The following is a 72,089-nucleotide window of genomic DNA, read 5'->3' on the forward strand; positions in this document are numbered from 1 at the left end:
TTTTGTTTTACTAGTGAAGGTATTACATTCGTGCACTGACGCTGAACTCATTTCTGTCCCAGTGCTCTGCTGTCAGCATGGCAAAGGGCAGACAGAGGCACCAGACAATGTAAACAGTGCTAGCCCCTGCTTAATGAGAAGAGCCCAGGAAAGCAAGTTTGACTTGCATAACTTCAGCTGATAAGCACAGAGACCCACAAGCTTACAGAAAGGCTCTTGTGGGCTTTAGTCGTGCTTAAGCAAGGGTGGACAACCCATGGCCCTCCAGATGTTGTTGGACTCCGTCAGCCCCGAGCAAAATGGCCAATGGTCATGGATTATGAGAGTTGTAGTCCAGCAGAATCTAAAGGGCTATTGACGACCCATCTCTGATTATTAGAAGCTGCTCTAGATTCGGCTGGGATTCTCAGATTTCAAAATCTTGCCTTAGGCTCTGATCTTGCAGAAACTGGCCTGAAACATAGTCCTTGGCTAGCAGTATTCATGTGGATACTTCCATGCATATTGAACATTTCTCTGAACATGATCCTGCGAAGACTGGTGGTCGTAAGGAGCAGGGGTCAACTTTGGACTTTCAAATTTCAGTGGTGCCCTGTGCTAGGCCAAAATCTGTCCAACCCCCAAATAAAACCCTCTTGCCTTCTGTTCTGCTCAGTTCACTACATCATAAAGCGGGTGGCGCTGTGGGTTAAACCACAGAGCCTAGGGCTTGCCAATCAGAAGGTCGGCAGTTTGAATCCCCGTGACAGGGTGAGCTCCCAGCTCCTGCTAACCTAGCAGTTCGAAAGCAAGTCAAAGTGCACATAGATAAATAGGTACCACTACAGCGGGAAGGTAAACAGCGTTTCTGTGTACTGCTCTGGTTCGCCAGAAGCGGCTTTGTCATGCTGGCCACATGACCTGGAAGCTGTACGCTGGCTCCCTTGGCCAATAGAGCAAGATGAGCGCCGCAACCCCAGAATTGGTCACGACTGGACCTGATAGTCAGGGGTCCCTTTACTTTTATCTTTATGGCGCTCACAGTCACCCATTGCGGCAGAACAAGCAATGTTGCCCAAAATCTGCCTCTGTATGGAGATTCTCCAGGCAGCTAAGGCCATCCATATAGTTGTGTTTTGGCAGTGTTTTGTGGCTGTGGATCCTCATAAGGATCATAACCTAAAAAATAAATGCAGGAGATTCCTCACAATGACTGCCACCATGGGTTGTCGATTGTCTATTGCTTCGTATTACAGGCATGCACCTTGATTTACAGATGATTGTGAAGGGCTGTCCGAGGACAACCTGCCATTTGATGGAATGGCCTCCTCTATTTGAAGGGCTTAGGATTCATGAGAAGGGTGAGCAGGAGGGGCCTTGATACTGCAGACTGAGTAGGCACATAGCTCCCCCAGTCACAGCCTTCCCCACTATGATGAGATGTTTTCTACTGCAGCTTAAATTATAGTAATTTTATGAATGTGCATCTGCAAATGTAAATGATCGCATATAAAAGTTACACAAATTTGTGTCATCCTGTCTTACGAGGGTGACTCACCACGCTACTTCATTAGCTGTTTTCTTCTTTTTTAAGTTTTTATTTATACTATTAAAGTTTATACATTTCATTAGTTTTACATTCAATTTAACATTTCAAAATTTGACTTCCTTCCCCCTCTTTCTGTGGTTCCTTATTTTTTAAAAAATATCTTCTGCATATCCAAATTCATTTAATTTGCTCATTCATTTAAATACTTTAAATCTATACTCTTATAAAACTGCAGGTTATTACAACAATCCTGCTAAAGTTTTTATCTGCTTGCATTTTATCTGTAAATATTCAACAAACCATTAACCATTCTTTTATAAAAAGTTTCGTTATCTTGATTTCTGATTCTTCGGGTAAGTTTCACCATTTCTGCATATTCTGTAGGTTTTTTTATCCATTCCTCCTTTACTGGGACTTCTGCTTCTTTCCACTTTTGTGCAAGCAGAATTCTTGCTGCTGTAGTAGCATACATGAATAAATTTCTAAACAATTTAGATAGTTCTGTCCCTGTAATTCCCAAAAGAAAAGCTTCTGGTTTTTTAAAAAAAAATTATAAAAGTTATTTCAAACATCCTTTTCAATTCATTGTATTTCATTTCCTAGTACGCTTCAACCTTAGTACAAGACCACCACATATGATAGAACATTAGCTGTTTTCTTCAATACTTCTCAAAAAACTAGAAAGTTTAATTGCTACAAGAAACCGCAATGCTCATCTTTTCTGTACTGTTGCACAGCAATAATCAGAGAGGTCAGCTTCTCCAGATGATTCAGAGGCCTCGACATGGCCACCTGACATCACGCCTGCAACATTGCAAGGAGCCAGAGGGTTGAGCCGAACGCCAACTGAACCTTGAGAGGGCAGGGCCCCCTCAAAACCAAAAAAACATTGGAGGACCAAAGTGCCTCAGCCTCCTGAAGCTGGCACCTGGAAAGAGAGGCTGCATGTGGCAGTAAATTCCACCTTTGGAAAACTTATGATTGTGATTATTCAAGAATCTGCCCATAGTGGAACTGTCACATGGCTACCACCAATCACCATATTGGGGGGAGGGTATGTTGCCCGCCATGAACAAAGCAGTCATGTAAATCAGTCCTGGGAGTTTTAAAATTTTATTTTAAAGTAAAACCTGTTTTAATGTGGACCCACATTGCATCATGGAATGAAAGTATCTTCCTTTGGAATCCCCACCCCCACCCCCTGTTGAGGGGGTGTATAAACATGAGTATTTGTTCAATATATTTATGCCGTATTTCTTTAGGCTCCCCTGATTCTAATGGCATTTGTACTACCTGGGCTATTAATCAAAAGTGACAATGGAAACAGCTTAGAGTTAATGGGAGCATGAGAAGTTTTCCAAACATAGTGTATTTGACAAGGACCAGGTCGAGTCCAAAGGAGCTGCTCTTGGTTAAATAAATAGTGAAACTGCAGAGTTAAAAGCAAGGACTTTGCAGCCATTTATCAACTTTATATGACTCATTTTGTGATTATGAGGAAGACTAAAGTGAAGCTAGAATTTATGAATTAAAAGCTTGAATTACAAAGCTATGAACACAAACTTGCTCAGAAAGAAAGGCCATTCGTACAAAACGCAACCAGCATCATGTCAGAACGTTTTGAATTCCACCTTCCCAACTTCATCTACTGCAACAAAGTTCACTAATATGTTTTTGAATTCATTAATATTTGTAGGATTCGCACTGGCTGACAATCTGCTAGCAGGCCATGTTCAAGGAGTTAGCACTAACATCTAAGGCCCCATAGGACCAGGTTGAAATACTTCTTTCTCCTTCATATACCCAGTAAGTCATGGTGTTGTGCAGGAGTATTTCTCCTTCATGTCCCCCCAAATATCAGAAGCCTGCTTCAATAGAGCAGGGCTAACAGTGTGGCTGCCCCCATACTGTGGAGCATCTGCAAGAAGATCAAACCTATCCATTCTGAAGGAAATCAGCCCTGACTGAGTGCTCACTGGAAGGACAGATCCTGAAGCTAAGGCTCCAATACTTTGGCCACCTCATGAGAAGAGAAGACTCCCTGGAAAAGCCCCTGTTGTTGAGAAAGATTGAGGGCACAAGAAGGAGAAGGGGACGACAGAGGACGAGATGGTTGGACAGTGTTCTCGAAGCTACCAACATGAGTTTGACCAAACTGCGGGAGGCAGTGGAAGACAGGAGTGCCTGGCGTGCTCTGGTCCATGGGGTCACAAAGAGTCGGACACGACTAAACAACAACAACAGTGTGGCTGCCCCCCATACTGTGGAGCATCATACCAGTTGAGATTAGACAGGCATTCGCTATCCGCACTTTTAGGACACAGCTGAAGTCATTTTTGTTTCGACAAGCTTCTACAGTAGCCTTAGGCAGGCATGGCCAAACTTGGCCCTCCATGTGTTTTTGGGACTACAATTCCCATCATCCCTGACCACTGGTCCTGCTAGCTAGGGATGATGGGAGTTGTAGTCCCAAAACACCTGGAGGGCCAAGTTTGGCCCTGCCTGCCTTAGCGGGATCATTATGTATTATTTTAAAACCTATTTTTGGTTGTTTTTCATATACAGTTTTTCAAACTATTTTAGCTGTTTTTATGACATGGCTGCAAATTGCCTTGAGCAAAGTGGTGGGTGTGAACACACACACACACACACACACAGAGAGAGAGAGAGAGAGAGAGAGAGAGAGAGAGAGAGAGAGAGAGAGAGAGAGAGAGAGAGAGAGAGAGAGAGAGACTTGAATGGCTGAGGAATCACACCCTTTGTATCTTCTAATAGCAAACTCATTCTCCTTATGTAGCCAAAAAGGAATAATTCACACAAAAAAGTGTCATTCACTTCCATGGGGGAAAGTGGTGCAATGAGAGCAAAACCAGCCCTTGAGCCAATCTGGACACAATATCAAACCCATGAAAGGCCAGCCTTCCCACTATGTTGCCTTGCAATATTACTGTGTCCACTTCTGGGCACCACAATTTAAGAAGGCTATCGACAAGCTGGAATGTGTGCAGGGGAGGGCAACCAAGGTGATCAAGGGTCTGGAAACCAAGCCTTATGGGGAAAGGTTGAAAGTGCTGGGTATGTTTAGCATGGAAAAGAGGAGATTGAGAGAAAGTGTGATAGCCATCACCAGATATCTCAAGGGCTGTCACATGGAGAAAGCTAGGAACCGAAGCAATGGCTTCAAGTTATATGAAAGGTGTTTCTGACTAAATATCAGGAAGAACTTTCTGACAGTAAGAGCTGTTTAACAGAGGAACAGTCTCCCTCAGGAGGTGGTGGACTCTCCCTCCTTGGAGGTTCTTAAGCAGAGTTTGGGTGGCCATCTTTCATGGATTCTTAACTGAGATTTCTGCATTGCAGGGCTAGATGACCCTTGGGGTCCCTTCCAACTCTACAATTTTATGATTTTATGAGTCTATATTCCATACTCCACCCACCATGACTCACTATTATGATAGTATTATATTATAATCAATCACGGCTTCAAAATGGCTCCACCTTAGTTAGTGGAGTGTATGTCTTAGAGCTGCTTGGAGGAATGCTGACTTGAGTTCAAAGATCTCATCTGTGTTAATGCACAGGTTCCTGTTTAATGAGACAATTCAGAAAAAGCATGGGTTTCACAAGCCATGTTGACTCTGGAAAATCATGAAAAGACTTTTTTTTTTCCTGGAAGTGACTGATTACAGAATTGGACAGATGCAATAAGTTTCCTTTCCTTTCCCCCACCCCCTTTCCCCGTTGGGATTGGGCAAAAACATCTTTATGGGGTGGTTCATAGGAAATGTATTCCATTTGTCCTGGCAGAGAACTTAATAGCTCTCTTGAAACTATCCTCTTTTTCTCAAAACTGCTCTCTCTCAAGGATACCACATGATAACTCTGGTTTAACACTGAAAATTTGGAACGGGCAAGCAATAAGCTACTGAACTCTTTCCCATCTGGAGACGCTTTTGCTTTCGTCTGGCCTGCCGATGTTTTTTAACTCTATAACCTAAGTAAACCTGTAGAATTTGTGGTGCTCACTTGGAAATAGTATCATATTATATATATATATATATATATATATATATATATATATATATATATATATATATAAAATCTCCCTCTGTTAACTGAACTGCTCCGTAGAAGGCAAGATGGCCACAGAAATTGGGCTGATGTGATATATGGAAGGTCTTGAAAGGACAACAGTACCCATCACCCTTGGGCCACGCTAGCTGAGATAGATGAAGGCTGGGAGTCTACCAGTCTCCCCAGTCCTACCAGGAGATGCCAATGACTGACCATGGGATCTTCTGTATGAAAAGCAGGTGAGCCACAGCCCTTCCCCATTGCTGAACTATCACTTTCTCTAATAATGGTGGCTGAATGACAACAGGAGTAGAACCAGCAACGATACACTTACAAAAGAAGAAAACGGATTATATAGATGACTATTGTAGCCTATACTTCACAGAAGGAATAATATCTATACTATTTACACCTACGGTCTATCAAAATGTGATTTACCATTTATTTCCTTGCTATTGTTTTTTGGGAAGGTGCTCTTGTGATCCTCAAAGGGATGCACAGGGCAAAGATGCTTTGCCCTGCCGCATCCCTGGCGATCCTAAAAAGAACAGGGGCATGGGCAAGCGTCTTCTCCCTGGCATGTCCTTTTGAGGATCACTACAGAATTTTGGGGTGGCCCAACCCCCTTCTTGAAAATGCAGAGACGTGAACATTTCAAAAGATGGCTGTGTTGTGGTTTGCATGACGTTTTTGGGGGACGTGCCAATGTGGCAGGTTCCCCTTTAAGTGCAAACTGAAATGCATTCCTTCCACATCCCTCAGTTCAAGTCCCATCATTGTCCAGATATTGCTAACGTTTAAAGACACCATGTGGAGATGTAAGTGCTCTTTAATGATTTTGCTCTGACTCGTACCAGAACGTGACTTCCAATTGTGGACTTTGTAAACCTTATAAAGATGGTTCTGAAGAAGGCTGGAAGCAACAAAAGGGATCCCACAAGTTGGGAAGAGATGTGGATGTAGGATATATACCGTAAGACAGCTCCCCAATTTCTGTACCTGTTTTGTAAAATGAAACATTCAGTAGCTTGCGGGAGCACGGCTCTCGAGTGACTTTTTCCAGACTCATCCCAACAAAGGTGATGGAATCACTCCAAAAGTAAGTGGTCTGAGGGCTTTTAGCCAGGGGCTGTTAAGAGTGACCCCATCCAAATGGTCAGCAATTTGAGATACATTTCTGAGAAAGACCAGAGCAAAGTCACGCTGTAGCATGAGGCATTCCATGCGGCCTCCGGACATTTATGCAGGTCTTGTGTTGCAGTCATGTAACCTTTCTTAATATGCTGCAGATGTTTGCCAAGCTTTGAATCTCATGTGTATCAAGTTCTGCATTTATTCTTTTGGGCAGCCACTGCATTAGGCTCTCACTATTGGGGATTTGTTGCTGCACGGTACCATTTCTGGGTGGAAATGAAGTCTGTTTTCATCCAGCTGTAACCGAAACGGCTAGCAAAGTCAGGAGATATCAATGGCAGACGACTGTGGCTTTAGAACAAACAACTAAATCCGGCGCGTGAGACATGTCAGATCCATTTTTTTTTTTGTAAGTCGAAATGGTTAGAACTGCCTTAACCTTAAAGGGAGTTTTGCTGGCGGGCAGCAGCTAAGAGGACTGGGGTCTCTACAAATGCTCTGGGAACATCTGTTTTCAGAAGCTGAGGGGAAATGGTAGTGCCAAATAAAGATTTTAAGGCTCATAAATTTCCATTTCCCCCAAGCCTTCTCAGGTTGAGGAACCTATCTCCTTATGCTTCCTTATTAGAGAGGAGAAAGTTAACACATCATTTTCCTGTTGCATTCCTAGAAAGCAGTGCAGATACATTCAGATGAAAGAGGCTGTGGAGAAAGATTCCTTCGGCCATTTAGGTGTTTTACCACCACTGAAATGTGCAATGTCATACCATTTTCAGTACGTGCATTTCAGCTGTCCTTGATGTGTCTTACCTCAAGAGTCTGCAAGGGTGTACAGAGAGCATTTGCAACCCCCTGATTCCTGGCTTTCTCGAAAATAAAATAAAAAGAATTTGTAGAACCTGATATATGAGGCAAAATAATAATAATAATAATAATAATAATAATAATAATAATAATAATAATAATAATTTATTATTTATACCCTGCCCATCTGGCCGGGTTCCCCCAGCCACTCTGGGCGGCTTCCAATAAAACAGAAATTCTAAAATACAGAAATCCATCAAACATTAAAATAGAGAAATCCATCAAACATTAAAAGCTTCCCTAAACAGGGAAAATATACAGGGTCCATTGTCCTTTTTTGCTTGTGACAAACTAATTTGCTCTGCCCCCTTTCAGTGTTTCGACTACCAGCAGAAAAATATTTGCAGATGTCCATGACTTTCCCGCCATCTTCCAAACTTTCCTTTCCACCCAACTTCCTCTTCCTAGGCCCTGAATGAATTTCCACCTAGATTTCTTTCTCCCTCGTTTCCTCAGCTTCCTTCCATCTCCTCACCTTTCTGTCAGTCCTTTGTTTCCTCAGGTCTTGGCTTCCTGGCTCACATCTGTTCTGTCACCTTTCCCTTTGCTGACTATGGAAAAATCCTTCGGTCTCTCTGGAGACGGCTTGAGACATTATACAGTGTGCGCTAGGGACTTGCCCTCTTTGACTGGTGATTGTCATGCTGCTTTTAAAAATATATCCTTATTTATTTATTATAGCATTACTTATCCACTCCTTCACCGCGAGGTTCCAGGGCAGGCTGCAACAATATAGTCATACTGTTTAAAATCAGATACAGTTTTTTAAAAAACAAAAACAAAAAGCCTAATGTAATTTAAATAAGAAACCCAAAGGGTTTAAATAATAAAATAACGACAGGTATTAAAAACACACCTCAGTTGTCAGGGGTCAGGGCAAAGATATGCACCTTTAGCATCTGTTGAAAGCTGTACCATGAAGATGCTAGAAGCATAGCTGCCAAGTCTCCCGTATTCCCCGGGAAACCCCCATTTTTCCAGCTGTCCCCAGCCCAAAAAACGGATTTTTTTTCCCCGGTTTATTCTGGCGCGGCGGACATTTTGGAACTGGGCGGAGCATGCTCAGAAGCAACTTTTGATGCTGCTTTGCCCAGTTCCAAGATGGCTGCAGCGTGACTTCTGGTGCAGCGGCCATTTTGGAACAGGGCAGAGCAGCATCAAAAGTAGCTTCTGAGCATGCTCCACCCAGTTCCAAAATGGCGGCAGCGCTACTTCCGGTCTGCTACCTCCGGTCCAGTCCCTTATTTCTCAGGCCGGAACTTGGCAGCTATGGCTAGAAGCACCTCAGTGGAGAGGGAAGTCAGTGGTTGACAGGCTGTCACAAAGGATGCCCTCTCTTGCCTACTTATATCCTTTTGTATTAGCCTTAAAAGCAGAACTGCCAAGAACCCCCTGCCCACCTTGCCTATCTTATTAAAAAAATATTACTCAATTTTGCAATTAACATTAACGGTCAAATCAAGATAGTAATGAAAAGCATATAGGATTCCCTGAATCCTTGGTCTTCTCTCCACACCTCCCTGGGTTCCATTATTAATCCCTTTCAACTGCATCATATAATGTTCTCCATTTTTCCTTAAAATCTCATTCTTACCATAGTTCTTGTTACATTACAAGTGTTGTTAAAACCTGCCATTGTTTTTAATCGTTTACAGTGTTCTCCCAAGTAACTTATAAATTTTCCCCATTCTTTGTTAAATTTACTGCCCTCTTGGTTTCTGATGCTGGGTTCAATCAGGTCAACGGGATGTGACCCAGAGCTTCCTCTTTTGGTGCATGCATCGGAACACCCACCCACTGCTCCCTACTTTTAGGGCTTGTGCGCTTGACCTTGCTATGCTGTCATGTGTCGTCTGTTGTTGGGACAGGGGCACGGTAGGATTTTTCCCCACTTGGCTAATTGGCTGGTGCCATTTGGCCTGCCATGTAGCAAATCGTCACAACTTGTAAGGTTGATAGGGATGGGGGAACCCTCTCGCAATCCCTATGTGAAGGGTATTCCGTTAAAGGAATCCAGGGACTCAATGGTTTGGGTCAACCCTGTGAGGGGTTGTGCCCGTGCCTGAGTCCAGGGGGACATCTGGGTGGTGGACATAGCATGTCCCCGGCTTTCCGCCTATCCGGGTATTCACCCTTGGCTGACCTATGCTGGAACCCTGGGTCAGCTCCACCTGCAAGGGTGCAGGGAGCTAGTCGAACCAGAGCCTATGCAACCACTCACTTGCTGTAATCAATAAAGTTGTGGCCTAAATTCTGCCAAAAACCAATCCAAAATTATGAGTCTTGTGTGAATTCATTTGAGGGGGAGGTTTAAAGGTATGAACACTCAAAACCAGCATTTGTAAAACAAATATACTAAGTATGGAGATTTTCAAGAAGAGATTGGATGGTCTTCCGTTAAGGATGCTTTAGGTCCAATTTCTGCATTGCAGAGGGTTGGACTAGATTAACTTTAGATCTCTTCCAACACTACAATTCTATTATTCATTCATTCATTCATTCATTTAATATACCACCCTTAATCCGAAAATCTCAGGATGGTTCACAAGATAATTCTATGATGCTATGAGAATAAAATTACATGCCTGAGTCAGCTTCTCTAAGCAAAATAGTTTTAACAGGCACCAAAAACAATAGTGTAAAGGCACCTGCTATTTAATAATAATAATAATAATAATTTTTATTTAAACCCCGCCTTCCCCAGCCAGAACTAGGCTCAGGGCAGCTAACATCAAAGTATGATACATTAAAAACATAAATCAAACAATCAATTAAAATACAGCTTAAAATCAAATTTGGAGCAGAATAAAATCAGAGGCAACCCACGGATTATAACTAGTTATAGGGGATGGGAACATTGAGTGCTCACCAGGCCCAACTGTTTGTGCTGGTCTTATATGAGCCGGTGGAAAGGGTTAGGGAGGTCACTTACATACTGGGCCTTATAACAAAAAAAATCTTATTAATGCTGCAGGGAGTCCAAGAGAGTATTTCATCCTTTTCGTTTCACTTTTAGAGTAGCTGCTGCCACTCTTTGCAAAAGTGGAATGACCATTGCATGGCGATTCTAAAACTTCCAGTTCCACAGATCCAAAGAGGATGAGTTGGCACATAAAGAGATATATGAGGAATCTTTTCAGGTCATTCTCCTTTCTTTCCTAATCTGTGCAACTGTGGCAGTCTCAAACCTATGGTAAAATAGACTTGAATCTATTGTGGGGGTGGGGGGTGGGGGAGTGGTGAAAATAACCTTTAAGATGTTGTTGAAACCTTTCCCTGAGCCCCACAAGCACAGATCTTTGTTACGAGCCAAAGCAAATAACTACGCAAGCCTGTCTTGCCTCCAACCGCAGCCCGCTAATACAAAAGGGTGCCATTTATCAGTTCCATAGGAAAACAGCACCTGACAGCACCCAGAGTACAGACTATTCATTACATATCTAAAGGCTATTGATCAACAGCCTGTTTTAAAATTCAATAGGTTCAAGCTTAACTGATTTTCATGGCTGTTTGAATGTGTTTATGACTCCAAAGGCATGTTCCCAAACAGTGCTTTGTCGCCAGGTCTGCCAAGAGAAAATAATGTGAGGCATTAATAAAGCACCAGCAAACAAGCTGACGCCTCAGAGGTAAGGTGGAAAATCCAGAGCGCTGCAAACAGAAAAGGGAGTGAATATTCAGTACGGGGAGTTGGCCGACAGCTGCAGGATCATAGAATCATAGAATCATAGAGTTGGAAGAGACCACAAGGGCCATCCAGTCCAACCCCCTGCCAAGCAGGAAACACCATCAAAGCATTCCTGACAGATGGCTGTCAAGCCTCTGCTTAAAGACCTCCAAAGAAGGAGACTCCACCACACTCCTTGGCAGCAAATTCCACTGCCGAACAGCTCTTACTGTCAGGAAGTTCTTCCTAATGTTTAGGTGGAATTTTCTTTCTTGTAGTTTGAATCCGTTGCTCCGTGTCCGCTTCTCTGAAGCAGCAGAAAACAACCTTTCTCCCTCCTCTATATGACATCCTTTTATATATTTGAACATGGTTATCATATCACCCCTTAACCTTCTCTTCTCCAGGCTAAACATACCCAGCTCCCTAAGCCGTTCCTCATAAGGCATCGTTTCCAGGCCTTTGACCATTTTGGTTGCCCTCTTCTGGACACGTTCCAGCTTATCAGTATCCTTCTTGACCTGTGGTGCCCAGAACTGGACACAGTACTCCAGGTGAGGTCTGACCAGAGCAGAATACAGTGGTACTATTACTTCCCTTGATCTAGATGCTATACTCCTATTGATGCAGCCCAGAATTGCATTGGCTTTTTTAGCTGCTGCATCACACTGCTGACTCATGTCAAGTTTGTGGTCTACCAAGACTCCTAGATCCTTTTCACATGTACTGCTCTCAAGCCAGGTGTCTCCCATCCTGTATTTGTGCCTTTCATTTTTTTTGCCCAAGTGTAGTACTTTACATTTCTCCTTGTTAAAATTCATCTTGTTTGCTTTGGCCCAGTTGTCTAATCTGTTAAGGTCATTCTGAAGTGTGATCCTGTCCTCTGGGGTGTTAGCCACCCCTCCCAATTTGGTGTCATCTGCAAACTTGCTCAGGATGCCCTCAAGCCCATCATCCAAGTCATTGATAAAGATGTTGAACAAGACTGGGCCCAAGACAGAACCCTGTGGCACCCCACTAGTCACTACTCTCCAGGATGAGGAGGAGCCATTGATTAGCACCCTTTGGGTTCGGTCAGTAAGCCAGTTACAAATCCACTGAATGGTAGCATTGTCTAGCCCACATTTTACCAGCTTCTTTACAAGAATATCATGGGGCACCTTGTCAAAGGCCTTGCTGAAATCAAGATAGGCTACATCCACAGCGTTCCCTTCATCTACCAGGCTTGTAATTCTGTCAAAAAATGAGATCAGATTAGTCTGACATGACTTATTTTTCAGGAACCCATGCTGACTTTTAGTGATCACAGAGTTTCTTTCTAGGTGCTCACAGACTGTTTGCTTAATGATCTGCTCTAGAATCTTTCCTGGTATTGATGTCAGGCTGACTGGGCGGTAATTGTTTGGGTCCTCTCTTTTCCCCTTTTTGAAAATAGGGACAACTTTTGCCCTCCTCCAGTCTGCTGGAACTTCGCCTGTTCTCCAGGAATTTTCAAAGATTATTGCCAGTGGTTCTGAAATCACCTCTGCCAGTTCTTTTAATACTCTTGGATGTAGTTCATCTGGCCCTGGAGACTTGAATACATCTAAACTAGCCAAGTATTCTTGTACTACCTCCTTACTTATTCTGGGCTGTGTTTCCCCTGCTGAATCATCTGCTCCATATTCTTCAGGTCGGGCGTTGTTTTCTTTCTTGGAGAAGACTGAGGCAAAGAAGGCATTGAGGAGTTCTGCCCTTTCTCTGTCCCCTGTTTGCATTTCACCATCTTCTCCTCTGAGTGACCCCACTGTTTCCTTGTTTTTCCTTTTGCTACGGACATACCCATAAAAGCCCTTTTTGTTGCTTTTAACCTCTCTAGCGAGCCTGAATACCCAGTTGGTATTCACATCGGATGCTGCAAAGAGGTTCTGTCACAATACCAGTTCAAGGGTCATTCTCTCACAAGGGTGGGTTGTTATGAGGGGGGGAAAGGGGAAGTGGGGACGGATGGACAAGGGGGACGTCCATCAGGTGCAAGGCTGGAACAATGGATCCACTAGTTGCGCGAGCCCAATATCCGGATCTTAAAATTGCCAGGAGATACATGCATAGACAGCTTACACAGTGTGCCTGTGAAAAGCCACAAACTAGGACATTATGTTAGTGAAACTTGTCACACCGCTTCAAGATGATCAGCTAAACCATGAGGTTGCCCCGCTGCAGACATGCCCCCCCCAATGCAGAGAGAGCATTGGGGGAGGGGTGCCAGTGTGGTGGGTATAGGCAAATGCAAGGTGGTAGTGCGTTTACTCTGCAAAGGCTGTTTGTTTGTTTGTTTGTTTGTTTGCTTGTTTGTTTGTATTATGTAATGTTTAACAAACAAGTCATTAAGTATTCCAAGAATTCAATGAAAGACAGCGAGGGCAAAAAACTATTGAGCATGGTCAGGTATAAGGTATGGGGACTAATAATAATAATAATAATAATAATAATAATAATAATAATAATAAATTTTATTTATACCCCACCCTCCCCAGTCAAAACCGGACTCAGGGCGGCTGACACCAATAAAATTACAATAAGACATAAAAGAAAAGAAAACAATTTAAAAAATACAGATTAAAATACAATATTAATATTTAAAATTTAAAATGCAGCCTCATTTTAAGTAGTCCATTAATCAAAATCACGAGGGAGGAAAACACAGGGGTCAGACTGAATCCAACCCAAAGGCCAGGCGGAACAGCTCTGTCTTGCAGGCCCTGCGGAAAGATGACAAATCCCGCAGGGTCCTGGTCTCCTGTGAGAGAGCGTTCTACCAAGTTGGGGCCAGTACTGAAAAGGCCCTGGCCCTAGTTGAGACCAATCTAGCCACCTTATGGCTCGGAATCTCCAGAATGTTGTTATTTGTGGATCTTAAGGTCCTCCGCGGGGCATACCAGGAGAGGTGGCCCCGTAGGTACGAGGGTCCTAAGATGAAAGATATAAAGAAAAATATTAAAAGAAACTTATACAAAAGAGGCAACATGGCAGCATTTCAAGTTAAGACATAAACAGTGGATCAAAAACTCAAAAACAGTGCCACATGTAATCATATTTGGATGCAATTGGCCATCTGTGTGACTGCGTCATTAAATAAGCTGCAAAACACACACAAGATAGCTGAAAATGTCCAATGGGTCCTCTTCCCCTCTGAGAACCCCTCTGGTGGGTCGATTTTCTGATGTGGTTAAAAATAATGTGGTTTTTTAAAATAAAAAACAACCCTCATACTCTAGAGCTGATATGTAAGAGGAGGGTGACAGAGGGCTGACTTTGCTGGGCCCTCTGACCATGCATGTAGTCCAGGATTGCAACCCAAAACAGATGAATCCAGAAGATTTGATTTTGTTTTAATATTTCTATTCTTCTTTTCCAACAACAAATTGTGAGCTCAAAGCTGCTCACAATAATCACAAAAGCATTAAAACAACAACATTGCAACCACTATAGCAGGGGGTCAGCAAACCTTTTCAGCAGGGGGCCGGTCCACTGTCCTTCAGACCTTGTGGGGGGCCGGACTATATTTTTTGGGGGGGAAATATGAACGCATTCCTATGCCCCACAAATAACCCAGAGATGCATTTTAAAGAAAAGGACACATTCTACTCATGTAAAAACATGCTGATTCCCGGGCCTTAGCTTCAGCGTTTATTTTTGCAATTAAATTTGTATACCGCCCTTTGTCCATAGCTCTCAGGGGGGTTCACAATCACATAAAATTGCAATATAAAAAGCTACATGTATTCATGCGCAACTTCCTGCCTTCTCTGAAACTTTGCTGCGCGGTATGCATAATAAGCAATCCTCTCCATGTGTGTCTGTGTGAGGGGGGTGGAAATGCCAAAGAGGGGGGGGGAGGGGAGGGACATGCGTTGCAAACTGCAACCTTCTTTGCTTTTGATCTTCTCTTCCCTGCTTTGCTCTGCAACATGAATCCTAATTTCCTTGAAGGAAAAAACCTCACCCCATGCTGAGAGCCCACACAATGCCCTCCATGGCCCTGAAGCTCTCAGGTGGCTTTTTTACCTGCAGGAATGAGACCGAATCAAGATTCCTGCCATGAAGTTATGATTGCTCGTCCCTGCTGGCTCCAATTTGGAGGCTGCTGAAGTGTGTGCTGAATGCAGATTGAAGGAGAGGCTGCTCAGTCTATTACACTTAAGCAGATCTATGGGATGAGAATCTCCAGCATAAGGGATGCAGATGAGTTCCACTCCCTCGTCTAATAAACTCAAGCTGCTGTTACTGAAAGGGGTCTGGTCCATGATGGTTCATGTACTGTGAGCAGCAGAGGTGCTGAGTTACGGCCAACACTGGGGGGGGGAGGCGTTGTGCGTGCATGACATCACATACGTGTGACTTCACACAAACAAGTCACCAGTGCTCTGAGCTCCTCAAAGGGTTGCGCTGGACTACTGGCACTCTGGCGCAACCCTGCTGGCGAGCCCAGATCATCTTCCTGTCCAGCGCTGGCGCTCCAAGCTCATGGAGAAGGTTGACAGGAAGGCTGACCGTCGGTAGCCTCCTCCACCCCGTCAACATTAAGGGGGCCTGGCCCCTTGCCCAGAGATTTTGAGGCAGCCAAGGATACCTCAGCCCTCTGGAGTTGGCACACCTGGCAAGCAGCGGTACACCTAGGCGAAGTTGGCCGCCCAGAAAAGGGAAGGAGCAGCCCGGGGAGTGCATGGATGGGCAGACGGGCTCCTAGCTATTCAGAGCCAGAGGGGAAAGGCATGATTTTTGCACATCCCTTGGGCCTGCGCCCTTGGCAGGGGTCAACCTGGCCAACCTCTAGCTATGCCCCTGACTGTGAGGGAGGTTGCATGTTTTATTTATAGAGATGCAGGCTGAAAAGTTTAACCTGCTCAGTCGTTAGGTGGATACATGTTATCAACTAAAAAGAGGCCCTGCAAGATCACATCAGAAGTGCTGATTGCAAGCACCATCTTTTTTTTTCTTTAAAAAGATTACAGTGGTACCTCGGGTTATGAACTTAATTCATTCCGGAAGTCTGTTCTTAACCCGTAGCATTCTTAACCCGAGGTGTGCATTCCCTATATAGGCCTCCCGCGGACCTGGAAGCGGAATGTGTTCGCATCCCGGGGCAAAGTTCACAACCCGGGACACCTACTTCCGGGTTTGTGGAGTCCGAAACCCGAAGGGTTGGTAAGCAGGACTGTTCGTAACCCGAGGTACTACTATATGTCTTCTGAGATGCTGCCTACTATGGCACATATCATGCATCTACATTGTGAAAGACCTACATTGTCTCCAAGTACGTTTCCAAGCACTATTCAAAGTGTTGGTGCTGACCTTTAAAGTCCTAAAGGGCCTCGGCCAAGTATACCTGGAGGAGTGTCTCCACCCCCATCGTTCAGCCCAGACACTGAGGTCCAGCACTGAGGGTCTTCTGGTGGTTCCCACACTGCGAGAAGCGAAGTTACAGAGACCCAGGCAGAGGGCTTTCTCGGTAGTGGTGCCCACCCTGTGGAATGCCCTCCCATCAGATGTCAAGGAAATACAGTGGTACCTCGACTTACGAAGACGATCCGTTCCATGGCCGTCTTCGTAAGTCGAGGTCTTCAGTTGTCAAAGCGCCACTTCTGTGCATGCGCCGGCCGTGCGCGCCGCTTTGTGCAGGCGCAGAATGCACGCATGGGGGGGGGCGGGAAAAAAAACTTCCGGGGTTGTCAACCTCGGAAGTCGAAACCTTCGGAAGTCAAATCGTTCGGTTGCCGAGGTACCACTGTAAACAACTATCTGACTTTTAGAAGACATCTAAAGGCAGCCCTGTTTAGGGAAGCTTCTATTGTTTGATGTTTTATCATGTTTTAAATATTCTGTTGGAAGTCACCAAGAGTGGCTGGGGAGGCCCGACCAGATGGGCAGGTTATATTATTATTATTATTATTAATATTAATATTAATATTATTATATCTTCTAAAAAGAAAAGTAGAGTAAACATTGGGCAGGATTCACCAAATAAGAATGAGTCCCCTCAGAGAAAGAAGCCCTGGGCAAGGACTTCTGCAATGGGGCTCCCCCCATCATGCAACATCTGGAACCACAGGTTTCCCATCCCTGCTGTAAGAGATCCCTTGCACCCCTCCCAAGACTACAGTTTCCAGAGTTCCTTGGAAAGTGGGAATGCACCATTTTTCAGTCTGTGGCGCATTGAATGCCCTCAAAGGACAGGAAAGGGATAGGTGTTTACACTGATATTAATTAGATTGAGAAGTTTCATTGTGGCCAAAACTGTAGCCTCCTAATAACATGCAATTTGGCTGGGTAGTGTAGCTTAAATCACAACCACCATTCACATTCAGGTTGTTCCACAACCTGAATGTGGAAGTTACAGGAACGGAGTACATTGTACACCCAAATGAGAATAGTACACCTGCAGATAGTTGCTTCTGTATTTAAGGTTGCCTGACAGCTGTAATGAATGGCAAATGGTGTGTGTGTGTGTGTGTGTGTTTTCTTGGGCTTGGCAATTATTATTATTTCCATAAATTAAAAATAAAAGTGAAGCCTATGCACCTGGCATTAATTACAGGTTTTAAATGGCCGTGATCTCCTCACCAATGTGCTGGGGGGTGGGGAGGTGGGGAGCAGAACATATTCTCAAGGTAGTAGGCAGGAAAGTAATTGTTCGCCAACCACAACTTTTACTGTGGAACGGGGGGTGGGGGGTGGGACCTGTCAGGAAAAACCTATATTATGTTACGGTTTAATTTGTAACTACATCCAGTCAGTCTTCTATGCCGTACATCTCAAGACCTGCCATCCCTCACTGTACGGATGGGAGTTTCAAGGCTTCTCACCTTGCTTTCTGAACTGTTTTATAACCTTTATAATAATGTGTTACCGTAAATTTCAAAGTCTAATGAAGATGCTCCCAGCTCCCAGGTTCATGTTTTGCTTTCTGGTGTGTTACATCTGGCCCCTTTCCTCTCTCAAGCTATTTATTTACTTACATGTTGTTGTTGTTGTTGTTGTTGTTTAGTCGTTTAGTCGTGCCCGACTATTCGTGACCCCATGGACCAGAGCACACCAGGCACTCCTGTCTTCCACTGCCTCCCGCAGTTTGGTCAAACTCATGTTCGTAGCTTCGAGAACACTGTCCAACCATCTCATCCTCTGTCGTCCCCTTCTCCTTCTGCCCTCCATCTTTCCCAACATCAGGGTCTTTTCCAGGAAGTCTTCTCTTCTCATGAGGTGGCCAAAGTATTGGAGCCTCAACTTCAGGATCTGTCCTTCCAGTGAGCACTCAGGGCTGATTTCCTAAAGAATGGATAGGTTTGATCTTCTTGCAGTCCATGGGACTCTCAAGAGTCTCCTCCAGCACCATAATTCAAAAGCATCAATTCTTCGGCGATCAGCCTTCTTTATGGTCCAGCTCTCACTTCCATACATCACTACTGGGAAAACCATAGCTTTAACTATACGGACCTTTGTCGGCAAGGTGATGTCTCTGCATTTATACCACTGTATAAATGAAGCTAAACTATGTATGTGACAGCAGACTTGAAAGGTGCCTGCTGCACTGTCAATACTTTTGCCCTTGTTCACTGTCCCTACCGAAAAGAGAGAGACAGGGGTTGCTGGAAGGGACAAAAAAAACACTGCCAACCAGTTTCAGCTCAGCCCTAATTTGAGTCTTCCCTCAGCTTTGAAGGCTATATAGCAGGGGTGGGAAGAAGATAGAGCAAGAGTTCTGGGTACTTTGAAGTCAATTCTGTAGGGGTTTCTGATTCCCAATCACTTAGCAGCAGCAGCAAGAACCTGACCTCCATTACATTACACTTCCAAAATGGAGTTTTAAAAGGATGGGGTTTTGGTGTGAAAGAAATGTGGGTTCCATGCAGTTCTGGTACTCAAAAGATATTCCTGTGCACAGAGTTCTTTCATTCTTAAATGTATGTCTTTTGCACTAGGCTCCAGCTGGTGGATCTCAGGGGACTAATAATAATTTTCCAAAAAAAAAAAAGCAAAGCAGATCCCACAAGCTTGGAGTCTGCCCACCCCTAGCCTACAGGGTGGCTGACCTTTGACAAGAGGAAATGAGAGGGGGGGGTGCCCAGGAAACAATGTTGTTTATTATGGCCCAAGGTGTAAGAATAATCAGATATTTAGATCTCCCTTTGCAGTTTTACAAGTTAATTTAGCATGCTGAAAATAGGCAGCTCTTTCTAAGAAATGTTTTCTGTTGGCCCTGAGGAGGAATCTTTGGCTCCAAATGCATAGGTCATTCTTTCCTGTGTGCTTTCAAAGCAGGCACTCTCCTTTGCCTCCTAGATTGGGGCTTCTTTGGGTTTTGTGCAGAGAAGAATGATCTGGCCCGAGGTCCTTTCTCGGAAGGGTGAAGTAAAATTGCAGCAAGTCCATCTTGTTTGATAATCTTAACGCCCTCTGACCATATAAGCTGGTCTAGGTGTCACTTTAGTTCCAGGGATTCTCACAGCAAATTTCCCACTTCCAGACTGTACGTGATGAAATCGAGCTCCTGAGCTGAGGCTAGGCATGGAAGGATCAGTCAACTTCTGTTTTCTCAGATTCCCATTTTCCCCAATCTTAAATCCAGTTCTTTGCATTGCTGCAGCAAATTGTGATTTTAAAAAATAACATCCTTATAAAAAAAAAAAAACTTCCAGCATTTATTGGGAATTTCTCCTTCTATGACCAATGCACATATTTCTGCAAGTAATTTATCTTAATATAATGCACTGCTGCATGTTATTTTCACTAATATATTCATCCACGTTCCCTGGAGAACCACATCACAAAATGTGGATGAGCGTGAATTTCGAAGACTGGCTGTGTTCGAGTTCTAATGTTGTTTTAAAAAGTGCAAATTTGATAGATTTGGCTTTAGATGCAAACTGAATCAAATTTCTCCCCGCTTCTCTAGTTGGGACCATGATATGGTGTGTTTCCCTGACTGTATTCCACATCAGCGATGGAGAGGAGAATTCTAGGTGTTCAATTCCATTGGTTCTAGGAGTGGGGAACCATTATCAGCCTGAAGGCTGCATTACCTCATGGGCAATCTTCTGGAAGTTGTATGTCCATGGCCAGAGGGAAACATGGCCAGAGCAATATATGTGGGTCTTACATTTTGCCAGTAAGTGATGTTCCAGTCATGCTAAAGTCAGAGGTGCCTACACATACCTCTCTTCATGCAAGCAAGCAGCATTGTCATGATTCAAGGATCCTTCCAACCAGGCAAAAGCAGCCAAGGAGAATATGGAGCAGGACTGATGAGGAGTGGGGCCTGGGAACAAGGGGCTAGATCAGGGGTAACCTAAGGCCCGTGGGCCGGATGCGCCCCAATTGCCTTCTCAATCCAGTCCGCGGAAGGTTCGGGAATCAGCATGTTTTTACATGAGTAGAATGTGTCCTTTTATTCAAAATGCATCTCTGGGTTATTTGTGAGGCCTGCCCTTTTTACATGAGTAGAATGTGTGCTGTTATTTAAAATGCATCTCTGGGTTATTTGTGGGGCATAGGAATTTGTTCATTATTTTATTTTTTTTTCAAAATATAGTCCGACCCACCACATGGTCTGAGAGATGGTGGACTGGCCCACAGCTGGAAAAGGTTGCTGATCCCTGGGCTATATAGAAAGGCCTGGAGGGCCAACTCATTCCCCACCCTAAGATTCAAATGCTTCAAAGATCATTTCTCGGACCTTGCAATTTAACTGAAAGGCTTTATACCTCTGACACCTTTCAGTGGATTTCAGTGACAAATCCAAACACAATGATCATTTAATTACTGTTTTCCTGTGCACCAGCACTTAGAAGTTATTATCGTTCTTGCAACACATGGGCCCAGTATCTGTTTATATATATTAACTTCCTGCTCTAAATCACTATGTACAATTCCGCTTTGGTGCATCTGTAATTTCGCACCTCCTGGAGTTTGTGACTATCTGGCTATAATTGAGTCCAATCGCCGTTTAATTAATGGGAACAGTGGCTTCCACATGTCATGGGATGCTGCTTTCTTCTCTGTTTTTAAATACATTCTTGTGGCTTTGCCCAAATCTGTGCCAAATAACCTGCAATAATTTGTGGTTTCGAAGCTCTCTGCTCTGTGATGTGGAAAGTGCATTGTTCTTTTGGATTCGGCTGGTGTTTTTCCACAGGATGAGACATATCTGATCTTTAACAATAGTGCGTTGTGAACGTGGTCTCTGGGGTGAGTCAGCTGGGCACTGGATTTCTCCCAGGTGGGCAATAAAAAAGATCTTTTTGTTTTGTTTTCCTGGAACACACACTGTGTATTTTATTTTATTTTTACAGACACACGCATACTGCGTAAGAACATCTCAAAATGGGAAGTCTGCCCTTTTCCTTATATTTGTGAAACCACCAGCATTCCTATTAACCTATCCCTGACAGTCGGCAGAACAACTTCCAGAGTAGAAGGTCTAAGTTCCAGGTAGGGTTGTGTGTTGGCGTCTCTCGTTTTAAAAGACTGGTGCACATACGCGTCAAGATTTCTCCGCTGAAAATAGGCACGTCTCATTCCATCATGATAATTTTACTATTTACAGTATACCCCACACATCTTACCGGGTTTCCCCAACCACTCTGCACAGCTTCCAACATATATAAAAATGTTTTAAAACATTTTCAAAACATCCCTATACAGGATTGCCTTCAGACGGCTCGGGGGTCAGGTAACTCCATACCCTCCAACATTTCTCCAGTGAAAATAGGGAAATCCTAAGGAAAAGTAGGACATTCCAGGATCAAATCAGAAACCGGAACAGCTTCCGTAAATCCAGGACCTGTCCCTGGAAAATAGGGGTACTTGGAGGGTCTGGATGCAGCGAGTCTTCTTCTTTGGCGATCACTCATAGCCAAGTAAGATTGTCTTCCAGGAACACAGTCTTGATGGTGAGTCCGTAAGTGGCTGTGGAGGCTGCAACGGAACTCCAATGCTGTCAATAAATTATGAGATGAAGCGGTCCAGGGGGTGGAGCAATTCCCCACTCAACTCCTTTCGCCTTAAAATAAACCCCTCACTACTTCTGGGCTTCTTAGTAATGAGAGTCTAATTCCAGCTTTCGTGGCCTGATCTCATAAAAACTCAGGGCTACTTAAATGAACAACCTCTTGCCTACAGTAAAGGGTCCCCCCCCCCGCCCCAGCTAGGATCCCCACTGTATCAGTTTGCCTTTTCACCTTGGCAAATTTGTGGCACTCTAGGTTTTCACCCTATTGCCCCTTTTGTGTGGCTCTAGGACACAAACTATCCCCCTTTTCCCTGAGGTAAGTTTTGCCCTCTTCTGAGTCTCCACCTCTGTGAGTTTTGATACGCTGCTGGAACAACTGAGATGATTCTCCTTGGCACAACAAAGATGAATTTTATTTTCTTGAGGACATAGTTGTTGTTTTTCTTAACGATTCATAAGGTTACAAACTTAGTTACAGTTGTACACTAACTCTGTCAAACTTTAACTCCAAGTTAACTTAAGCCTAACCTAAAACACCAGTAACCTCACTTCACACCCTTCTCCTTCCCTCCTTTGTCCCCACACTCCCCTCTCCCTCTCCAAACGGCTATCCCCTCCTCTTTTGAACCGGGAACCACCCCGCCTCCAAAAGATGTGCTGTCCGTTAAATTGGAGATGGATTAACTCTTTCTAATCCAGGGTATAATAAATCTTCCATACTAGGGCTAATCCGTTACAGAGGCCAATTCTGGATCCACACATCCTTCCACAGTGGGGAAATAGGTCATAGCTGCCAAGTTATCCCTTATTTTAAGGGATTTTCCCTTATGCTAAATAGGCTTCCTCGTGAGAAAAGGGAAAACTTGGCAGCTATGAAATAGGTTTCCAGTTGGGAGTTGATCGCGGGTTTGCCTAGCGTGCCTTCCTCTTAGCACTTTTCTCCCTTTCGTCCTGAGTTTGAGTGTCTTCAAAGTCTACGATACCTTTGGTAAAGGCTATTCTCCTGTTGGAGCACTCACTCCAACTATGTGTAGATCATGACCAATGCACAGTCTTCACAAGTAAGGCTCAATTCTGATGGCATGTGTATCACGACGATCGGTAGATTCTTATCTGCTGCAGCCTTCACCCATCTTCACAGCCATTGTAATATATCGCTTGTTATCTTCCGCCTGTTCTGCCGCTGAGGATGTCTTGGATCATTTTTTGTCTAGCTCCTCCCTTTGGACCTTACCACCTTGGGTGACCCTGCTGGGGAGAATGAGACTCCCAACGGCTTCGCTCACAAGGGTCAAAGGAACATGAAATCCCACTCACCACAACAATGTGATGATCCAGCGCATGAGATGCAAAAAGTAGTTTTTGGATAACAACTGTGGGCCTTTGGTACAACAGGTACAGGGTTGATTATGATGCAGCTTGTCAGTATAACCTGAACAGCACTTTTTACCTGGACACAGGTAGAAAGGTATGCTATAAGTTCAAAGGAACCTGCCATTTGAGTACCTCGGCCTGAAGTGAGATGAGTGTCACACCCCATAGTTGTCTTTGACTGGACTTAACCATCCAGGGGTCCTTTACCTTCACATTTTTTTTACCATGTGGCATGTGCAAGTCCTCTATGTCAGTACATAGCAGACTTTTTTCAGATGGAAACTGGGCAAAGCCTGTTGGATTTGGTAGTTTTTGCAGGGCTCACAATCATGTGGGGAAATCCTATTGCGTGCAGGAGTAGAGGCACTTTCCACTTTCAGACAAACCAACACAAGTGAGTTCCAAAGCCAGCTACCACACTGATGCACATTCATTCCGATCCATAAAATTCTGCTCCTTTCTTTGAGGAAGGTCTCAGTGGGACAGCATCTGCTTTGCATGCAGAAGGTCTCAAGACAAATCCCTGGCATCTCCAGGTAGGACTATGGGAGACCATGATATGAAGCCCCAGAAAACTACTGCCAATCAGTATGGACAATACTGAGCTTGATGGACCAATGGTCTGTTGCAATATAAGACAGCTTCTTATATTCCACTTTTAAAATATTTCTCTTGATGTTGTGTCTCAAGGGACCAAGGTTGACTATTTAGTTCAAAGTGCTGGTCAACATACCTAGGACAAACTCAAGACTGTGTGATACTATTCATACTATGAAAATAGGCACAGGCTGCCTATACCTCGGTTTACAAACACAATTGGTTCCGGAAGCCTGTACTTAACCTGAAGCGTACTTAACCTGAAGCGAACTTTCCCACTGAAAGTAATGGAAAGTGGATTAATCCGTTCCAGATGGGTCCGCGGAGTACTCAACCTGAAGCGTACTTAACCCGAGGTATGAGTGTAATTGGTTCCGGATGTCCGTACTTAACCTGAAGCGAACTCTCCCATTGAAAGTAATAGAAAGTGGATTAATCCGTTCCAGACAGGTCCGCGGAGTACTTAAACTGAAAATATTCAAACTGAGGCGTACTTAAATCGAGGTATGACTGTATACCTTACATTTAAAGCACATAACTTTCTCCAAAGAGTCCTAGGAAGTGTAGTTTGTTAAGCGTGCTGGGAATTATAGTTCTGGGAGGGGTAAACTAAAATTCCCAGGATTCCTGGGTGGGGGAGCTATGTGACTAAAAGGTATGGTGTGCATGCTGCCATAATATGGGGAAACGGTTGTTGATATATCATTAGCACTTTCCCAGGCCTCCATGTTCCATTCAGTCCATGTCTTGAACAAGCCTAAACTAAGTCAGTATATGCATAAAGAAAAGGATAGCTGACCTATACAAAAAAAAAAAAAGGAAGAGTAAGTTGTCTTCTCTGATCATGAGGACCAGGATTTTTATTTTTATTTTTAAAGGAAATTTTGGTATCTCCAGGTTTCTGTCCAAGAATCTTAGAACTGAGAGGTCAACTTGCCTGTGCCCTTTTGAATCACAGATGGTGTGAAAGTTAGCAAGTTCCAAGTTCAATTTAATTTGAGAATTGCTTCAAATTGCAAAAAAAAAAAAAAATTGCTACAAGAGATCCTGTCGCTGATCTTCACACCCTGGCATCAATCGCAGCTGCCATTCACCGCTTTTCGAAATTAACTGGCAAAACACTGCTATTATGTCAAACCATTTACCAAAAAATAAATACCCAAAGGAAGTATCCATTTTACCAGAGTGAATACCATTCCTATATACTTGTCAATCCTTTGACCAAACAGCCTTTACGCAGTCAGCAAGTTAAGATGTAAACGAAGAAGCCAATCAGGGCCTCTCCAGGTATTCCCTTTTCACAAACAATATACAAAGCTTAATTTCCTCGCAGGAAATTATAGCCTCTGCTGAGATTTCAAAATCTGATTAGTTTCAGAGGCCTGGGGTTTTTAAAAACCTGTAATTCAAAATAAAGATATAAACATTACAACCACCCGCCCCCCTGCCCCCAAGTCTAAAGAAACCTGCTTAGTGGATTCCCTCGAGGGGAAAAAGAACGGGACCCTCAAGATTCTTACTGATAAGGTATGAATAACATTCTCATAAAGCTCAAAGATTGCCCAGATAGACACATTTAAAATAATTACAGTGATTAAATAGAGTTGCAAGCGGCTATAGCTCCAGGCAACACCACCGAGGCCTAAAGAGAAAAACAACTTGGGCATATGTTTGTGATTTATGATCTTACACATGCTTGTACAAGCAACACACCATTCATTGGCAAATAGCCACCTCTCACTTTGCGGTAGCGATGCTTTACGGTTATCAACTTGCTGCATTGGCTTGACAAGCTGGCTTTGCCCTAAAATGAAGGTTTACTCTTCAAAACACAGTTTTTGAAATTAGTATTCCCACCCACCCACCCACCCCCCACCCCAGGGAATTCTTCCCAGGGAATATGAATGCAATGGCCTCGATTTGTCTTTTTCTTTGTATTATTCATTTGATGTCATTCATTCCTTCTCGCTCCTTATTTCTTACACATTATTGAATTACATAAGGTAAAGGGACCCCTGACCATTAGGTCCAGTCGTGACCGACTCTGGGGTTGCACGCTCATCTCGCATTATTGGCCGAGGGAGCCGGCGTACAGCTTCCAGGTCATGTGGCCAGCATGACAAAGCCGCTTCCGGCAAACCAGAGCAGCACATGGAAACGCCGTTTACCTTCCCGCTATAGCGGTTCCTATTTATCTACTTGCATTTTGATGTGCTTTCAAACTGCTAGGTTGGCAGGAGCTGGGACCAAGCAACGGGAGCTCACCCCGTCACAGGGATTTGAACCGCCGACCTTCTGATCAGCAAGCCCTAGGCTCAGTGGTTTAGCCCACAGCGCCACCTGGGTCCCTATTGAATTACATAATTCTAATCAAATAACTAATTTTTAAAAGGATTTGTGGAGATCCAAGTTATTCCCAGCTACATTTTTGGAAGAAAGCAGTGAAATGAGAGCTAAAATGAAGACGTTGTCTCCTGCGCGTTTTTTAGGGTTGGGGACAGGGCAAAATGTCAAGCAGGAAAGAGGGAAGAAATATTCAAAATTTTATGGGGATTGGAGCAATAGTGGCAACAGTTCTTCCTAAAGAGCCACAGATGTCATTACCTTTCCTCACATGGGAACCCCTTGATTATTTTGGTTGCCCTTTTCTGAACCTTTCCCAGCTTGACTTGTACCTAGGAAAAGAAATCGCTTTGCAAAAGTGTGAAATTGCATTCAAAGATGTGTCTAATAGGAAAACCTTACACCAACATGTTGATGAATTTTCACGAGGACTTAAAAATATTACATATGTGAAAATGCAGAGAACTGAACTGAAGGCTGCAGACGTTGGGGACTGAGAGAAACCAAAATTGACAGATTTGCACATTCCTAGTAGTATCCAAGACTGGTCAACTTATTTTGGCACCTGAGACAGAAAATCCTACAAGGTCTCCTCCTTCTTCCTGACAGAAAAAATACAGTCAGAGTGTGAAAGTCCTTCCAGGATGAAGTTGTTGTTATTATTGTTGTTGTTGTTGTTGTTGTTGTTGTTGTTGTTGTTGTTGTTATTGTTATTATTATTATTATTATTATTATCATTTCTATACCGCTTTGTATTTTTAAGAAAAAATCTCAAAGCGGTTTACAACCTACATTGAAACTTCAGATAAAACAATCTGAATTAAAACATTACAGAAGAAAATCAAATGTAAAGTATATATTCAAAGCTACATAGTTAACAGGAAACCAAAATATTATCTTAATCATTTCAAACTAAGACATGACAAAGGAGGTCAAGAATTCACATTTAATGCAACAAAGTTAACAAAAAAAAACCTTCAACATTTCAAAATTAAACATTGGTAAAGGAAGTCAGCTTTAAAATACGCTTTTAGAACAGCATAATCAGCAAGTTAAAAAAATATTATCTTAAACATAGAATATACCTGCTCTGTTTCTGCCACTGCTGCCAATGTATGTGTGTATATTATCTTTCAGCTGACGGAGTACAATTCTGAATAGAAAAATTGACAGAAGGGAAGGATTAAGCACTCCTCTGCTACCTATTCCTCACTCTAATTTTTCAACCTCCCTCAGCTGCATTTCATTTTTTTAAAAAAAAAAATCAGGATATTACCACATGCATGTGCCATATAATGTTGTCTTTTGGATTCTGTCCAATCCTATGAAATTTTCTTCCAAATAAGTCCCTCTTGGGCTGCAATCCCATACATGCTAATCTTGGGAGTTACCGGTAGTCCCATTGAACTCAGTGTGGATTACTTCCACCTAGGAATGCATTGTGCAATAGGACCCAACTAAGCATTCCTAGAATTGTACCCACAGTATGATGTGTTTTTATAGTGGTACATCATATATTTGATTAGGGTTGCCATACTTCAAAAAATAAAAACCAGGACACCCTGGGGTTTTTTTTTTAGGAGGACCCCAAGATTGGCAAGGAGAACCCCAGAGTTGTTGAACTTCTTTTTTAATTGACAAAAAACCACCTTTTGGAAATCCCCTGGACGTCAATTCTGCCTTTGATACACAAATTTAATTGCCTTAAAAATTATCCACCTGAAATCTTTTAAACTGTTTTTATCCCTCCTGAGTCATTGGGAGATAATGAGCAACAAATATAAGCACAGCAATGAATTGGGAGGAGGTGTGTTTTATGAAACGATTTGGTGAGTGGTTCGTCCACTGAAAAGATCAACGATTTGGGAGTTTTCTGTTGCAAGCTGAAGCAAACCCAAAGGAAAGGTATTCCCCTCCCCTCCTGTCTCCATGAGAGCAGGTGTTTGGCTCTGAGGGACTTGCGTCTTGATTGTTCTGTGTTGTGGCGGTGGGAGTGTGGGGTGTTAGTGTGCCCCCTAAAGCAAAACACACAAACACAAATAGCACTTAGAATGCAGAACCTGGGAGACCCCCTGAAGTCAACTAAACTAGGTGTCCACCCTCTTGATCTGATTTATGACAACAGAGACAGAGTGGAGCGAGCCGAATTCAAGAATGGCTCGAAGGTGAAAAAGGCTTAGCGGAGCTTTTACCAGGCCTAGCCTTAGGGGTGTTGTCTTTTTGATAGAACTGATTGGGTGGAAGAAGGAAAATCTTGACGGAGTGAACTGTCACGTAGGCAGGTGGAAGGCCCAGTGACCCTTGGCTCCAATTTTAAAGACGGGAGCAATACATGAAGCTTTCCCTCTTCTACGCTCCTCCACTGGTGGAAATGCAGATTAATCTCACAATAGGCAGAATTAATGCCTGCGTTTTTACCTGCTTTTTCAAACTCAAAAGTCTACACGATGGGTGGGCTATTAATATCTGTGAAATGTTTTAATCCACTCTTCAGGCAGGTCCTATTTCTGTTATGGAATGTATGTAGGGGGCTGGTAATGCATGCTGCTGAGAAATCCACTTTGAGCCTGTGCGAGGGGGCACCAATTTTGAGAAGGGGGGGGGGAGAAATAGACTGAATCAGGGGCATTTAATTTACATTTAACAACCCTTGTGCCTTATGGCATCTCCATGAAGCTGCAGGGAGATGTTTTCTAAACACTGCCGACAATACACAACACCACTTCTCCTTTTCACCAACAAACTTTGGGGATGCTGTGGAAATTCTGAATAAGTGTTTGAGGTTGTTTTCAGATACATGAGTGCAAGCAAGCTTAAACTTAACCCTGATTGAATTGAGGTGCTGTGTTATGTTGGATGTGTAAGACATCTAATGCATTATGCATCTATTCTGGTCCTGTATTAAAACAGCAAAAATTGGGGTTACTGTTATTGAGGAAATTGAAACCGCTATTGGAAATCTCTTACCAAATGACCCTCTAGTTCTTCTTTAGGGGTATATAAAAAAATAGTTCCAACAAGTGATAGAGATATGATTTTTTATTTATTTGTTAAGTGCTGCTTGGATTACTATTGCCTATAAATGGGGGGGGGGGGACTCACATCACTGAGCTTGAAAGGCAGGCTGATTAAAGATGGTATTTCCTGCTTGGCAGGGGGTTGGACTGGATGGCCCTTGTGGTCTCTTCCAACTCTATGATTCTATGAAAGTTTGGGACACAGCAACTGTGGTGTTTCCTTGAGTTCTGGCACTCACTATTGTGCCTCGTTGCACCAGAAGCAGTTTAGTCATGCTGGCCACATAACCTGGGAAAGCTGTCTGTGGAGAAACGGCAGCTTCCTTGGCCTGAAAGCGGAGATAAGGGACACAGCCCATAGTCAAATTCAACTGGACTTGACTGTCCAGGGGTCCTTTACCTTTTTACTTGTTGTTGTTGTTAATTGCTTTTTAAAGTTAATGACTCCTTAACTTGTTTCTCTCAAGTTTCCTATTTATCTGACCATAATTTGGCTTGAAGCAACCACTTGGCATCCACAAAAAGGGAAATGTACCCTATGACCTCAGGAATCCAAGGCTCAGATTCTCTGGTTTCATAAGATGTGTGAACCTTCGCACAACTTTGATTGTCAGTGCCCTGGAGAAGGAAGCTCTGCTTTCAGGGAACTTGGCAGGTGCACCCATCTTGCAAAGTTGTTCCCAGTCACCTTTTCTCTCCCTTAAACCCAACTATTCAACCATCAAGCAAGCCTTTGGGGAGTAATTTCCAGACACACAAAGGGCTGTGAGGAACTTGCCTTCTCCAAAAGGTCAACAGGCATCAAGTGCTTAACTCCAATTGGTGCTTTCTGAAACCCTTACTCAAAAGCTACGAAAATATCTGAAGACAATGAAACATAGCAATGGTTGGGGAAAACATTTCAATTGCACCGTACATTGTCAAGGGAGGGCAGGGAGTAGCTAATTTTCTTTTCTATTCAGGCCTAATCCTGCACAGATTACAATGGCATGTGAGCAACTTCATTTCCAACTAATCAAATACACTGAAGAGTTTCATTTCCAACATCTGATATTGCCAGAAAAGGCAACAGGTTTCGGACCAATGTCCTCTCCGACGGTATCCCATTTATTTCAGTCACCTTCCTTCTTCTGACAAGTCAAAAAGAAAGCTAAGCTTTAGTCAATCAGTTCATTGGGTTGCATTTAATTTACTACAATTATATCCTGCTTTTAACCCAAGGAGGTCACTTTGTAGGAGCACCACAGGTGGTCTCCCATCCAAGCACAGACAGGGCTGAGACCTGCTTAGCAATGTGAGAGCTTTTTTGCTGTTGGACCACATTCTATGTCCAGAGAAAAGGATTGTAGTGATAGAAGGAAGCAAAAGACCATGCAGTCCAAAGTTGGCAAAGGATTGCCAACTCTTTTTGCTAGGAAGATCTCTGTCATTCCAGCAACTGCATATGGATCCAGAGTTGCGAACAGGGCAAAAAAATGTCCCAGTCTGGCCAGTTTCTTGGTTTGTTCTTTTGGTAGGCAGTTGCCAGAACAGCAAATATTCTTTAAAATCTATATGATTTAGATCAGGAGTGAGGAACGACCTGGCTGGATTCTTGCCTCCCCCAGCCCCTATGAGTCAATTTTGACAGGTGGGCTAGCCTGCTTACCTTTCAGTCACCTGGTGATAACTTTCAATCATCAGGTGATGACTTCAAAGGTGCTCTCTCCTGAGCATCTTTGAAGATGTGCCTGTTAAGGAAGCTTTGTCTAAGGTGGAGATGCACTTCAGATGCTGAAGACACACCTTTTGACACCTGTGTTTTTAGGACTCACCTTATTTCTGTGATTGCAAGTTGTTTCATATTGGAGTCTTGCACTTCTTCCCTCGCGGACCTGGCGAAAATAATAATAACCAAGAAATGACATGGGCTGGGCAATAACTGGTTTTCAATATCACAATACATCACCAGCTAAACATCGCAATCAGGGGTGTAGGAAGATAGGGGCGGTGGGGGTGGGCCGCCCTGAGCGGCGCGATCCCAGGGGCGCCGTCATGGCTGCCCACCCCGCCCCCAAACACGTGCCCCACCCCAAAACGCACGCGAGGTGGCGTCATGCTTGTGGGTGGCGTGACGCCCCTTGCTGGCCCGCCCCTCGCCTCCGTCCAGGGAGAGCGTGCGCCGCAGCAGGGAGAGCTCACATTGGCTGAGCAAGCCCCTGCAGCGCCTAGCGAGGTTTTAGCCAGGTGGCTGCTGGGACCGGCTTGCTCCCTTGGCCAACGCCGCTCTCCCTTCCTGCTGCGGCGCACTCTCTCTCTGGACGGAGGCGAGGGGCGGGCCAGCAAGGGGCATCACACCCCCAGGGGGTGCCTCCGCTTTGACGCCCCGGGTGCCAAAGCGGGTCGCAATGCCCCTGATCGCAATATATTGATATATCAAAATATCTGACTTAAGGAAGGAATTACGCAGAGGCAAACAGGACAATGTCCTGGCAACTGCTACCACTTAAGGGTCTAAAACTGATAATTAATCACCTCATGGTCACTTTCAGCAGCAGGCAAGCCAAAATGCATTCAAATGATACTTTTGGTTTGAGACTTGGCTACCAAATGGTGGCATTCAGGACAATCCAAAGTATGGTGATGAGTCATTGTGAATATAAATAATCCGGGACTGTCAGACTGCCAGCTGGCCTGCTAGGAGGCAGGCAGAAGCAGCAGCAGCCTGGAGGCAGCGGAATCGTCAACAGTCAGGGCAAAAGCCGCGGCAGCGGCCTGGCAGCAGTGGCGCAATAGTCAGCAGCCTGCGAAGTCTTGCCATGACAGTGAGCAGCGCAGCAGAAGCTGCGGTAGCCTGCGAGGCCTTGTCGTGGGGGCAGCAGGAGTGGTGGCCTGCAAGGCCTTGTGGCAGTGGCAAAAGTGGCGATGGCCTACAAGGTCTTGACATGGTGGTTGCAGTAGTGGCAGCCTGCGAGCCCTTGCAGTGGCAGCAGGAGATTGTGACAGAAGCAGAGGTGGCCCGCAAGGCCTTGTTGAGGCAGGTTGCCACAGCTTTTGCCACTGCCTCCCACTACCGTCAATTCTTGCCATCAGGGCAAGGCCTTGTAAGCCCCACTGCCTGGGTCACATGAGGCCTTGCAGGCTGCCACTACTATTGCCACCATCTCGTCGCCGCCACCAGGCCTCACAGGATGTAGCTACTGCCGTCACCTCCTGTCACTGCCGCAAATCCCCACAGGCCTCTGCTGCAAGGACTCACAGACCACCACCGCTTCTGCTGCCAAATCTTGTTGCCATGGCCAATGCCGTTACTGCTGCCATTTGGGTAGAGGTGAGGGCCTGGCACCCAGCTCTATTCTCTCCCCAAAAATGTTTTCCCTTATTGACTTTCGCAGGCTTGCGGATGTCAGTTCTGTTCCTACCTCTAGGTGGGAACAGATAGTTGTGAACCAATGCCTAAGCAACTACTCACATTCTGTAATCAATAAAGTTGTGGCCAAAAAATATGCCAAAAACCTTAAACAAAAATTCAGTGTGAATTGTGTTTTATTTGAGGGTGGCTTGGGGACCTCAACACGCAACATTGCAGTGTTTAGCTGGGAGTTATCGCAATGTTGAAAACCAGATATTGCCTAGCCCTTACACGCATTGTGATCCACAATATATTGCCAGCTGCTTTGAAACAATTATCACGATGTGAACTTCAAACCCGTTTTTTTTACAATATATCAATATACCGCCAACCCCTGGCGTGCTATGGTCCATGGGGTCTTGAAGAGTCGGACACGACTAAACGACTAAACAACAACAACAACCGCCAACCCCTAGCAATGACTAATAACAGAATGCAGAATGGGAGCAGTTTGGCTATATTCATGAAGGCAGCTGTTATTTGCTTACAATACACAGTTAACTCTCTCGCACACCCTGCTCTCTTGCAGGAAACTAGTTTTCTATAAAAACAAAACCAGGGAGTGGGAGAGAAGGACATTGCTTGCAACCCCGGAAAGCTTATGGCACAAGTAATGTGCTAAATGTAGTATTATTGGTCAGGTCATGCAGGCCAACACTGTACTCGTTTTCCCACAATCTCAGCTCATTAACATCTAGTTCCCCCATTGTGAGGGGTTTTTTTGGCTGAGTTCCACCAGCGAGAAAAAAGACGAATGTTTATAATATGCAAACTTGACAGTATTTTTTTTAAGAGCTTTCCCAATAATAGGTCTTTTCAGATGAAAATATGACGAGGGTTTCATAAGTTAGAAGTTGATCATCACGCAGGGGGAGGGGCAGTTCTACAGCACCTGCTTTTAGAGGCTGTTTAAGTAAATGAACATATTTGGGTTAGCTCAGCTCAAAGAAGACCATCAAAACACATCTATGTTTGACCTTAATGGGGAAAAAAGATACATATGACTATATGTGAGAAACTCCTTTGTTAGACAACTCTCTAGTCCTCAGGATTATGGAACCAAACTTCTAAACGCAGCAGGCGTTTGTTGCAAAGAGGCAAAATCAATAAGGCACAGCCTGTGGAAATATACTTATTTACTCTAATTCCCTTCCCACTTCACAGTTGTTATTCATCTGTACCATTCATACATGTAGGTTACTAATTTTATTTCATAGATGGGAGAAAGAAACAGCAATTAGTTATAGAAAAAAAGAAGGGACCAGGATCAAGGCCCTACTTGGAAACTTTGCCCTCTGATCTCAACTATACCGGTATTTTGGTGTGCTGTGGTTTGAGGAAGTATCCTAGGTCAGTGGTTGAGCATCCGCTTAGCTAGGTTTAATCCCTAGCATCTCCAGATGGGGCTGAGAGAGGACTCTGTCTGAAATCTTGTAGAGTTACTGCCAGTTAGTGTAGACAGTATGGAGCTTGATGGACCAATGCTCTGTCTCAGAACAAGGTTGCTTCCCATGTTTCTGTAGAGATGGATGAGGGTATTTAAATGGAAAGACTCAAAATGACTTACTCTGGATTACTGGTACAACAAAATATGAGACATAGCCTTGCCAGAAAAGCTAACTGAGTGACTCAGCCTAGCAAGAGGACAGATTTATTTTTATTTTGCTGCAGTCTGGTGAATACGGTTGCCAGGTCAGGAACATCCCATACCCTGAGATTTCAGAACCCAACCCTGAGACCTAGATGCAGTCACTGATGATGTCACAGGGGATGGCCCCCAGTGATGTCGTTAAGCATGACACATTGAGCAATAGCCACAGTTGCTGAGAGCACAGTGTGATTTTAAAACCCCAATTAAATTTTAATTACCCAATTAAAACCAGATGTTAAAAACCCAATTAAATTAAAATAGAAACCTTACCTACTGGGGGTGTTCTTTAGATGAAATGAGAGGACCGTTCCTTCTCATCTGCTTAGGAAGCCTGGTAAAGAAGGCGTTCTCACTCACCTGGAGATTCGAGCCTCTCCCCTGCCACCTGGGTTGGGGGAAAGGAAACCTGGAGACTTCAGGTCATCCGAGTCATAAGACATTCCCAAAGTCTCCAGCTATGGCTTTCTTCCAATAAAGATGACTAGAGACTCTGGTTTCTTGGTAATATGTGGTTTTATGGACCCACATATGTGCAGGCTGAACATTAGATGGGAGAACTTACAGCATTAATGCTCCAACAGATATGGCTCCCTCAGGGTTTTTATTATTATTATTATTATTTGGGAGGGGGGTAACAAAGCCACGGCACTGGATTCAGCATGGACAGCAAAACCAGGCCTCTCTCTTTCTAGCCTCAGTCCAAGGCAAGACTAGCTAGTCTTCTTCTTTCACACTTATCCCTAGCCAGAAAAGAAGTGGGAAACTGATCAACTCTCTGCCAGAGCTGCCAAAGTTACTGCTGCAGTTTATTTCATTGGGCTGCTCTTGACCAAACCTCAGCCTTACAACCAAGAATCACAGGGCTATTTTTTTTCACAGCAGTGCTGGAGACTTGGCCATGCATATTTCTAGGGTGGGCACATCTGCATATTTCCTGCCAAGTGGTAAGGAGCATTCTGTCACTCCTGCTTCTCCATATTTCTGATCAGGTGGCAAGACTCCCCTTAGCATTTGCTAGGACAATATGGACAATCAGCTTACCAGATGCTTTTATGAACTGTTGTAAGATAGCCCTTCTTAAATTATTGTATCTGGCCCACCAAGAGAAGAGCCAAGTCCTGCAAGTTTAGCAGCACAGTCAGTCTTGATCCACAGTAAACCCATTTGAAGGAGTCTTTGATCAATCCAGGAAAGAAGTTTGTTGAAGCAGGAAATCTTCAGGATGACTCAAAGTGGGCTCAAGCAAAAATCCCGTAGAGATGAGGCTGTGTGCTCCAGACCCAAACAGACACATGACATTTCACATCAACCTGTTCCCATGGACCCAAAACAGCAGAACAACCGCTGCTCTGGATGTGAGTCATTGTATACAAAGGAAGGTAAAATTCAATCCCCCAGAGAAGGCCACTAACCTTTGGCAGACACTCTGAAATTCAAGTTGGTCCCTTTCTATAACAACTCACACTTAAGCAAATTTAGGATGAAATGGATAAAAGGCGCAGAGGCTGTGTAATTACTTTTAGCATTTCAATGTCTGCGGTTCCTGATTAGGACTAGGGGAGAGCGGGGTGGGGACGAAGATCCATGCAAATGTATCTGCAATCATTGTCCTTAATTTAATATTAAACAACGAGCTTGTTAAGTAAAAGTCATTTTCATTATTCCTTGGTTGCTGGAGTCTAATTCGTTTAGGAGGAAAGACTAGGAAAGAGCACTTAAGTTGTAAAGCTGAAGAAAGCCGCTGTTTATGGTGAGTTTTCAATCTCCTTCCTTCAAAGCCCCATGCAATCAAACAACAATAGGGCCATTATGTCTAAAGCTGTCAGGATGTTCTTCTCAACCTCCACCCCACCCCCACCCTGCAAATATAATTTGTCAACTGTTAGTTACTTCATTGGAAAATTGGGAAAAGGAGTACGACAAGGCTGTATATTGTCTCCCTGCTTATTTAACTTATATGCAGAATTCATCATGCGAAAGGCTGGACTGGATGAATCCCAAACCGGAATTAAGATTGCCGGAAGAAATATCAACAACCTCAGATATGCTGATGACACAACCTTGATGGCAGAAAGTGAGGAGGAATTAAAGAACCTTTTAATGAGGGTGAAAGAGGAGAGCCCAAAATAGGGTCTGAAGCTCAACATCCAAAAAACTAAGATCATGGCCACTGGTCCCATCACCTCCTGGCAAATAGAAGGGGAAGAAATGGAGGCAGTGAGAGATTTCACTTTCTTGGGCTCCTTGATCACTGCAGATGGTGACAGCAGTCACGAAATTAAAAGATGCCTGCTTCTTGGGAGAAAAGCAATGACAAACCTAGACAGCATCTTAAAAAGCAGAGTTAAAGCGATGTTTTTCCCAGTAGTGATGTATGGAAGTGAGAGCTGGACCATAAAGAAGGTTTGGAGTCTCTTCCAACTCCACCATTCTATCTGCAAGAAGATGGAGTACAAGATCCATCGCCCCTCCTGTGGTTTCCAGCAACTAGCAGTCCTAGATAATGAACTCATTAATTCTAAGTGAATGGCAGCCATTGTAGTCCCTCACCGACCTATTAACACAACAATGGGCGTTTTGCTGACAATGCTTACAAGAAACAACTGTACTCAACAAACACGTCCCTCCCTAGCAGGAGGAGACGTGCAAAAGGGTCCCTTTCACAGACTCTGATGAGTTTGTAGCTGTATAAGGCAGTTCTAACCACCCAGTAAGTATTCTTCAAGTTAGCATTTAATCTGCTTTAAGACTATGAAAGGTAATTAATGAGATAGACAGGGAGGCATGGCTTAAATCTTTGCCTGACTAAACCCACCAAGCTGAAGAGGACACAAGTCTTGCCTGAGTATCCCTGCATTCAGAAACGTGGTTTCTCCGTAGATTCTGTAGCAGCAAAGCCCCATTTTTCTCCACAGATTAATCTGGTGCACTCAAACCAAACTGTTTAATGTTGTAGGAGACAGATTATTTGTACAGACCTGAGTGAGAGAGGAAAATAAGAATATCAATGATCATAATAACGAATGTGATATTTAACGGATAAGCTGTTTCAGGACACCAAATCCCTTGCTGATCTAATCGTACAGGTTGTTCTCTCTCTTTTTGTTTTAAAAGGGGGGGGGTGAGCTTTTTAAAGTTTTCCTCACAGGAGTGAAGTGACTGGAAACATCAGATGGATCATCTTTAACTTTCCACGCACTGGACCCAGGTAAAGTAGCATTTGTATGGACAGGCGGAGTCCTCCAAACCCCCAGGCGACCCCCTGAGCGGAATAATGATGGAAGACAACATGCTATGGGATTCAAATTGGCCACAACTTTATTAAGTTTCAGATGTAGGGAGACCTTGGCTCAGGCATTGGGCGTTATCCTCCCCAGTCCCCAGCCAGGGTTCTGGGAGGCTTCGGGGTTATCCAGAATGTATGGGGGGATGGGCTGGCTCTGGAAAACATATGTTCAAGAAGAGAGAGCCCGTCCCCCGTTCGCCACTGCTGGAAGGGGGAAGTGATGACACCTCTTGGCATGGTCAATGCTTCACCCCAATACCCCGATCTTGTCGCCGCAAAGGGGGTGAGGTCTCCACCTCACGCCCCTTCCTCTAGGAAGATCGCCAAAAGAATTCCGCCCAAGGCCTGAAGCCGCCAAAGTTGTGACGTATTGCTACAGGAAGGGCAAAACCTGCCAATGCAGGGAAATTCCTTTCCGGCCCTTCAACAGCGACCTTGACATAGCAGCGCCTGTGTACCTGTGAAAAAAAGGTTAACCTGCAAAGAAACTTGAATGAGGGTGTGGAGGGTGGCAGAAGCTGTGGAGCCCACTGGTGCTTGGAGGTAAGATTCAAATTCTCTTGTGTGAGCTGGAAAGTCCCTCCCCTTACCTCGCCAGTCCCCTGGCAACACCTGCCCAGGCAGGATTGGATGCTAGTAGGCAGAGACCCCAGGCATCCTGCCTGGGAAGATGTTGCCAGCCCCGAACGATCAGGGAATCGCCTTATGGGATTAGGGGGCTGCGCACGAGCGGTCATTCAAACAGGAGGCAAGTCCTGCTAGATCAGACTAAGAATCTACCTAATGCAGCACCCTGTTTTCTCAGAAGGGCCAGCTAGATGCCTCCAGGAAGCCAACAAGCAGGGCTTGAAATAAACATGATTTCCATGCCATTGTCTATCCAACAACTACAACCCACCACCATAACCTAAAAACAAGGATAAGCTCTGTTATCGAATGCCTTCCGAGAGGTAACAATAGTTAATGGGATTCACTCTCACAAGATGAAGTAATGGCCACCAACTTCAGGTGGCTTTGAAACCAGATTAGACAAATTCATGGCGGTTAAGGCTATCAATGGCAATCTCCTTCCGTATACCTGTTGCTGTGAGTCACAAGAGTGCTATTGTACTATGTAGGTCCTCCCGGAGGGGTTGGTCCATGTGAGAATCCTGGATCCTGTTCAGGGCTCTCCTTATGTTTTTAATATATTAGTAGTTGTGGCTGGCACAGTGAAGAACATTTGATCCTCCACCTACAATCTTTCCAGGGGTTTACTCCAGCAACAGATGGTTTGTGTGGTACTAAGGGACCCAGGTGGCGCTGTGGTTAAACCACTGAGCCTAGGGCTTGCTGATCAGAAGGTCGGCGGTTCGAATCCTTGTGACGGTGTGAGGTCCCGTTGCTTGGTCCCAGCTCCTGCCAACCTAGCAGTTCGAAAGCACGTCAAAATGCAAGTAGATAAATAGGAACCGCTACAGCGGGAAGGTAAACAGCGTTTCCATGTGCTGCTCTGGTTTGCCAGAAGCGGCTTTGTCATGCTGGCCACATGACCTGGATGCTATACGCCGGCTCCCTCGGTCAATAATGCGAGATGAGCGCGCAACCCCAGAGTCGGTCACGACTGGACCTAATGGTCAGGGGTCCCTTTTAAGCACATATAGCCTTCAACGTCTAAACTAACTGAAGCATTGAGCCTGAGGTCATATGAACATTTTATCTGCAGTGTTTGATCTGAGATGGTTCATTCACACTGCACATCCCCTCTTGATGTTGATGATGATGATCAATATCATCATCATCATCAACATGTTGTTGTTGTTGTTGTTGTTGTTGTTGTTGTTCCTTCACCATAAGGTCCAAGGGCAGGTCACAACCATTTACAGTACAACATTTTAAAAGTGTAAAAAAAATTACAATCACACAAATAGGGTGGGTCCTAAAGGATCTCAAATACAGCCGTCAAGTGAAGAACATGGAGGTGTGATCACTTTTTTGGAGAACGGTGTGGTTTTATTACATATGTTAATAAACAAAAGAGCAACATACCTCTCCCATTCCATTATATAAGACTGTGAAAATTGCCTAAGTGGGGAGCACCCTCTAAACACCTTTTAAATGCCCTCCCTGCTACTCTTTCTCTCCAATCCAGGTCAAAAATTCTGTATTCAAAAACATCCACAACTAGAATTGATGCTCTGGGGCTGGCAGGAGGCTGGAGGATGCATGGGAAAGAGGTGGCCACTGCTGCGATACTACGCACATCAGCTGTTAAGCAGGGAGGCTGAGGAGCCTAAACGAAGCCCGACTGTGTCACCAGTCTTTTCTCCGCATTCACTGAAGTCCTTTCTGGGCTCCACGGAGGGTCTCCTCACAAGCCACAGGGACTCTCCAGCTCTTTCTCTGCATTTCCGGGTATGAATTAAATTATTTTCATGTACACAGTCATGTGCAAGTTGATCATACATGATTGGGGTGTGTGTGCCTGTATTCAGAAGTATTATTTTCTCCAGCTGTGGAAGCACAGCAGAGCCATCATGGCTAGTGAGAACAGCAGCTACCCTTTGTTTTTAAGATGAGTGGCACATAAGTTAACTACTTTTCCTTGTCCTTAGACATTGAAAAGGGTGGGATGAACTAACAGGAAGATGTTCAAGCACCCCACAAGCAAATCAGGTTGAGTGTCACATAACCACCCTGGAAACATATCACAACGAAAGCTCAATATTAACTACCACATAAGCTTTGTGCAAGGCGACTCAGGGAGAATGCCAAATAAAAATAAAAGCTTTTTTAAAAGAAAAAGAAAAATACTTGTTCTCTCATTATTCCATTTATTAGCTTTGTTGCCTTCCCATCATTAGCTCAACCCCAGCTAATCACCCTCTTTGTAAGGCCTTCATCTGGGGGAACAGTCCGTTAATGATCAATGCAAAAGAAGGTGTTGGGAGTCAACTATTTTTTTTATTTTATTCCCCCCCCCTTTCATCATTTTATTACTTCCTCTTTTATGTTGCTTTAAGTGCAAAACTCCTCCATAAAGCCAGGAAGAATGCCCCTAATAACTGTACCGGCAAACATTTAACATTAAGTTGACAGGAACAATCCATTTTTAATAACAGCCTGCCTTGGTAACCTTGTATTCTGACCCAAGGTGAAAGGTGAAGATTATATCTCCTTCACCTTCTTATGAATGCATCTGCTCCGCACACAGGGATTTAATTGATGGGAGAGACCCAGGCTTTGTAACCCAAGCCCAGCCCCTGCCTGCAGCTCTGAAAACGTGCAATTCAAGGCTCAGTTTCAACTGATAGCTGGTCCCACTCAGCGGATGGCCTGGACAGGAGAATAAAGTCTTTGTCGTTATCTGTCCTCCATCAGGGTATACCTCCCCCCTTCCCTAATGCCTCTCGCATTCAGGGCAGCCTATAATAATGGCCTCACCACAAGAAACATGATGAAGTGAAACGTAACTGAATTGGGAGGGGGGGGGCACACAGAGGAGATTAATCCACTGATAAACAAGGCTGGAGGAGCTGAGCAAAGATCCATCTTGTTTTAGCTGAATGGAATATTTGTTGTCATAGCATGTGTATGTGCAAAGGTAGGTAGGTAGGTAAAGGGTAAAGGGGCCCCTGACCATCAGGTCCAGTCGTGTCCGACTCTGGGGTTGCGGCGCTCATCTCGCTCTAGAGGCCGAGGGAGCCGGCGTTTGTCCGCAGACAGCTTCCGGGTCATGTGGCCAGCATGACTAAGCTGCTTCTGGCGAACCAGAGCAGCGCACGGAAACGCTGTTTACCGTCCCACCGGAGCGGTCCCTATTTATCTACTTGCACTTTGGTGTGCTTTCGAACAGCTAGGTGGGCAGGAGCTGGGACCAAGCAACGGGAGCTCACCCAGTTGCAGGGATTCGAACCACTGACCTTCTGATCAGCAAGCCCTAGACTCTGTGGTTTAACCCAAAGCGCCACCTGGGTAGGTAGGTAGGTAGGTAGGTAGGCAGGTAGGTAGGCACAATTCCTAAACCAGGGGTCAGCAACCTTTTTTAGCCGTGGGCCGGTCCACCATCCCTCAGACCATGTGGTAGGCCGTACTATATTTTGGGTGGGGAAAATGAACAAATTCCTATGCCCCACAAATAACCCAGAGATGCATTTTAAATAAAAGGACATATTCTACTCATGTAAAAACATGCTGATTCCCGGACTGTCTGTGGGCCGGATTGAGAAGGCGATTGGGCCGCATTCAGCCCACGGGCCTTAGGTTGCCTATCCCTGTCCTAAACAAAGTAAGTTTTCCTCAGCTTTTTTTTTCCTTTCCCAACATGGACACCCAGTTTCATAGAATCATAGAGTTGGGAGAGACCACAAGGGCCATCCAGTCCAACCCCCTGCCAAGCAGGAAACACCATCAAAGCATTCTTGACATATGACTGTCAAGCCTCTGCTTAAAGACCTCCAAAGAAGGAGACTCCACTACACTCCTTGGTAGCAAATTCCACTGTCGAACAGCTCTTACTGTCAGGAAGTTCTTCCTAATGTTTAGGTGGAATCTTCTTTCTTGTAGTTTGAATCCATTGCTCCGTGTCCACTTCTCTGGGGCAGCAGAAAACAACCTTTCTCCCTCCTCTATATGACATCCTTTTATATATTTGGACATGGCTGTCATATCACCCCTTAACCTTCTCTTCTCCAGGCTAAACATACCCAGCTCCCTAAGCCGTTCCTAGTAAGGCATCGTTTCCAGACTCATCGTTTTTCAGGACTCACGCAATTCACCATTTTCTCTTCTTCAGTTTTTACTCAGCTGGGATGTGGGATATTGGAGTTGTTGCAGTACCAGGGCCATATTCCAGGTATCCTGCTTTGCTCCAAGTGTGGCCTTGCAAGTAAAGGTGGGGGGTGCTGATGGTCAAAAGTTGGGTTTTGTTTGCCTTTTTTTTTTTTAGTCCGGAGCAGAGGCTAATGTTCTTTCCAACTGGTCTGGCCCCTTTAGACTTGCAGAATGATTCCCAGTTGGCCTGGAAACAATATTGGACTGCAAAGCTGCAGTGTTATGGATTTTCCATGGGTTACTTTATCCCTGTGGGATATGAATCCGCCAGAGCAAAACTCGGGCAATGTTTTGCAAAATGATCTTGGCTTAACCTCAGATAGCATGCTAATTGACAGAAAACATCACAGATGGCGTGTTTAAATGTTCCTCCATCAGCAGTTTTGGAGGGGAGGTTCTTAAAAAAAACCCCTACTGTCAATGTAAGTGTCATTGAGAATCTGAAGGCGCGGAATTGATAATCAATGTTCTTATGTATTGTTCCTTTCATCATAATATATGGAAGATTTTTATTGAACCCAGCTTACAGAAATTTCCAGGACAAGTCAGATGCATTTTATTAATTTTTTTCCCCTTTCAGACCAGAAAGCGTCCACCTTTTTTTATCAAATTGTGCTTTCTGTGCCTGGTGGTCTATAGTATGATGCATATAGTATGATGATATAGTTATGGTTCTCTCATTTGGTTTTGTTTGCTATTATTTTATATATCTGACAGTTTTTTTCCTGAAAAACTGGCCATCGACCATGATAAAGAAATTGATTGACTGACATATTACAATAGTTAAAGTATTTACAACTATTTAATGAATAATGATTAACAAACAGAGACAGGCTCAACAGATCAAAGCAGAATTCACCACCTGAAAATGTTATTTGCCCAACAGGGCAAAAGGCTACTGGAATAAAACAGTCTTCACCAAACAGCAAATGATAGCAAGGGAAGGGGCTGGCCAAACTTCCTGAGGCAATCCATTCCGTTACCTGGGTGATAACGTGAACACATTTTGTTCACACCCACCCACCCACCCTTAAAATAAAGGTTTTTTTAAATATATATATATGAATTTCCCCCCTGAAATATGCATTGTTGTATCCTTTTCTTAAAACGAAGAAACCTTATCACAGAATTTTGAGAAGAGCGTAATTTGATTGTAAAGTGTTTTCTGATTTGTATAGGGAAGTATGTGGGTTACAAATAAAGTTGGTTTGCTTTAAAACAAAGGCCAAACAAAATTCTCCACCATCCCTAAGTGTCATCCCCACATGCACACATCCGAGGGCTGGGCAGCTATTTGTGGCATCTACAAATAGCTCAAGAAGAGTTATGGGGCTAAGACATTGCTGCAGGCAAAGCTGACTCCACAGAGAAAAGAGTTGAAGACAAAGAATAAAGGTGACCCAAAAAATATTCCCTCCTTTGCCCTTGCCATTTTTCTCACCATCCCCATTTTGTTTTGATTCCACACTTGTAATGGGAACTTCGCTCACACAATGTGGGGTGTTTTTTTTATTTAAAAAAAATGAAAGGTAAAGTTACCATTTGATCCAGAAGTTTGATATGTGCTCAGTGGATATCAAACTGTTCATTTATCTTTTTTTTTAAAAAAGGCCCCAGAAAATAGAACACAATGAAGATTGACTGCTTTATGAAGAAACCATGAAACGTTGGCATGAAACCACATCTCTATAAGAGGATTAACAGAATTCCTTTCTTTTAATCACTGACTAGATGCACTTACTACTTGGTCTCCTTGGCAGGCACTATTATTTTATCAGTATAAAAACCTCCTTAGGAAATCTGATGAAACCAACCCAGAAATGTATAAGCAATTCTCAAGATGCCAGAGCTTTCCTTCTACATGCCTGCCACAAAATGATAGAGCTGTCAAACTCTGTCTGCAGGGAGATGTTGAATTACACAGCATAATTTCATGGAACTGGAACAAAAACACTCTGTGGCCAAGTTTAGACACTTACCTAGGCCATGGACCCTGTTTCAATGGTCTTGAGAATGTGTCCAACACATTCTTTCCTGCACCCACCACAATGTAACACCTGACCCAACATGCAAGACTCTTTTTTTTCCTTGAGAAAGGATCAAGTCAATCAAAGCTGAGGTGGAGAACCTTTTTACAACCTAAGGGCCACATTTCCTTCTGGGCAACCGCCTGAGGGCCATATGCAGCGGGGTTAGAGGCAATCAAGGACAGAACTAAGAATGTAAGTTTTATCATTGTACAGTAGTACCTCGGGTTACGAACACGATCCGTTCCGGGTCGCAGTTCGTAACCCGAAAAGGTCGCAAACCGAGCGCCATTCCTGCACATGCGCAAAGCGCGTTTTTCGCATGCGCAAAGCACGTGTGCCGCTTCTGCGCATGCGCGGAACGCACACACGACGAAAACACTTCCGGGGGTGCGGAGTTTGTAACCCGAACTGTTCGCAGCCCGAGCGGTTCGTAACCCGAGGTACGACTGTACTGTAGGCTAGTTTCTACAAACACATAGCCATAGATGCTGGCTCCTAGGGGCCAAGACCTTTGAGCCCCCAAGGTTTTTTTTTTAGTTGGCTGGGGATCCTGCATTTCTCAGAGGGCAAATGTGGAGCTGGGTGCAGCGCAGCTCAGTGGTTGGCAGCTCCTGCAGCTGCCGCCACCACTGGGGGGGGCTTCCCCCATCTTTTGCTTGTGTGGCAGACAGAGTGGGAGGACAGGGGTCACTGGCCGCTGGGGCTCTGCTGCCGCCGCAATCAACTCCACCCCCTGGCTCCATGCGACATTGCATGTGTGACGTCAGGACAGCACATTGGGCCCCCGCAATGTTTTTGAGAGGTTGGCATACACTCCTCCCTCTCCTCCATCCAGGGAAGCAAAAGGCATGATCAGAGTCCAAAGAGTCCAGTTAGATGAAAACACTCCAGGTATGACAAAGGGACCAGTGAGGGGTGTGGCCTGGGGAGAGAGGGGTGTGGCCTGGGGGAGAGGGGTGTGGCCTGGGGAGAGTCCAGAGGGGCAGATAGAAAGGCATGGAAGGTTGCATTTAGTCCAGGACCTGAGGCTCTCCACCTCTGCTGCACTTCCCCATTCATGAAGTTTTCACTTTCATTTAGCTTCCCCATCCATACATAAAATGAACAGGTACAGGTGGGACTGCTGATGGGCTTCACAGCAACCTACATTCATTCACTGAAAGAGAGACCCCCAGCCCACCACCATGTAGAACTCTGCATTTGGAGAGAGCTCTCATCCTCTGTAGTGTACTCTTCAGGCTTTCAAACTGATTATTCAAAATGAGCATGCCATGCTCCTTTGCCCTCTCCATGCCTTCCTTTGAAGTACTGTGTGGTACGGAAGCTGTACTTCTCAGGATAGAGCAGGGCTGTGTAGAATTATTAAAACAGCAGAAAGCATTATTGGCTGCTCACTCTCCACCTTAGAACAAATCTACACCACCAGGTGCCATAGAAAAGCACTAGACATATCAAGAGATCCAACGCACCCTGGTCACCATTTCTTTGAGATCCTGCCATCGGGACGGAGATATAGAACAATGCAGGCAAGAACGAGCCGTCTCAGGAACAGTTTCTTCTCTAGAGCGATTCTGGCCTTAAATGGAAAGCCTGGACTTTGAAGTCATCTTATTTCATTTGTTATTTGTATTATATTTACTGTTTTTAATTAGGTTTTGTAATTTTGGATTATGCGGAATGCTTTATCTGAGTGGATGTAGCAACCGAGTAATTTCGTTGTTCCCGCAAGGGGACAATGACAATAAAGATATCTTATCTTATCTTATCTTTGAATGTCTGAAAAGGTTTCCGATACGTGGTGTAATCGAGGCATCTACCACACCTCTGCCATGCAAGGTGAATCCCCAAACCAGGTGAGTTTATGAACCAGGGCTACTGCTCAGTTGTTCAGAGGTTCCTTCGCGGTTCTGACATCCTCCGGATTCAGTCGTTCAGCCAAATCTCTATATGATCTTCTCTCTCTGTGTGTTTTAGCATGTACTAAAAAAAGGACAATGACAAACCTAGACAGCATCATAAAAATTAGAGACATCACCTTGCCGACAAAGGTCCGTATTGTTAAAGCTATAGTTTTCCCAGTAGTGATGTATGGAAGTGAGAGCTGGACAATAAGAAGGCAGATTGACCAAGAATTGATGCTTTTGAATTATGGTGCTGGAGGAAACTCTTGAGAGTCCCATGGACTGCAAGAAGAGCAAACCTATCCATTCTGAAGGAAATCAGCCCTGAGTGCTCACTGGAAGGACAGATCCTGAAGCTGAGGCTCCAATACTTTGGCTACCTCATGAGAAGAGAAGACTCCCTGGAAAAGGCCCTGATGTTGGGAAAGTCTGGGGACGACAGAGGACGAGATGGTTGGACAGTGTTCTTGATGCTACCAACATGAGTCTGACCAACCTGCGGCAGACAGTGAAAGACAGGAGTGCCTGGCGTGCTCTGGTCCATGGGGTCACGAAGAGTCGGACACGACTAAACAACTAAACAACAACAACAACAACAAAAAGACCTCTGTAACCTATCAAAGTAACCCAGTCAAACTCAAAGAGCTGCTTCTACATCATCACCACTACAGTCAGTGCTTTTTTTTTTCTGGAGAGACGCAAGGGTACGCATACCCCTAAACATTTTGTGGATCTAAGTTTGGCCTCAATGAGGGGCAGTATTTCAATATGGGAAGAAAATGAGAGTAGCCCTAAACATAAAAAAATTAAGAAAAAAAGCACTGACTATAGTTGTATCCAGGTGGCGCTGTGGTTAAACCACTGAGCCTAGGGCTTGCTGATCAGAAGGTCGGCGGTTCGAATCCCTGTGACGGGGTGAGCTCCCGTTGCTTGGTCCCAGCTCCTGCCAACCTAGCAGTTCGAAAGCACATCAAAATGCAAGTAGATAAATAGGAACCGCTACAGCGGGAAGGTAAACGGCGTTTCCATGTGCTGCTCTGGTTTGCCAGAAGCGGCTTTCTCATGCTGGCCACATGACCTGGAAGCTATACGCCGGCTCCCTCGGCCAATAATGCGAGATGAGCGCACAACGCCAGAGTCGGTCACGACTGGACCTAATGGTCAGGGGTCCCTTTACCTATAGTTGTATCCTACCTTTCCTCTGATGAATATATATATATATATATATATATATATATATATATATATATATATATTGTCCAGTAGCACCTTGTTGTTGTTGTTTAGTCGTTTAGTCGTGTCCGACTCTTCGTGACCCCATGGACCATAGCACGCCAGGCACTCCTGTCTTGCACTGTCTCCCGCAGTTTGGTCAAACTCATGTTCGTAGCTTCGAGAACACTGTCCAACCATCTCGTCCTCTGTCTTCCCCTTCTCCTAGTGCCCTCAATCTTTCCCAACATCAGGGTCTTTTCCAAGGATTCTTCTCTTCTCATGAGGTGGCCAAAGTATTGGAGCCTCAGCTTCACGATCTGTCCTTCCAGTGAGCACTCAGGGCTGATTTCCTTAAGAATGGATAGGTTTGATCGTCTTGCAGTCCATGGGACTCTCAAGAGTCTCCTCCAGCACCATAATTCAAAAGCATCAATTCTTCGGCAATCAGCCTTCTTTATGGTCCAGCTCTCACTTCCATACATCACTACTGGGAAAACCATAGCTTTAACTATACGGACCTTTGTAGGCAAGGTGACGTCTCTGCATTACCTTGAAAAAATCATGTAACAACAGTAGCACCTTAGAGACCAACTAAGTTTGTTCTGGGTATAAGCTTTTGTGTGCATGCACACTTCTTCAGATACACTGAAACAGAAGCCAGCAGACCCTTATATATAGTGGGAGGGGAAGGTGGGGTTTTTTCCCTTCTAATGAGATCAAGGAGGCATAAATGGTTCATGTCATATCATCTTATCCTCACCCCAATCCTACAATATAGTTTCAGAGGAGAAATGGGCAGTGAGCTTCATGGTTGAGTGGGGATTTGAACCCAGGTCTCCCAGGTCCTAGTCCCACACTCCTAACAATTGCACCAAGCTGACTCTGGGTAGTCATGATGAAAATTGAAACGGGATTGTCAGACTTTTTTCTCTGGCTCCACCCAACATTGCTTTTGGCTCCGCCCACCACTAGCATGCAGCCTCAAGGGAATACACAATTTGCACCCCTGAGCTACAGTTATATTGGTAGGGTTAACAGAATAAGGTGAGAAAAATCCTTATAGCAGGAATGTCCGGTTTCTGCCAGAATGTTTTCGTTCGGGGGAAATGAGAGTGGGGAGGGCTGGGGGCTACAGCTAAAAGGAAGGCATTACCTTGAAAAAATCATGTAACAAAAACACATTTAAATCTCTTAGTATAGCACTTTGCCTCGCTGCAGCTATTGTTTTCACCTGACTGTAGATGGAGGAGATACGTTTATCCACAGGTCTATTCAGGAATCAACAGAAAGCACTCAGGGTCTTCCTGACACAGGTGTTTAACACCGACAGGTGCATTTACCTGTTAAACTGTGAACCTCTCGAATTACAATGAGTTACATGGTGTCAGGTCACATCTTTACAAAGGTGAAGAAGGCGAGTAAACAGAAGAGATGTACTGAGCATTCACAAAAGATTTGGGCCTTTAACATGAGAAGCTTCAAGAGGTTTTGCTATTGTTTATCAGAGGGGGATGAAGTACTGCAGAATTTTCAGGTGTCCCCATTTGGAATAACAATCCTCTATTAAGGATATGGATGGTACTCCTTATCAATGTAGAAACTGGAGAGCACTGCTTATGGGCATCCCATAGGCATTTGTTTGGCCACTGTGAGCGAAGGATGCTGGACTAGGTGGGCCTAAAGCTTGCTCTGGTAGGCCTACATAGGCATGATATTGGGCTGCCACTTTGTTGTTGTTGTTTAGTCGTTTAGTCATGTCCGACTCTTCGTGACCCCATGGACCAGAGCACGCCAGGGTCTTCCACTGCCTTCCACAGTTTGGTCAAACTCATGTTGGTAGCTTCGAGAACACTGTCCAACCATCTCATCCTCTGTCGTCCCCTTCTCCTAGTGCCCTCCATCTTTCCCAACATCAGGGTCTTTTCCAGGGAGTCTTCTCTTCTCATGAGGTGGCCAAAGTATTAGAGTCTCAGCTTCAGGACCTGTCCTTCCAGTGAGCACTCAGGGCTGATTTCCTTAAGAATGGATAGGTTTGATCTTCTTGCAGTCCATGAATCCAGTTTCTCTGAGTTTCTCATTTTTCCAATCTTAAATTCAGTTCTTCACATTTCCACATCCATTTGAGCGGGGTGGTGGGGGTGGTGTGGTTTATTTTAAAAGTTCTCATGGAAAAGTGTCAGCTTTATAGTGCAAATTTCACCTAATACACATGTTGGTATACAATTTTGCCTAACAGACAAAGGCCACTTTAATGATAAAGTACCATGAGAAGAGAGAAACTTCAGTTGCCCTTCATCTAAATTGCCATATGCAAATTTCATGCAAAAGAAGATGATTGCTGCTTCTGTTGGTAAGAAATCCCACAATGTTGCTTTCCCCATCACTTCATAATCAGAAATGTTGCAGCTGTTGAATGTCTCACTTTTCCTCTGTTCTTGAAAGGCTACATCTTAAATGTGCTCACAACACAGTCACATATATGCCATGTGTCTGTTGTTCAAACTCTGGTTTATAGCCACCATTTTACCAGGTCTCCCATGCCTTTAATACCTTTCTGAGAGGGATAAATTAAGCTGCTGATATCCCAGCAGCTTAGGGACCCAGGTGGTGCTGTGGTTAAACCACTGAGCCTAGGGCTTGCTGATCAGAAGGTCGGCGGTTCGAATCCCTGTGACGGGGTGAGCTCCCGTTGCTTGGTCCCAGCTCCTGCCAACCTAGCAGTTCGAAAGCACGTCAAAATGCAAGTAGATAAATAGGAACCGCTACAGCGGGAAGGTAAACGGCGTTTCCATGTGCTGCTCTGGTTTGCCAGAAGCGGATTTGTCATGCTGGCCGCATGACCTGGAAGCTATACGCTGGCTCCCTCGGCCAGTAATGCGAGATGAGCGCGCAACCCCAGAGTCGGTCACGACTGGACCTAATGGTCAGGGGTCCCTTTACCTTTACCTATCCCGCAGTGCATCTCAAGCGGAATTTGAAATTCTAGGAGCATGGAAGTGGTCCTATAGGTAAAGGTAAAGGTACTCCTGACCGTTAGGTCCAGTCATGGACAACTCTGGGGTTGCGTGCTCATCTCGCTCTATAGACCAAGGGAGCCAGCGTTTGTCCGCAGACAGCTTCCAGGTCATGTAGCCAGCATGACTAAGCTGATTCTGGTGAACCAGAGCAGTGCACAGAAACACCATTTACCTTCCCACCGGAGTGGTACCTATTTATCTACTTGCACTTGATGTGCTTTTGAACTGCTAGGTGGGCAGGAGCTGGGACCGAACAACGGGAGCTCACCCCGTCGCGGGGATTCGAACTGCCGACCTACTGATCGGCAAGCCCTAGGCTCTGTGGTTTAGACCATAGCGCCACCCATGTCCTATAGTTAAGGTGAGTAGCAAAAAGATTCTGTCCTTGTAAACAAAATTCTGTCCTTTAATTTGTTAAAAACTATATCTTTGGTAAAAGAAAATTTAAAGATGTGGATTGTTTTGATTTTTGACACGGCCAAACAAGAAATCTCGGAAGCTCTCAACTTAATACTTAGCACATCTGCCTGTTGTCTTACGACTACTGTCAGAACCAAACACATTGCATGTGTTCCCTCAAATACTGCCAAAATTCTGAAATCAATGTCAAAAGCTGATATCCAACATTCTGAGAACATCCGGTGAATGCTCAATACCAGATTCCTAAAAAAGGAATCCTGAGGAACAAACTCACTTCAGTTTGTGCCACTCGAAATTAAGGATGACTCCTCAGGAGGAGAATGAAGTTAATTGTCGACAATACAAAGCATGCAATACATGCTGCTCATCAAACGTTGTCACAATGTTTAAGAAACAGTGTGTAATTCCATATGGCTACATTGCTTGCTGACAATTTCTTGGCCAGGGAGCTCTAATGGTGATTGGAGCAGCCTGCCTCAACCGTCAGGAACAAATAACATGGGCACAGATGCTGCAGCGTGTCTGATATGCTGAGAAAATGAGCAGGTGGGATGAAGGTCCCATTGGCTCAGCCTGAAGACCAAAACGAATGAAAAGCAAATCCAGATAGCTTGACTGTGTGTAAAGGGCAAGAGGCTATATACTGTTAACATCTCCGCTAGAAGGTCTGACTAGACTGAGTGACGTTACGCAGCCATAGTTGCCATATTGTTCAAATAAACACATCCTCATTAAAATACTGCTGGTTGTTTTGTTGTTGTTATGGTTTTAAGGGCAGTGGATGATTGATATGCACACCCAGGTCTATACGTCCAATGTTTAGCTTGGTACTGGAACAAGTTAAATATTTAACGTAGTGTATGAGAGGCCTTATTTAGTGCTAAGCCAATAACACAACAGTTGCAGCTCTTTGGCTTCTCTTAAGTGACTATCCATTAAAATCCCATATGGTACCATTCCCTGCTCTACAAGGGTCACTTCCTCTGCCCTCTAAATAGAGGCCAAGGATGGGTCATCCTTGGGCAGTTTCCAGAGTCCAAGCACTCTGGAAGGGTCTACCTCTGGTGTCTAGCCTGGTATCCCCCCATAGCTGCCAAGTCTCCCGTATTCCCCGGGAAACCAGCCGAAAAAACGATTTTGTTTTTGTTTTTCCCCGGTTTATTCTGGTGCGGTGGCCATTTTGGAACTGGGCAGAGCATGCTCAGAAGCAACTTTTGATGCTGCTCTGCCCAGTTCCAAAATGGCTGCAGCGCGACTTCTGGTGCGCTGGCCATTTTGGAACTGGGCAGAGCAGCATCAAAAGTCGCTTCTGATCATGCTCCGCCCAGTTCCAAAATGGCGACAGCGCTACTTCCGGTCTGCTACTTCCGGTCCGATCCCTTCTTTTTCCGGCAGGAACTTGGCAGGTATGTATCCCCCCCCCCATCTTAAAAAACAAAACAAAAACAACAGCTGGGTATGTGAGCAGGCATTATATTCTGCCATGATCCCACCAAGCACTCTGGAACTCTCTGGGAGATTCAAACAGCAGCCCCTAGTCCACCAGAACTGGTTGGAACACCACTGAAACCTGCTGCTGTTGCCCCTACTTCCACCATCAGATGCACCCGCTAGGCCTCATCAAGGTAGGAAAGGATCGACCAGGTCCCTTCTGCAACCCAACTTGGGGCATCCAGTCACCAACGTTGCCAAAGCTCACACTGAAAAGTTGTTACTTGGGGGCGTAAGAGAGGAGCTGGCTGTTGGCTTCCCTGTTGTAAGGAAAGAGGATCCTCTCATTAGGGATAAATATTTGCTGAGACCAAATGGATCTGGACTACCAGTAGCCTTGGGGAAAGACTGTAGCTCAACGGTAGAACACCTGCTTTGAATGCAGAAGTACCCAAGTTCATTTCCCCGCCATGTTTTGCTATCCGTTTGCAGGCTTGCCGTAAGCATCTGGTTGGGCACTTTAGGACTCTGGAGCAAATGGGCCTTTGACTCTTTTTTATGTTCTTTGCTTCTCTTGGCAGGGCTGGGAACATCCCCTGCCCACCAGCTGGGGAGACCAGCAATCAGCCTATGTCAACAATACTGAGCTGGATGACCCAATGTTCTGATTCAGTATAAGGGGGCTTCCGATATTCCTATGAGCAATTGTGGGAAGGAAAGCTGCACTCTGAAGTTCTTTTGCAGGGTTCAGGGCTGTAACAAAAGTGCATTGGCTAAAATATGGTAATGCTTTTGTGGAGTAGAGTTTACTTTCAGCTACCATAAACCTGTGCCAAACACTCCACCCTGATTACTCAAAAGTTCTTCCCCTGCAAAAGAGGCCTCAACATTTCTGCTTTTTTCTTAGGGCACTTTGAAACTTCTTTTGCACTTTGACGTCTGTGGGACAGCCTCCCCGGGTGTCTGCACTTCCTGATCTGAAAAAGCCCCTGGGAGAAAGTTGCATCGTGACACCTTTCTGTTAGTTTAACTGAAGCACAAGAAGCCACAAAGGCTGGCTTCCAAGTGCCTGAGATGAGTGCAGTCACAGATATTTTTCTTCTTTTTAAAAAAAGAGAAGTCCTTTTCACATTTTTGCTGATTTCTTAAGAAGTAAAAACACTTTAAAACAAACAACTGCTAAACACATGGTAGGCAAGACCCTCCCCCCCCTCCCAAGCTTACAGGAAGGACAAGCTGGGGACGCCATCGTGTTTTTAGGAAATGCAGGCGATCAGAGTGCATTCCTCTGGAGAGATGCCTTCTCCTGGACTTTGATTGAAGTGTGGGCACCTGGGAAGGCTGCACAGGCCAGATAATGGTGAGATGATTTGTAGAATAAAAGATGAAACACCCTTTCTCGACGACCTCAAAAGTAAGGTAAGTGCAACAAAACCTCTGCACACAAGAATTTCAGCGATGTTTTCTCTTCTCTTTGATAACTTTTGAATACAGTTTCTTTTCTTATAATTGGAGAATTGTCAGCAGAAAAAGAAAGGATAAATTTTCAGCACAGCAATTCTTTCAACAAATTTCATAGAATCATAGAGTTGGAAGAGACCACAAGGGCCATCCAGTCCAACCCCCTGCCAAGCAGGAAACACCATCAAAGCCAGCTGGACATATGCCAGCTTTTGCCTACAGACATTGTATGCAGTTGACAGAACACTGTGCTTGTTTGTAGGCCACAAAAGGTGATTCAGGAGGGGCCAGCTTCTTTCAAAGTATACTTTGCTCCACTAGAAAGGAAAACGAAGGCAAACCATACTTTTAAACTAGTAGCTTAAATTGTTATTATGGTTACATCCAAACTGAAAGAAATCCAGTTATCCCTGTTGAGTTCTTTTTTTAAAAAAAAAAAGCAACGTAATGATTATTGTCTTATTGCAACAAAACAGATAATTATGCCCTGCAATTCTGCCACTGGTAATTCTACATAATTTGTTCCAAATCTGCCTTTTGACATGTGTAAGAAAAGAGAAAAGGAGGGAGTTGTTTTCAGGGAACATCCTGGGAACCACTATAAAGTAAATAAATGCTGGCGAATCCCCTGTTCCATACACTTTTGAAATTCAGGAAGTGGGCAATATGAAACTGTGTGTGTGTGTGTGTGTGTGTGTGTGTGTGTGTGTGTGTGTGTGTGTATTCAGCAGCCAAAAAATAAATAAACCCTATAAAGTGCAGAGTTGAGGCTAGATCAATTTAAATGCCAAAAAAAGAAAAAGACTGCAAATGTTTTGCCTTCAGTGGTCACTACAACCATGTTAATTCTGGCCTGAAACATTATTTGGACTTGACATGCATGCAAATTTCATAGGTGACTGGATAAAGGAAAGTCAGAAGATCTCAAGAAAGATTTCACTAAAGTTAACTTCTAAGAAGTCTTTTGCCACAATCTGTGCACACCAGCATTTAACACAGAAGCGCATCCTTTTCTGCACCATGATGCTCACCCCAGCTCTGTTGAGCTGCCTGGAAGAGTCTTCCAGCAAACAACACCGAGCGACTCTGCCTGGTGTTGCTACCGCTACATGTGCAATAGCTGCCTACGTACATACAACTACATCCGGATAAAGGCCAGAGATTTCAATGGGAAGGTTGGTTGTGTGTTCAGCCTTTCCCAACTGAGCTGACGTTTACAGCCAGATCCTATGCCTATTGACTTGGGAGTACATCCCTTTGAATGGAATAAACCAAATCACAAGTAACTGCTAAGAAGGTTACAGTCATAATCTGTGCCCCCTTTCATTCTTTATTCTCTTCCATTCTCAAAAATATCCATTGTAGTTCATTTTAGTATGTTTCCCATATTTCCACATTTTTCATTCATTGCACACCATTTTTATTTTCTTTTTGTCCATTTGACATGAGGAGGGAGCCACTATAGTCAGATTTGGAGAAACAAAATAAAAAATTCCTTCCAGCAGCACCTTAGAGACCAACTAAGTTTGTCATAGGTATGAGCTTTCGTGTGCATGCACACTTCTTCAGATACACTGAAGCAGAAGTCCCCAAATGCTTATATATAGTCAGATGGTGGTGGTGGGGGGAGGTATTACTCAGAAGGGTGGAGGGAGTGGGTGATTGACAGACGGAAAGCTGTTGATGACCGTTAATGACTGCAAATGGTCTACAGGAAAAAGCAAGGGGTGAGAATTCCTTCCAGCTTTATCATGTATAATGAGATAAGAATCCAGTGTCTTTATTCAATCCAGGTCTCTCCGTGGTTTTAAGCTTGGTGATAAGTTGCAGTTCAGCAACTTCTCTTTCCAGTCTATTTCTGAAATTCTTTTGTAGTAAGACAGCTACTTTGAGATCTTGTATAGAATGTCCTGGGAGATTGAAGTGTTCTCCTACTGGTTTCTCTGTCTTGCGATTCCTGATGTCAGATTTATGTCCATTTATCCTTTGGCGTAGGGTTTGGCCTGTTTGTCCAATATAGAGAGCTGAAGGGCACTGTTGGCATTTGATGGCATACACAATGTTAGAAGATGAGCGATTAAATAGTCCTGAGATGGTATGTTGGATGTTGTTGGGGCCAGTAATGGTGTTGTCTGGGTGTATGTGGCAGCAAAGTTTGGAGATTTGGAGAATAAGGGATAATGTCATTTAGTAGCTGATACTTCCAAGGGGCCTTTCATGTCTTTCTTGCTCTTGCTATTATAGATGACTGTATTTTTTTATGTTTTCAGTATAGTTCTCTTGTGAATACATTTATTCCCAGATAGTAAAATGCTAAGCAGCCAATGTTTTGCCCTCCATCCAGCATGACCAAAGGCCAATGATGATGCGAGTTGAAGTTCACCTTGTAGTTATGGAGAACATTGTCAGGAATGTTCATTCTTGGAATTAGATTCAGTCTTCACTTTATGTGGATATAATTTTAGAAGCTCCATGACAGTTACAAAGCTGGGCAATATTTATGATGGAACTAGCAGTTCAGGTAATTCCAATCCCTTCTTCCCTCCCCCAAACACAACATTAGTAAACTCTTAAATACTCCCCAAAGATCTTCTTCTCTTTTCTTGGCAGGGACATGAAACTCTCATTAGCGTCAGCAAGGGTCGTGGTCATATATCAGGAGCTGAAGAACTCTAAATAAATCAAATGGAATCCCCACATCACTCACCCTCTTTGGTGAATGGGGGCTATTCTGATTCATGCATGTTTTGATTTCAAAGCTAAGGCACCCAGTGTCATTTCATGGAGGATGTAGGTTGGCCCACCAGCTTGGATGGTTTTAAAAGGCATTTCAACAAAGTCGTGGAGGATGAGCCTGCCGGTAGTTATTGTGCTGGGAAACACAAGTGGGCAGAAACTGTGATGTTTCTGGTTCCAACAAACCATACCAAGGATGAGGAATAGTTTTATGGAAGAAGCTGTATTCAGCGGTGCTTCAAATACCCTCTGCTAGAACTGAAAATCAAAGCCTAAGGATCTCTTTGCTCTCCTACTTTTAAGACTCGCCGGGTTCATAGAATCATAGAGTTGGAAGGGCCATCCAGTCCAACCCCCTGCCAAGCAGGAAACACCATCAAAGCATTCTTGACATATGGCTGTCAAGCCTCTGCTTAAAGACCTCCAAAGAAGGAGACTCCACCACACTCCTTGGTAGCAAATTCCACTGCCAAACAGCTCTTACTGTCAGGAAGTTCTTCCTAATGTTTAGGTGGAATCTTTTTTCTTGTAGTTTGAATCTATTGCTCCGTGTCCGCTTCTCTGGAGCAGCAGAAAACAACCTTTCTCCCTCCTCTATATGACATCCTTTTATATATTTGAACATGGCTATCATATCACCCCTTAACCTTTTCTTCTCTAGGCTAAACATACCCAGCTCCCTAAGCCGTTCCTCGTAAGGCATCGTTTCCAGGCCTTTGACCATTTTGGTTGCCCTCTTCTGGACACGTTCCAGCTTGTCAGTATCCTTCTTGAACTGTGGTGCCCAGAACTGGACACGGTACTCCAGGTGAGGTCTGACCAGAGCAGAATACAGTGGTACTATTACTTCCCTTGATCTAGATGCTATACTCCTATTGATGCTATACTCCTATTGATGCTATAAAAGGTAAAGGGACCCCTGACCATTAGGTCCAGTCGTGACCGACTCTGGGGTTGCACGCTCATCTCGCATTATTGGCCGAGGGAGCCGGCGTATAGCTTCCAGGTCATGTGGCCAGCATGACAAAGCCGCTTCTGGAAAACCAGAGCAGCACATGGAAACGCTGTTTACCTTCCCGCTGTAGCGGTTCCTATTTATCTACTTGCATTTTGCCGTGCTTTCGAACTGCTAGGTTGGCAGGAGCTGGGACCAAGCAACGGGAGCTCACCCCGTCACAGGGATTCGAACTGCCGACCTTCTGATCAGCAAGCCCTAGGCTCAGTGGTTTAACCACAGTGCCACCTGGGTCCCTAAAGGGACCCCTGACCATTAGGTCCAGTCGTGACCGACTCTGGGGTTGCACGCTCATCTCGCATTATTGGCCGAGGGAGCTGGCGTATAGCTTCCAGGTCATGTGGCCAGCATGACAAAGCCGCTTCTGGCAAACCAGAGCAGCACATGGAAACACCGTTTACCTTCCCGCTGTAGCGGTTCCTATTTATCTACTTGATGCTATACTCCTATGCTATACTCCTATTGACACAGGGTTCTGGGAGATGGAGGGTCTGGAGTGCTTTCTAATGTCAGCTGGGTGTTGCTCTGGCTCTCCCATGATTTCCCAACTTCCCCCCTCATCTGCCTCTGAGCTGCTACCTCCCTCAAACCTCTGCTGTAAATCTATACTGTCTTTCTCTTCCTCCTCCCTGGAAGGGTCAGGATGGGGAGGCCGTTTCCCCTGTTCCTCCTCTGCCCAGTCCCTGACACCAACATGGTTGATTCCATCCTGGCTTCATGGGCTGGATCAGTCCTGGACCTGATCCATGTCTTTGGTAAAAGCACCATACCTGCTGCATCTTTCACCCCCTTTGACCCATTCCTACCTGTCCCATCTCTACATTACCGTGTCTGCAGGTGCACCCCAAAAGCAATCTTGGTCATACACATGGCCACAGTGAAACATTACTCCCATAATAAAGAGCATTCAATCAGGTGCGTGATTGCGTCGTGGCAAAGACACAGTGCTTTGTAAATGCACACATGAGCACTGGTCATGTACGGGGCTGGGGAAAGATGAAAATGTATGGATTATCTCAGAATATGAGAGGAGTGAAGAGGGAAACGGAGGAACAATAAAGGAAGAGAATAGGAGAAATTCTCTCTCCCCTTCAAATGGATGTGATCCCCAAGGCATTCATGCTGCCTGCAGCGAGGGCCCCAGCACTAACTACCATCTCTTCAGTTTCTGCTAGCATTGGGGGGGGGCATGAGTGGCTGTGAGTACTGGGGTGGGGGGAGCCAAGCAAGTCATCAAATCTGTTGAGCTCACCTGGGTATTTAGGCCCTGGCAAATGTCCCAGTAGGCCAAGTGCAGATTCCAGGCCTGGTGTCCAAGGTATGGACAGAAGGCATGCTGAAGCTAAGCAGGCCTGGATCTGGTCAGTAGCTTGATTGGGTGGCCATCTTTGGACCACACCACCTTGAGTCCATAGTTTATTTATTTTTTAAAGCAGGATATAAACCCAAGAGAATCAATAATTACAATGTGTATTAAATTAACATATACAATCAGTGCAGGTTTTTGCACATTCCCTAAGGCAACTGATTCGTGCCTTGCAAGACAGGCTTGCAAAAACACAGGTACAAAGAAAGAGGGAGGGATATGTATGTCTGAGAGAGAAAGAGAGAGAGATTTAAAGATGATTTTGGATGTCATATTGGAACCGAAACCCTCCTTGAACTGGCTGTGGCGCTCTTTTAATCTCAGCTACTTGGAGCGTTTTTCTGACCCGCTAGAGCAAATAGCTTCTAAGGTTACCCGAGGATCGGATTTTGTTTTGTTTCTTTCAAGTGGGAGAGCATTACAGGTCTTCTCCATGGTACAGTGATCATTGTTCTGCACAATCGAGGTTCACTGCTGTGAAAGCTAAGCTCCTGTTTCAAATATACTGTGGTCTGAGAAAGCCACCACTTTAATAATGCCCTGGCTGTGAAGCTAGCAAAACATTATCAATTTAGGCCTTACATTTTGAAGTACCAGGAAGCTATATTGACGGGGGAAGGGGGGATTAGTCCTGACTGTGATCTTATTTAAAGAGTGAGCAATGGACTTGATGCCAAGGCCAGCATCAGATTTCAGGGGGTATGATGCTGCCAGGGGGCACCCATTCCTCAACTCACCCACCCAATGCAGCAATATCCTTTTCCTCTGCTTTTGCTGCCATTGGGGAGGCAGCAACACAAATGATTGGCTCCTCCAGCTTGACCAACCATCATGGAGCTGAGTTTAGCTCTCATTCAAAAGTAGCAGTGGCGCCCCCCCCCAACTATCTGAATATAATGTTTGACCTGGTTTATCTTTAGTTCGACCTCGAGAGTGCCTATCTCTTGAGTGTATAAGAAAGTTTTTAATGTCTGATGTTTCATTATGCTTTTATATTTCTTGAAGCTGCCCAGAGTGGATGGGCAGGGTAAAAATTAAAAAAAAACCATCATCATCTAAGTGAGTTTAACATGGCCGGATAAATTTCATGCAAATATATGCAAACAATTTCTTATATTCATGCAAATATATGCAAATTATTTATAATAAGTTACTTATATCCAGGTTGGTAGTCTGAGAGCAGTTTTCAAAGCAGCTTACTCAAGATTTCCATAATATAATCACATTCCATTGTAGTATCAGGAGTAGAAATAGTTTGGTCCATAGTTTGCCAGGAGCATTACCCAATTAAATTGTTCTGCTCCAGGGACTTCTATCACCTCAGGGAAGAACCATAGTTTAGTGATCAAGCATCTGCCTTAGAAGCAAGAGGTCCCAGCTTCAAAGAGACCTGCCTGAGATTGGCTTCCAGTCAGTGTAGACAGTTGAGGAGACTTAGAGGAGATGTGACAGCCATTTTCAAATATCTCACATGGAGGATAGCACAAGCTTGTTTTATCCTGCTCTGGAGGGTAGGACTCGAACCAATGGCTTCAATTTACAAGAAAGGAGATTCTGACTAAACATCAGGAAGAACTTCTCAGTGGAACAGTCTCCCTCGGGAAGTTGTGGTTCCTTCCAGAGGTTTTTAAGCAGAGGTCGCAGGGCCATTTGTCATGGATGCTTTAGTTGAGATTCTTGCATTGCAGGGTGTGTGACTAGATGTCCCTTGTGACTCCTTCCAACTCTACAGTTCTATAACTCGGTATAAGGCAGCTTCCTATGTTCCTCCCCACATTTGTGGAACTCCCAACCAAGAAATATGAATATTTGATCCCATCTTTGTTAGTTTGATATGGCCCTTGAAGAGCTTTTCATTATCTCAGACCAGTCTTCCCCAGACTGGTTCTTTCCAGATGTTTCGGACCACAACTCCCATCAGCCCCAATGGTAAGGAAGGATGTATTGCATTACTGGAATCTCAAAGGGGGAATTGCCGTCTGGGGGGGATTTTCCGAATGGCAGCACTTTTTCCTGGTTCTTAGGCAAATAAAAGCTCAACAAGTCTCTGGTATATATATATATCAACATCTTTTTTTCCAGGGCAACCCCCACACTTTTATGATACATATCTATTTTGTTTTTTTTTAGCCTTTGTTGTTTTAAGCATGTCACTGCTGCTGAGGATCGTCACTTTATGAATCGCTGCTGTTTCAATGAATTATTTTCCTCTATCGGATTTTTCTTTTCTTGGCTTGTTATTTTAACATTGATGCTCTGTGGTTGTTATTTCTTCATTTTTTTCTTTGATGTTGTGGTTCTGCACCCTTTTATACATTGTATGATGTTTAAATCTGCAAGCCATCATGCCATCAGGTTGTTGCTGTTTCTAAGGAGGTGGGATAGGATTTATTTAGCAATGGTCTTAGTTGCTTCTATTGTTAGCCCTGAGAGTATGGTATTGCAGAGAGAGTATCGTGCAAGTGTGTTAGCAAATAAAGATGCTCGCTATTTTGTGTGAGGGATTCCAGTGCATAATGGAAATGGAGGGTTCTGCAATTAAAGTTTATTCAAGCGCTCTTTCACCCTGGTACAACAAAGCCGATTGTGGTTTTTTTAAAAAAAATAAAAAAATACAGGCTTGTTGCAGTTATAACAATGATGGGGCAATACACTGAAAAGCATGGGATGAATGAATGATTAGCAAGAAGATGCATGGACAGCCCACAAGCAAACAGAGGTGAATGTTTACTGCCATATAACCTCCACCAGACCGCATAATAGTCTAACCTCCCTGCTGGCTTTCTGCAAGGGTGAAAGTTCAATAAACAGGTTGTCTGGAGGACTCCAACTAAATGGAAATAAAAGGCACAGGGGCAGGCCAGCCTATTTCCTCCCCAGTTCAGCTGGCACCCTTGGTCCCTCTCTGCAAAGGTAACAGGAGAAGAGAGCCTTGGGGTTATTTCCATTTTAGCCCGCCAAATTGGGTTTCCCCTTTTTGAAATGCCCGCCTGCCCACAAAGCAACACAAATTCCACACAGTGAGATAAGGCACTGGGAAACCATTCAACAAGTCGCTGGTGTCCGTGTGCCAATGGCAAAGTGTAGCTGAACAATGGCTTGCTAAACAGCAGCACAGTATTAATTGCTAATTATTTCACCAGCCTGTCTGAAATGCAACTCCCCACCCCAGCCTCCTAAATCAATTTTTAATCCATTTAAACAGCCAAGGAATGCTCAATCACAAAACATGTAATTACAGGGGATTATATCACACCTCCAGCATTTTGGCAAAGGGACTCAGAGGCAAAAGATAAAAAAGAGAAAAAGAAAGAAGGTAGCACCAGATTGTTTTATTCGTGAATTTTTCTACTTAACAGCAAAATTGCTAGTTATCGCTACAATGCATTCTTTGTTCAGACTTTTGGCTCCCATTCTTCAGGTCTTGAAATGAGACTTTAAAGTAAATAGAGACATACAAAAAGTACCCCCCGCATGTACCCTACTCATATCAGCACCATGATAGGGAAGCAAGTAAAGCTAATATTAATTCTAAAAAGGAATTGCAAACATTAGTAAAGTAAATTCCCCCAGGGTATGGCATGGTAGATAGCAATGCTACCTGTATTGCTTTCATAGCTGCTGCTTCTTTTTTCAGGAATAGGGTTGAAATATACTCGGAGTCGAGAGTGAATTTCATGCTCTTTATTCAGCTCATATTCATCAAGGAGAAGAAGAGAAGACGAATGGCTCGTTTCCCAAAACCATCTGCTTATATACATTATTTACACAATGGGCCTTGCGTGATTGGCTACTTCAGGGCTACACCTGTGGGCCAATTATATTGTGGATTGACTTCTGCCTGCAGCCTGATTGGCTGCTCCTACAGGCCAATCAGGTAGCAGATTCACTTCTGCCAGCCGCCTGATTGGCTGCTCCAGCAGGCCAATCAGGTTGCGGATTCACTTCCACCTGGAGTTGGATTGGGTAGCTCCCGCTGATTCTGAATCCTATTGTTCTAGGATTCAGCTCAGTACATAACACCCCTCCCCTCTAAGTTCCAGTCCTGCCCGGGAAGTTGCATTCGTAGTCCCCAAGGTCTGCTGGCCGCCTCCGTGTGCGTTGTGGCCTGGGGTGTTCCTTGGTCAGGGGTTCTGGTTCTGGCTCGTGTTCCGAGGCTGCTGGCTGTGCCGGGGCTGTCTGGTCTGGCGCCACTGAACCACTAGGTTGTGACTCTGGTTCCGGTGTCCTTCCAGCCTCGGGGCGCCCCTCTGTGCCTACTGCTTCTGCTTCCCCTGCCCACCCCTCTCGCTCTACAGGCCTCACTGCCCTGCTGTCCCCTTGGGACCCCTCTGTCCCGCTCTCCTCCCGGGTTCCTCCTGGGAATCATCGCCGTAGCTGGTCGCAGTGGCGGCGCCAACATTGCCCCCCTTCCGTTAGTACCTCGTACGACACGGGACCGGTCACCTTGGTGACTGTGGCGGGTACCCATGCTGGGCCTGCCCCAAAATTCTTTGCATACACTGGGTCCTGGGCCACAAATGTCCGGGGGTTCCTGCCTTTCCCCACCACTACCTCATCCTGAGCTCTGTCGGGGTGAAGTCGGTCCAGTCTAGTTGCAAGGCGCCGGCCCATGAGTAGTTCAGCTGGGCTCCGGCCCGTCGTTGTGCTTGGGGTGCTGTGCTGTGCTAGAAGAAATGCGGCAAGGCGGTATTCCCAGTCCCCTTGTGTTATGCGGCGGAGGCTGTCCTTGGTGGTCCGCACCATGCGCTCCGCTTGGCCATTGGTGGCAGGGTGGAATGGTGCTGAGCGGATGTGGCGGATGGCGTTCTGCGCTGTGAAGGTCTGGAACTCCTCTGACGTGAATGCAGTTCCATTGTCCGAGACGAGGGTGTCAGGGAGCCCGTGGGTTGCAAACAGCTTACGTAGTACCCGGATGGCTGCCGCCGTAGAAGTGGACGGTACCAGTGCGACCTCCAGCCATTTGGTGTAGGAATCCACCACTATGAAGAATGTTTTTTCCTGGAAGGGGCCAGCGAAGTCCACGTGCAAGCGTGACCATGGATGTCGGGCGGACTCCCAGGGCTGGACTGGGGCCCTTGGGGGGTCCGGGCGGGATTCTTGGCAGGTCTGGCAGTGTTGAACCCAGGCCTCTATCTCTCTGTCAATCCCCGGCCACCACACATAACTCCTGGCAAGGGCCTTCATCCTCACTACCCCTGGGTGTGTCTCGTGTAGGGCTGTGAGGACCCTTTTGCGGAGGGGCTGGGGAACAACGACCCTGCTTCCCCATAACAGGCACCCCTTGTGGGCCGACAGTTCATGTTTGCGGTTTGTGTAGCCAGCGAATTCTGGCCCGGGGCTGCTGCTGGGCCATCCTCGCCACACCCAGTCCAGGACCCGGGAGATGACCCTATCTTTTGTGGAATGGTGCGCAACTTCTTGTGCCTGAATGGGTCGGTCGGGAAGCAGCTCCAGGGTCATAACCTCTTGCGCAGGCGCTGGGTCGGGGCCTGTTTCTGGTAGTGGTAGCCTGCTGAGTGCGTCTGCGTGGCCCATCGCCTTCCCAGGGCGGTGGATTAGTGCATACTGGTAGCCGGCAAGGAAAATTGACCACCTGAGGACACGTGGAGACAACACTTGGGGGGTCTGCTTCTCGGGGGCAAACAGGCCAAGCAACGGCTTGTGGTCAGTCACTATGGTAAAGGGCCGCCCGTACAAGAAATCATGGAATTTTTTTACGCCCTTCACGATTGCCAGACCCTCCTTGTCAATCTGTGAGTAGTTTCGTTCGGCTGCAGCAAGCGTCTGGGAGAAGTATGCCACCGGCACCTCTCTTCCATCCGGGAGTTGGTGTCCCAGGACAGCGCCGATGCCATAGGGAGAGGCGTCGCATGCCAGCACCACTGGCAGCCTCTCGTCGAAGTGTGCCAAGACCGAGTTCGAGACGAGCAAGTCCTTGACTGCCTGGAATGCGGCCCTTTGTCGCTGGCCCCACACCCAAGGGGCCCTTTTATCTAGGAGTCTGTGTAGGGGCTCCGCTACCGCTGCCTTATGGGGAAGGAAGGCATGGTAAAAGTTCAATAGTCCCAAGAATGACTGAAGTTCGGGCTTGCTCTTGGGCGCTGGGGCCTCACAAATGGCCCGTACCTTGTCACCGGTTGGATGGACCCCTTCTGCGTCCACCTTAAATCCCAGAAAGTCCACCTGCGGCACTCCCAGTAAACACTTTTCCCGCTTCACCTTGAGGCCCGCCGTCTGGAAACGGTGCAGGACGGAGCGGAGGCGGTCCTCAAATTCCTCTGGTGTGGGCCCAGCGATCAGTACATCATCGAAGAAGGGGGTGACGCCAGGAATCCCTTTAAGGAGAGAGTCCATTAGATTCTGGAATATGCCTGGTGCCACGCTAACGCCAAATTGCAGCCGCTTTACTCTGAATGCCCCTCTGTGCGTCACAATCGTCTGAGCCTCTGCTGTGGCTTCGTCCACAGGCAACTGTTGATACGCTTGGGCCAAGTCCAGTTTGCCAAAGATTTTTGACCCAGCCAGGGTGGCGAGGACATGGCTGACCACTGGCACTGGGTATGCATGGGCCGTGAGAGCCTTGTTTATGGTGCATTTGTAGTCTGCACAGATGCGGACCGAACCGTTAGGCTTGACGGGTGTGACAATTGGAGTTTCCCAGGGGGCGTTGGGCACCGGCTCCAGCACTCCTTGCTCCACGAGCCGGTCCAATTCCTCGTCTATGCGGGGTTTCAGGGCGAACGGGACCCGGCGGGCCTTGTGCCTGATGGGTCGTACAGCGGGGTCTAGCTGTAGGGCAATGGGGGGTCCTGTATATCGTCCCAATGCCCCATCGAAAACCCCTGGAAACTCTTTGCATATGGCGTCCACGTCCACTTGTAAGCTAGTGCGGTTCACCCCGGTAACGGCTAGCCCCAGAGGTCCAAACCATGCCAGTCCCAGTAAGCTAACGTAGGGGCCCTTAACTACCAGCAAGTCCAATTGTTGCTTTCGCCCTCGATATTGCACCCTGAAGGTCCCCACCCCTATTGTAGGGACCTTACGTTTCTGGAAGTCCCGGAGGGTGAATGGGGCCGGCCTTAGTTTGGGACCCCCATTAGGGCACAGTTCCCTTAATGTTCGGGCCGAGATTATGGATAGAGTTGAACCCGTGTCCAGCTCCATGCGGCATGGGGCTCCCTCTATCTGTACCTCTATATAAATTTTCTCTGTGCTGGGATGGGGCAACTGGAATACCTGGTAGTCCGTGATCTCCGTCGAGTTGCCTTGGTGCATGGTGCCGTGTGACCTGGGGCTCCTGGGTCGGTCATCTGATGCTTGTCGACGGGTGAGTCGAGCCCGACACACCCGGGCGATGTGTCCCAATTTTCTGCACTGCCTGCACTCTGCGTTGCGGAAACGACAGGTCCTCCTCTCGTGGTTCTCCCCGCAGCTTGCACAGTTCCCTCCTTCTCGTCGAGGCTGCTGTGGTGTGTGTGCTGCTTGAGTGCGCCGCTGTACTCGGTGTACTTCCTCCCTGTCAGATTCGGATTCGTCGGTGAGGTCTTCGTGGTAGACCCTCGGTTGGGATGGCGGGGCCGGTCGTGCCTCTTGCGTTGACCTCTCGGCGGCTTCGGTTGCCAGGGCTTCCTCCAGAGCAATCTGGAACGTGAGGTCTTTTTTGGCGTAGAGGCGTCGTTGCAACATCTCGTCCCTCAGGCCACCGACGAGGCGGTCACGAAGCATGTTCTCCAACTCTGAGAAGTTGCATAACCGGGCGGCTTGGCGGAGGGAGGTCACATACCCAGTTATGGTTTCCCCTGGGGCTTGCCGCTTTGCGTAGAAGGCATTTCGGCAAGCTACCACCGAGGGCTGTGGTGAGAAGTGCTCCTTCAGCCGTTCCATTATTGTTTTGTAAGAGACGGTAGCGACATCTCTAGGTGCAAGGAGAGCCCGGGCGATTTCAAACGTCTCCTCTCCACAGACGCTGAAGAATGTCGCCCTCTTCATGGCATCGTTGGTGACTTCTTTCGCTTGCAGGAGGAAGTTGAAACGGGCGGCGTACCCTTCCCAGTCTCCTGATGCTGGTTTGAATGGCAAGAAGCTGCTGTCGGTTGCCATTCTGGGTTCCTTGGGTCCTGGAGCTGAAGCCTGGATGCACGGTGCGATGCAGCGGTGCAGCAGGTGGCGGTGCTGCGGTGCAGTGCGTGGTGGCGGTCAGCTCAGCAGGATCCCACCTTCGTCGCCAGTGAAATATACTCGGAGTCGAGAGTGAATTTCATGCTCTTTATTCAGCTCATATTCATCAAGGAGAAGAAGAGAAGACGAATGGCTCTTTTCCCAAAACCATCTGCTTATATACATTATTTACACAATGGGCCTTGCGTGATTGGCTACTTCAGGGCTACACCTGTGGGCCAATTATATTGTGGATTGACTTCTGCCTGCAGCCTGATTGGCTGCTCCTACAGGCCAATCAGGTAGCAGATTCACTTCTGCCAGCCGCCTGATTGGCTGCTCCAGCAGGCCAATCAGGTTGCGGATTCACTTCCACCTGGAGTTGGATTGGGTAGCTCCCGCTGATTCTGAATCCTATTGTTCTAGGATTCAGCTCAGTACATAACAAGGGTGTTGTTGTTTTTTAATGATGTGGTCTTGGCATAAAATTGAATGAGGTTTTTAAAAATATATATTAAAGAATGAAACCAAGGGATGTAAGATTTATGGCTGATTTCTGCAACCTGTTACATTTTGGACTACAACTCCCATCATCCCCAGCCACTAATCTAAAACACCTGGAGGTGATAAGGTTGGAGAAGGCTGATTTAAGGAGTGGAGGTGTCCTGGGGTCATTGTGTTTGCTGGTGCTCTGCTTTCCTTTGGACCACATCGGTGTGGCCAAGAAGGAAGTCTTGTTGCCTGGGAATCCCAGAACACACTGCCCAGGCTTGTGTCTGGGGGAGGTCACTTCAGTGCTGCTAATGAAGCCGTTTGACTCCCCCCCCCCATGGAGGCATACCCCATTGTCTCTTGAGACAGACAGATGCCAACAATTTGCAAGCAGTGAATTTGCTGGAGACTTTTCAGCACAAAAAAGAGGGGGTACTTCGTGTAAGAGGTTTGGACAGCATTATTTTCAGATCTTTCAGGTGGGAATCTTCTTGGCAGTTGCTGTCTAGTAGCCACCATTCCCCCCCCCCCCCCTTGAAAAAAAAATGTCTCTGGATGCAGTGAGAGTTGGAGCAAGAAAGAGCTCTCCCCCAGCTGGTGACACCTGTAGAATAGTGGGTAAGAAGGCTGAAGACACAGCTCTTAAAACAACCAGCTCTTTATTCTAGCTCTCAGTCAAGACTGAACAGCAGCTTAGCCGACTGGCTTATATAGTACTCAGTAACTTGCAACAGTAACAAACTTCCCCTAGCTACCCAATCTGTGAACAGCACTCTCAATCCTTCATTTGCATGTTGTGGACCTGAGTGAGAACTGCAGCCACAGTGGGCAGGGTAAGAACTGCAGCCACGTTGGCCAGAAGGAGTACTGCAGTTAACTTTATACATAACACCCATTGTGGACCTGAGTGAGAACTGCAGCCACAGTGGGCAGGGTAAGAACTGCAGCCACGTTGGCCAGAAGGAGTACTGCAGTTAACTTAATACATAACAACACCCAAAAAGATACTTGTTAAAAAAAGAAGACTCACAGTTGCAGCCTACTCAAATGTTAACCTCCCTCAATCCCTTAGAAATAGTCTTTCTTTCCAAATTGCCTCCAGGTTTCCTTCCAATCCCCCCGCAATCAAACCTTATTTCTTGCTCCACCCAGATTTTGAACTCCCTAACATCTAGTCCAGCAACCTGTTCTCACAGTGACCTGAAAGAGAATCACAAATTGGGAGAGCCCTGTGACACTCAGGTCCTCCTTCTCTGTTCCTACAAGCATCCAGTTGGCCACTGTGAGAATAGGATGCTGGAAAACCCAGCAAGGCTCTATTTATGATCTTATGCTTCATGGTTTCCTTGACTTGAAGAAGAGTAAAAAAACACAGACTTTCTCTTTTCTTTTGTGGCATTTGAAATGCTGGTTTTAAGTCTGGTTCCAGAAAACACTGGAAAGATTCTTGATCATATATGCCATGCAGGAAAAGGAACGGGGCCAAAGTGGTCAATAATTGGCATAAGAGATAGGAATTATTAAACACACATATACTTGTTTTTAAAAGAATTGGTGCAGACAGATATCTTTGCAAGCCACAGAGTGGTTTCCAGATTTATAACAGATAATATTATGTAATATACATAGCTTTCCAGGCTGCTGCAGAAACACTGATTAAATAAACCATATAGGCTCCATTCCTACATCCACTTACATTGGAGTAAGCCACATTGAACTCAGTGTGTCATACTTCTCTGTAGACATGTGCAGGATTGTGTTGTAAAACATACTTTTTGCCCATGAACAGTATCTCTGTGTGTGTATTTGAGCAAGAAAAAAAAAGTTTTTCTTGGCTAATCGAGAATCTGCAGCTACTTATGTTTAGGGGAAATGGTCATTTAATGCATTCATGGGAGTTTGTAGCCTGGCCTTTTCCCTCATTCCGAGTTACAGGAAATGTTCCTACTGAATGGGATTCTGAATACCAAGGAATCAAACTGCAAGGCAGATATTGAAATGTTGTGATCTGATTTATACAACCACCACCATGCAAAAGAGAACTACGATCCAAAAACACAGTGCATGCAACTGCTTGATCTAGTTACACCAATACAGACTAATCCATTGTACACCAATACAGCCTAATCCATTGCCTTTAAATAAAACTCATCAATTTGGGGATTCTTTAGCTGCAATTCCTTGTACAGAGTCGGACCATTGGACGATCCAGTTCAGCACTGCCTACACTGACTGGCAGCAGCTCCCCAGGTTACAGGCAGGGAATCTTTTCCAACCCTACCTGGAGATGCCGGGGATTGAACCCAGGGCTTTCTGCATGCAAACAGGTGCTGTACCACTGAGCCACGGCCCAATGGTGCTTCTTCTCACATACGGTGGTTATACGATTGTATCTCAGTCTTGGAAACTGGTCCAATGAAAACTGCCATCACCTAGCCTAATAGCACAACTCCCAGGGCCACAGAAAGGCTCGTGAGCACCAAGACCTGTCCTGGGCCCTCCAAGCTGAGGGATTAGAGAGTTATTGGCCATAGCTGTGAGCCTCCAGTTTGATTTTCCACAATGTCGTGGGTGGCATTATGCTTGGCACTTCAAGGCATTGTGGGGAATAAATTGGCAGGTCTCAGTCCCCTTTGAAATGCTGTTGCTACCACCTGTGACAGGTAAGCCCAAAAGAGAGGGCATCAACATCAGAGGAGGGCACTAGAAAAAACTTTTAAATAAAATATTAATGTTATGACTCAGCTATATTATTATTATTATTATTATTATTATTATTTGTTTTAAATGTGTTATAACACTGTGAAGGAGCGTCTCCACCTCCATCGTTCTGCCCGGACACTGAGGTCCAGCACCGAGGGCCTTCTGGCGGTTCCCTCATTGTGAGAAGCCAAGTTGCAGGGAACTAGACAGAGGGCCTTCTAGGTAGTGGCGCCCGCCCTGTGGAACGCCCTCCCATCAGGTGTCAAAGAGAAAAACAACTACCAGACTTTTAGAAGACAACTGAAGGCAGCCCTGTTTAGGGAGGCTTTTAATGTTTAATAGATCACTGTGTTTTATTTTTCTGTTGGAAGCTGCCCAGAGTGGCTGGGGAAACCCAACCAGATGGGCAGGGTATAAATAATATATTATTATTATTATTATTATTATTATTATTATTATTATTATTATTATTATTATTACAGCAGATGGAGCTGTAGAGTTCCATCTTACCGCAACCTTATGTTTACAATGCGTTTTCCTGAAACATGTTTGTTTGTTTTTTATGTGTCTAGATTTTTATGTGTCAAAGTCTTGCTGATACTTCCCAGCTGGTCCCATTCAAAGCCAGCCTAACTTTTACATGAACAGAGAAAGAAAATGCAGGCTTTCCTTGATAGAAAGAGGCACAAGCCTGAGGTTAAGCCTGAAGAAAAATACTTGCGATGTTCACATGCTTAACCCTATTGAAATCAGTGGGGCTTTCCTGAGTTCAGTCTTAGCTGGACCATGCTGTGTATTCTTCAAACCCAACCTCAGCAGCAAGCAGTTTCATCTCATCAGTATTCACATCCATATATACAGAATGAGAAATTCTCTCTTTTCTTCTTCTTCTTCTTCTTCTTCTGACATCACTCATGCGCCCAGGTGCTAAAGTCTCCCCTCCACCTGTTTTTGCAACTTACTGACACGTTCCTTTCATTCAGGAACATGAGCATGCTACCTACCTGCCACCTGATCCCTTAACACCCTTTGATGTCCTTCTGCCCTGCACCCGAGGTCGAAGTCGACGGCGGACATGCCTTTGGTATGAATGATTTAAGGCAACAGGTGAAAGTCTTTACATGCGAATACTTACAACGGCCTTTCAAGGTCTCGGTATCAGTTACAATCATATTCCCCAAGTGGTCCCTTGCGTATTCCCAATTGTGTTGCTGTTTATACAACTTGCTGCCCTGCCACATTTCATGGCTTTTTATTTTTTTTATTTTTTTAATGAATTGTGCATGCAGATCCTCTGAGTCTTGCCTGGGGGAGCATCTCTCAAGCAGTCATCCTTCATTAAGGGGAGCTGCCATTGACTGTTGAGACAACTTCAGATCACGGATGTAAGTTTCCTGTTAATTTCTTTGGGTCCCAC

At 45.2% G+C, this 72,089-nt stretch overlaps 1 long non-coding RNA gene across 1 annotated transcript; it reads left to right on the forward strand.

The window, feature by feature from the left end:
* The first annotated feature begins 21,596 nt into the window (after positions 1 to 21,596).
* LOC148686371 (uncharacterized) lies at positions 21,597 to 40,656 on the forward strand. Its single transcript, XR_015949390.1, has 3 exons — positions 21,597 to 21,734; positions 40,045 to 40,307; positions 40,508 to 40,656. It is a non-coding gene; the product is annotated as an uncharacterized LOC148686371 (long non-coding RNA).
* Positions 40,657 to 72,089: the final 31,433 nt, after the last annotated feature.

This window comes from Zootoca vivipara, chromosome 3 (genome assembly GCF_965207765.1).
Source record: "Zootoca vivipara chromosome 3, rZooViv2.hap1.1, whole genome shotgun sequence".
Lineage (NCBI taxonomy): Eukaryota > Metazoa > Chordata > Lepidosauria > Squamata > Lacertidae > Zootoca > Zootoca vivipara.